We start from the raw sequence: 72,089 nt of genomic DNA on the forward strand, positions 1-72,089 counted from the left end.
TTGTATAGTGTAAAAAACAACATTTGAGAGTGAGCTGACGCTGGTGCTAGAGGGGGTATTCAGTTGGAGGTTGAATGTTTAAAGGGGTACGGGGCTATGAAAAGTTTGGGAACCACTGCCTTAGATGACCAATACACCTGTTGTAGGACTCTCTGCCATACTGAGGGGCAAAGTAGAACCAGGGCCTTTCTTACGAGCTCTGCTATAAAATAACAGTAGTTTGTGGGTCAGAATGAATATAATAATACTATGAATATGCTCAAATATAAGTGAGTCAGATCATGAAGACCTGCAGCCCTGATAGATTTATTTAGATAATGACTCACCTGGAAAAGTGTACCCATCACTGTGTGGAGAGAGAGTTTGGTTCTGAGCTCACTCCGTCAGTTTCTGAACTGTGAAGAAGAACACACATCTATACATATTATTCTGTATATTATATTGTATAAGTTCCAATTTCACAAAATCTACAATCTAGATGTTCATTCAAATTATGGATCTATAGTTTCTATAACAATTACAAGACGCAAAAGTGACACATTAAACTTGTTTCTCTAACTACAAGGCAACATAAAAATAACATGACAAATAAGATTCATTAATATTGTTGTGATGCTATTAATTACTAGATTGGCTGATTCTACTCATGTGGTATACAGCGAGGGGGAGCTGTTACACACTGGTCTGGACAGGAGTCTGTTGTTAGAGCAGAATTCGCACAGAAGTTGGCTTGAGCTTTGATTGATTATATCAAATCAAATCAAATCAAATCCAATTTTATTTGTCACATACACATATTTGTCACATACACATCCAGTTTCTGGAGACCTCTCCTTGTTTGGATTTGCAAATCCAACGGGGCAGTGCTCGGGTCTGTGTATGACTGTCCATGTGGGTGTTTGAGTGACAAAAACGCATCGTCCCGACAACATCAAAATAGCCTTTCACGAGTCTGAAGTCAGGACTTTGAATTAGGTGTCAGCCAGACAACCAACTCTTATTTACAATCACGGCTGGTGGTGATACAGCCTGGAATCGAACCACGGTCTGTAGGGACATGAGAGCAGGGAACACGGTGGGAAAGGGGCGTGTACAAATGGAACAATTGTGCATTTTTCACTGAAATATGGAGGTGGCTCTTAAAAGAGCCTTTGGGGGATTTTGGAGATCAGGTAATCGTTTATGCGCTCTCTCCGCGAATACGATGGGCCAGCTGGATGTCCTTGGGCATGATGGTCACCCTCTTGGCGTGGATGGCGCACAGGTTGGTGTCCTCGTACAGGCCGACCAGGTAAGCCTCGCTTGCCTCCTTGCAGGGCCATCACTGCAGAACTCTGGAAGCACAGGTCGGTCTTAAAGTCCTGGGCAATTTCTCGCACCAGGCGCTGGAAAGGCAGTTTGCGGATCAGCAGCTCAGTGGACTTCTGGTAACGACGGATCTCTCTAAGAGCCATGGTGCCGGGCCTGTAACGGTGAGGCTTCTTCACGCCACCGGTGGCTGGGGCGCTCTTGCGTGCAGCCTTGGTGGCGAGCTGCTTCCTGGTGCATTGCCACCGGTGGATTTGCGAGCGGTTTGCTTGGTTCTGGCCATGGCGCTAGCTAGCTTCCTTCTTCTACAGTATAGCCTATGTGAAGTTTATAAAGCTGGCAGCTGATTGGTCACCATCTCCGCACCGCCCTGATTGGCCCGTTGCGGAGACAGACAGACAGACAGTCAGCCCTAAGCCCGCCCCCACCCGACCGCAGGCATGCAGGCAGGCAGCAGAGTGACAAGGGCTAGGCTATCTGTTTCCCTCCGACTTTTGTTATTTTTTGCTCTTAAAAGAGCCTTTTGTGGTAACAACATGTGTCGAGTAGAAAGAACACTTTTTGTAATAGGTTTACTTCTTCTTGGGGGCTGCCTTCTTGGCCTTGGCTGCCTTGGGCTTTGCGGCTTTGGGCTTCGCTGCCTTGGTAGCCTTCTTGGGGTCTTGGCCGCTTTCTTGGCCGCTGCGGCGGGCTTCTTCACCTTCTTTGGGCTCTTGGCGGCCTTTTTGGGTGTAGCGGGCTTCTTGGCCTTCTTGGGGGACTTCTTTGCGGCCACGGCCTTCTTGGCTTCTTGGGCTTCTTGGCGGCGGCGGGCTTCTTGGCGGCCACCTTCTTAGCTTTTGGGGCTGCGGCTTTCTTTGGCGGGCTTCTTTGCCCCCGAAGGCCTTCTTGTTGAGCTTGAAGGAGCCGCAGGCACCGGTGCCCTTGGTCTGGACCAGGGTGCCCTTGGTGACGAGGCTCTTGACGGCGATCTTGACACGGGAGTTGTTCTTCTCCACGTCGTAGCCGCCTGCCACCAGAGACTTCTTGAGCGCGGCCAGGGACACGCCGCTCCTCTCCTTGGAGGCGGACACCGCCTTGACGATGAGCTCGCCTACGCTGGGTCCCGCTTTCTTGGGCTTGGCTGCTGCCTTCTTCTTGGGTGCCTTGGCCGGCGCGGCGGAGGCGGGTGCTGGTGCGACTTCTGCCATGTCTGTCGTTCGGTCCGGTAAACACACACACTTACAACACTACGGTAGTCTGTGAGGAGGAGTACTTTGCTGTAGACGCTGCTCTGAGCTAATGAAGCTCCACACGGTGCAGGGGGCTGGCCTTAAACGCGACATGAGAACCATGTAGACTCAAGCCACCCAGCTCGGCTTCTCCGGGCTGGCCAAATGCTCTTTCACGTGTGTTTTCTGGTCGCCAATATCGGGACAAAAGTCACCGACGGAGCCGTGTTTTTGGCCCAAAAGCGAACGGCCCAGCGAGCAGACTTGTGTCCGTTCAGAATAAAGTCATGTGGGCTGCAGAAGCCACGTGCATTTTGCTGCGACTCGCTCAAAACCTCACCGTTCGACTGTCGGGTGGAGCCGTGCACACTGCTTTTCCTGTGCTATTTGTCTCCTAAATGGCCTAAAAGTGCATCCGATTGCGAGCACCATTGATTGTGGAGTGAGCCGAGATGTCTGGCAAGGGAGTCAAATGGTTTGGCGTCCCCTGATGTGCTCCTTGGTGTTTTAAAGGAGAGCTCTCTTGGGGACCTTAAAACACATGCACTTGTGAGGCCTGGCTGAGACTAGTTTCACTTAGTATTCGTCATGCGTCCAGGAGGCACAGGAAATAATACATTGTCCAACGACATGCTTACTTGCACTGTGTGTGAGTGTGTGATGTTTTATTAGACCTTTAGTTGGATTTGGAGCCTGCTCTTTGTGCACAATGTGTGTTTTTTCTTCTGCTAGATAGTCTCTCTCTCTGTGCGTCTCTTTCAAAAGCGTGTCATCCAGGTGAGGTGAGGGCCAAAGTAGTTGAGCTCACCTTGTCTCTGAACAGGCAGAAATAGGCTTGTGCCCTTCTCGCAGTCCTTCCTCACTTGACTCCGCAGCGTGACTCGTGCCGGTCTTTGTGTCTGTGGGTCTTGGTGTCTGGCTGTGCGGCCGGCGCTATGGAGGCTGACGCCCCATGTGCTTGTTCGCCCTGATATAGGCCTAGAGAGAGCGATTTGGAGGCTCTTCTCCTCCTCCTCCTCCTCCTCCCTCTTGTACAGGTGGAACGGCTAGTTTCAATCGGTGACGTCACTTGCCCTTCACGACTTTGTACACGTAAATGGCGTAGCTCTCCTTCCTAGACTTTCGACGCTTCTTGCCGCCTTTCCCTGCGGTCTTGGTGACGGCCTACTTGGAGCCCTTCTTGGGCGCGGACTTTGCTGGCTCGGGCATGATGCTGATATCTCGTTGCTTCTCACAAACGAATGAGGGGGCGGAGAGCCCGTTCCCTTTTATGAAGACAAAGCTAAGCTAATTCTCCGGCCGTGGACACACCCCTGCTTTCTCATAGGCGCCCCTGCCATTTGCCCAGTGGAGCTGAGCGCGCATAAGAGCCTTCCACTCAGAGGCTTGCTTCCCTAACAAAGACCTGTCCCCCTTATTCCATAGCATATGCTCTGTCACTGCTGGGGAATGGTGTGTTTCAAAAAAAGATCCATGCAATGGCCAGACATAAAGCCCCCCTTTTTGGACTTGGTGGGGATATCCCAGCCGTGGTGCCTTTATTTCGGCTGTCTCGTAATACGACTGTACGCAAAACCTGCACTGAACATAGCCTCCTGTCATGAACACTTCTTCCCCGTCCACTCAGAGTGGCTCATGGTTTAATACGACTGTACGCAAAGCCTGCACTGAACATAGCCTCCTGTCATGAACAATCCCTCCCCATCCACTCAGAGTGGCTCATGGTTTCCTAAGACAATGGATTTGGCCCTTTTGAAGCGGATGTGGGTGGCTCTTAAAAGAGCCTTTGGGTTCAAGTCGGAATGTTGACGTTCCGAGAAGAGTGCGTTTAACCGCAGAAACCGTAGACCACGTCCATGGCCGTAACGGTCTTCCTCTTGGCGTGCTCGGTGTAGGTGACGGCGTCACGGATCACGTTCTCAAGGAACACCTTCAGGACACCGCGGGTCTCCTCGTGGATCAGCCCGGAGATACGCTTCACGCCGCCACGGCGAGCCAGATGGCGAATGGCGGGCTTGGTGATTCCCTGGATGTTATCGCGGAGAACCTTACGGTGACGCTTGGCGCCTCCTTTTCTGAGTCCCTTGCCGCCTTTACCTCTTCCAGACATCGTGTGTTTGCTAGCTGAGTTCAAGTGAATTAATGACGTCATTTTTTCAGCTTGGTGCTCTTATTATCTGCGTTTGGTGGACCTGATTGAAGCCAGTGGCACAGAAAGCGCACGCTTTTGCCTGGCCTCTGCTGCAAAGGGCCTAAGGGCGTTCGTTCTAGGGAACTATGGAGGAAGAAGAAATTAAAGCTACTTACATGCGCGGGAAACACACTCAAATACTGAGCTATGTTGAACACAAGGCCCAACTGTGACAACTGGGGGATCCACTACTAATCTGTGTCCCACTCTTCACATTGATTGGTGTTGTTCTTGTTGTTGTTGTTGTTGCACCTGATTCAACTCTTTCAATCAGCTGTGCCTCTCCAGGGCTACAACAAAAATGCCTACTCTACCACTGCCTGGAGTTGGGAAACACTGAACTCGTAGGATTAAACCCACTGCAGTTACCAGTCACACCTAATAGAGATAGGCGTAAAAAACTCAAATAGTGTCACAAGTACAAAGGAGAAACGAAGTGGAACATACGGGAAACAAATACACAAGGAATGCCACAAATCCTAAGGTGTCCGATATGTCAGCTCAGCAGTCATGTAGCTCTTGAAGGCCATGTAATAACATCATTCTTCGTTTTCTTCCCTAGACAGGATCCAGGTGGCCATGGGAAGGGTGGTGATACCTCTGCAAGCTGAAACGCTGTAAAACATTCCTCAGACACCCACCCAACACACACACAATAAAGGGATTGTTTTCCTATGCGTACAGAGGTGATAGGGATGTGCAAATATTGTATGGTACTTTTTTCAAAAACCAATAACATAGCCTTATATTATGGAAATAGTGGTATGAGGTGGATCCTTTATAGGCCAGATAGCCTCAGATGTTGCATCGAATGATCTCAACAGGTCACTTCAAAGGGGACAAATGAGGCCCAAGGGCACATACTGGCGATTGATCAATCGGTGCAGTTGATTCACATCTCAGATGTGACTAGGTTTCATCTTATAACTTATTTTTGCCATAATTGTCTCTTACCTGTACTTAGTGGCTGCCGGCCCTCGGTTTAGTACATCGAGCAACAGAGGTTGCCTTTTAGGAGAACGACTGACAAGCATTCAACTAGCTGGGATGCAGCTAGTGTCATCAAAGCACAAAGCATAGCAAGTTAGAAGAAATAGGTTAAGGTTACGAAAAGGCTTAGGCTTACCCCAAATGTCACATCCGTTCGTAGCTCTAACTCCGTGTAGGCACAACAAGTCATCACACAGAGAGCACACTTGAAACACAACTGCACTGCCTGGAAGGCCGCAACGGACTGAATTGGAATCCCTCAAACAGCACGCTAACTACATTCCGCTTTATGATGTCACAGTCAGCCCCTCGGAACACTGGTCCTCAACAATCTCAAACACCTTGGATACCCAAGCCAAACATTCTCTAACCAGTCACATTCACAAATCAACCAGGGAGAAGAAGGCTGCCAGGAATTGAATGCTGAAAAGCTAACCTCCTTCACAGAGCAACATCATAGGACTGGGAGTTTGTGTTCAACAGCAGGTTAGACTCTGTCACTTGTTCCCTTCAACTGCTTGCGTTCCTACTATCAGGAATTTGAATAGACACTGTTTCGATTTCTCACTTCCTGTTTGGATTTCTTCTCAGGTTTTTGTCTGCATATGAGTTATACTCACAGACATCATTCAAACAGTTTTAGAAACTTCAGAGTATTTTATATCCAAAACTAATAATAATATGCATATATTAGCATCTGGGACAGAGTAGGAGGCAGTTTACTCTAGGCACCTTTTTATCGAATTGGAAAATTAACTGGAGACTTATATCTCCCTCACTAACGTTAACTTCTTTGGTCCCAAAGAAGTTAACGTTAGTGAGGGAGATATAAGTCTCCAGTTAATTTTGCAATTCGTTCCAGTCATTGGCAGCAGAGAACTGGAAGGAAAGGCGGCCAAAGCAGGTGTTCGCTTTGGGAATGACTAGTGAATTATACCTGCTGGAGCGCATGCTACGGGTGGGTGTTGCTATGGTGACCAGTGAGCTGAGATAAGGTGGAGCTTTACCTAGCAAGGACTTATAGATTACCTGGAGCCAGTGGGTTTGGCGACGAATATGTAGTGAGGACCAGCCAAAAAGTCAAGCAACAATAAGGATTAGCCACAAAAGTGAACTTTGCGGTTAGCCTTCAAAATAAAAGGATGGCATAATTCTACTATTTGTATTCATTTGCATCACTGTCAATGACCTACTTTTATTTTGAAGGCAAATCCCACTATTTTGCCTATTCCTTATTGTTAACTGGTGCTCGACCGTCGGCGAAAGCCAACATCACCCTCGACAAAAAACAGTTGATTGTCAAGGGCAATGAATTCCATTATCTTCGCTTCAATGGATTTCGCCTTTGAGTTGTCTCGCTGAAATTGTTACTCTTTCAAATGACTGCTTGACTTGTTGACTACTCGATTCACACAGCAGACATTGTCGGCTAGTTTAAGAATTCTGTGTTGCACGTATAGCACTTTAGTGTTACATTTTACGTGGCGTCATTACATCATGTACCTACATTACAGTGCCTTGCGAAAGTATTCGGCCCCCTTGAACTTTGCGACCTTTTGCCACATTTCAGGCTTCAAACATAAAGATATAAAACTGTATTTTTTTGTGAAGAATCAACAACAAGTGGGACACAATCATGAAGTGGAACGACATTTATTGGATATTTCAAACTTTTTTAACAAATCAAAAACTGAAAAATTGGGCGTGCAAAATTATTTCAGTGCAGCAAACTCTCTCCACAAGTTCAGTGAGGATCTCTGAATGATCCAATGTTGACCTAAATGACTAATGATGATAAATACAATCCACCTGTGTGTAATCAAGTCTCCGTATAAATGCACCTGCACTGTGATAGTCTCAGAGGTCCATTAAAAGCGCAGAGAGCATCATGAAGAACAAGGAACACACCAGGCAGGGCCGAGATACTGTTGTGAAGAAGTTTAAAGCCGGATTTGGATACAAAAAGATTTCCCAAGCTTTAAACATCCCAAGGAGCACTGTGCAAGCGATAATATTGAAATGGAAGGAGTATCAGACCACTGCAAATCTACCAAGACCTGGCCGTCCCTCTAAACTTTCAGCTCATACAAGGAGAAGACTGATCAGAGATGCAGCCAAGACGCCCATGATCACTCTGGATGAACTGCAGAGATCTACAGCTGAGGTGGGAGACTCTGTCCATAGGACAACAATCAGTCGTATATTGCACAAATCTGGCCTTTATGGAAGAGTGGCAAGTAGAAAGCCACGGCCAAAATCCAGCTAGCTCCATCTTCTCTCACTGCCGGTCACTGGGCATATTTTATTTGGTCGTGAGAGAACGCTAACCGGATGCTTCATATTTATACATCCGGTAAAATCTCTGTCTCGTTGTTCTATTTGTGCTGCGCAAGAGGAGGGTTTTAATGCCGCGTTCACAACAACTGGGAACTCAGAACTCTGATCTAGGAAATATCCAACTCCCTATTCAGTGCGTTCACGACAACTCGGGGAAAAAACATATATCCTTGGAATTCCGAGTTGGGTGACCATTCAAAGTCGGAACCTCGGACATCTTTCCAGAGCTTCGACTTTCCGAATTGAAGATTTACCGAGGTAATGATATGGCCTCGTTTTCCGAGTTCCCAGTTGTCGTGAAAGCACCATAAAGAGTTTGCCAGGAGATTACGTCAGAAAAGCAATTCCATTAACTGACTTTCCATGAGTGGCGCACATACTACATACAGTATGTTATTTTTGTTTTATTTTTGTCATTATGGAGAAAATGCGTGAGGGGAAGACTGTAAACCATGCATTTCAATTCCACTTTTCAGACCTGAAACCGTTTTCAATTGAGTGTCGAATGAAATCGACTTCTCAAATTAATAATAATAATAATTTTATTCCCGCTAACTGCCTATTGTCAAACCAAATTAATCGGATTTTTAAAGTGTCCCCACTCAAGATGAATTATTGCAAGCACATTAATGATATCCTAGCTATATGATTCTAAATTTTAACCATTCAAGAATGTGTAAATCGAATAAGCAAAGATTTTCTAGTTAATAATATGTTGAGTCTTGGTGGAGGGGGGGGTCTGAACGAGTTTATAGTGAATTATGACGACGGGAGAGGACCTTGCGTAGGTTTTAGTGGTTGGTTACAGAGGGGGTGGAGTGTAACGTGCGATAAAGGTAGATTGATCGGACAAGTTGCTTGTATTTGGTCAGTGACTGGAGTGAAATAAGTAGCTAGCAATACAAGTTCAGCACTATCAAGGCGATACAGTTGGCAACGTGGACTTTGTGGAAATAGGACCTTCAAAAGAACTCACTACTGTATGCCAGTTAACAATACACTTTGTTGAAGAAACGGTCAATAGAAACATGCACAAAGTGTGCCTCGTTTTGTTTTTATTTGCTTCCGTCTACTCTGAGTCGGTAAGTAATATTCACTGGTTAATAATGTAACTTTTACCGTAGACTAACTGCTTGCGCAATACTCACTAACTGTGAGGGGGGGGGGCAGTTAGCGTTACTACTTATGTTGGTTTAAGCCAGGACGTTGCTGTGATTGCTAATCTGTTAACTAGCTAGCCTACTGTTAGCCACTGGAACATTTAGTTAGCTGGCAGCACTTCATCTTGGCCAGTGTTTAAGACATGGCTAATGTAATGGCTATTGCGGTACACATTTACTAAACCTGAATGTTTACAAAGTACTTTTTGTTTAACGTTAACAAACTACACATTTAGCAGTGTTTGTTTAGCTAGCCAGTTAGCTACCTATTGTATTTGTCAACACGACCTTAGCTTGGCCAGTGGAGTCACATTTTAAAAATGCAAAATACTTTTCTAAAATTAGCTTAGGCATACAGTTTGAGGCCCATGGCCTCCCATCCGATAAGAGAAAGCAATGGCGTTTTAATTGTGGTAACTAGCAATAACTTGTTCTAGCTAGATTCAATTGTTTGGGAGGTGGAGTGTTTTTCATGCAAGTAACTAATCAAGCACTTGGGGTTCAGAAGGCTAACTATGAAATTAGATTTTTGAAATAGTTAGCCTAAATACCAGTTAAAATATTCTATCTCGGGACACTGACATTTAACTGCTCTCGTTAAACATGGCACAACATTTTCTGTTTAGCCTAGTTCTCAATTCAGTGTGCCTAATGCAGTTTCGTGCAGTTGGTTTGGAAATGGATATAAATCAAACCTGCCCATGCCAGGATTTAGGTATACCTCAATGTGCTATTTTATGTAATCTGTTGACAAAACACCTGAATGGCATGACTGCATACTGTTATGCCATCTTATTTGGAAATAATTGCCATGTGCAGATGTCCATGCAGTGGGAAGTGGGCTAAAATGGAATGGTAATAGGCTATCTAAATGCCACCCAGAGAGAGACCCGCTTGGCAATGTGCTAATGTAGTGCTCTGCACCCTGAGGATAGGTGCTCATTGCAGATGGTCCCCAGATCCTTGTCTTCTGAATACAGAGATTGCTACTGACCTTGGTCTGGTATGACTTACTCTCCACCTCATTGTCCATACCTAACTACTGTTCAAAAGTTTGGCTTCAATTAGAAATTTCTTTGTTTGAAAGAACTTTTTTTTTTTTAGCTTTAAAATAACAAATTGATCAGGAAGTGTAGACATTTAATGTTGTAAATTACTATTGTACCTAGAAACAGCTTTTTTTGTATAGATATTTTTTAAATGGAATATCTACATAAGCGTACAAGCCCATTATCAGCAACCATCACTCCTGTGTAGGGTTGCACATTTTGGGGAATATTCAGAAGTGGGAATTAATGGGAATATATGCAAATTAATACTTTATATGTAGATGTTTTTTGCATTTATATTTATCATAGGTGGGACAAACATACATTTTACTTTATCAAAAGTAGACATAATTGCAAATTATGAAATCCTTCCAATAGAAATAAAAACATTTAGTTATGATTTGAACTTTGAGTTGACTCTTCACATGGGATGATTTCACTGAACAAAAGGGAATATTCAATGATCCATCGCATCTCCCAAAAAACGTTTTCAACATACATCTGTAAAATGATAGAGGAAGACAACCAAAACTTTAACTTTCTAGACCCGGGCTTCCATGTCTTCTCCCTGGAGCTCCTCAATGTCCACCTCTTGAACATCAGACTGAAGCCTCATCTTCACTGTCACTTTCCAACTTTGTTGAGGATGGCTCGCTGTCAGTGTAATGGATGTGAAACGGCTAGCTTAGTTAGCGGTGCGCGCTAAATAGCATTTCAATCGGTGACGTCACTTGCTCTGAGACCTTGAAGTAGTAGTTCCCCTTGCTCTGCAAGGGCCGTGGCTTTTGTGGAGCGATGGGTAACGATGCTTCATGCGTGTCAGTTGTTGATGTGTGCAGAGGGTCCCTGGTAAGCACCCGGGGACGGTCTAAAGTTCTGTTACATCAGGCTCAAAAAGCTTCATATTTGCCCAGGTGGCAACCAATTTTTCAACCCTTGTATTGGTCAGCCTGTTGTGTTCTTTGGTTTGTGTTCCCAAACAAGGACCAGTTGAGACTGCTGATGTTGGTGGGATTTGGAGGATGATGGAGGCAACCGGGGGAAAGAGCCTCCGATTCAAAGTCCCTTCCACCAGGTGGCTGATGAGATGTTGGCACAACTGCCATGCTCTTGTCATGTCCAGCCCACACATTATCTCAGCCAATTGTGGGAAGGTTGCCGTCTTCTGTGGCTTAACCAACAAGGCTCGTAATTGAACAATTTGTTATATTAACAGATGGCATACAAGTTGAGGCACATGAAGCGCAGATGTTCCCCAAGTCATTTCTGCCCAAAAAAAACAGTTGAAATGGCTTTCCTGTGAAGTCGTGACTTGTGACATATGCGTAGTTTCCTGAAATGTGTCACACATGCAGATTTCTCAATTTTGTTCACATTGCTTCCATCCCTGATGGAGTCAACAGAAGTCATAAATAACATTATGAATCTTCACTTTACTTTGCTGTTCTTCGTCGGAATGCACTCCCAGGACTCCTACTTCCACAAGAAATGTTCATTTTGTTCGATTACGTCAATATTTATGTCCAAATACCTTTTTTGTTTGCGTGTTCAGTTCACTATTCCAAAGGCACAATGCGCAAGCGCAAAATCCAGATTAAAGTCAAGAGTTCCATTACAGTTTGTAGAAACATGTCAAACAATGATTATAAAAAGACCCTAAGGATTGTAAACAATGATTATAGAAAGACCCTAAGGATTGTAAACAATGATTATAGAAAGACCCTAAGGATTGTAAACAATCTTCAATAATATTTAAACCGGACTATAGCGTATTCATTAGAGGAAAAATAAGGAATGGCGCGCCCGCGTGACCGCACAGTAAACAACTGATTGGCCTCCGCCTAGTCCACTTGTTGAAACAGCTCTTATTCGACACCCTTCCACAATAGATGCCTCAAACAACTTTCTAAGGACCATTGACATCTGCTGGAAGCCTTGAAGTGCAATCTGGCCCCATAGACACAGCATATTGGATAGCCAATCACTTAAATTAAACTATAAACCTCAGATTTCCCACTTCCTGGTTGGATTTGTCTCAGGTTTTGTCTGCCATATCAGTTCTGTTATACACTGACATTATTTGAACAGTTTTAGAAACTTTTGTGTTTTCTATACAATACTACCAATTATATGCATATCCTAGCTTCTGGGCCTGAGTAACAGGCAGTTTACTTTGGGTACCTCATTCATCCAAACTTCTGAATACTGCCCCCTAGCCCGACGGAGTTAACTCTACCTACATGTACCTTAACTAACCGGTGCCCCGGCACATTGACTCTGTATCTGTACCGCCTGTATATAGCCTCACTATTGTTATTTTACTGCTTCTCATTAATTAACTATTTTTCGTAACTGCATTGTTGGTTAAGGGCTCCTAAGTAAGTGTTTCACTAAGGCCTGTATTTGGTGTTCATTTCATACAATTTGTTTTGGGTACAGGTGGAGCCATGAAGATCTCTACATGAGTCTCATGCTAGGGTGGGGTATACAAAATCTGAACTTTGATCTCCTTTTCAATGTTTTGTCATTCAGGTCCCTAAATCACTTTCTCACCAGTTCCACCATGGGCAAACATATGTATGAATGGTTTAGTTCAAATCATCGGGTGCAGCCAAAGTGATTGAAATCAAACTGAATGACCCTATGCTGGTCTATGGTACCTAGATTAAGTCAATACTAGATTCAGGGATTGTTTTAAATTGAATGGATTAACCTCAGTAAGTGTGGTCAATATTTAACTTCTTGGTGACGAGCGCAGTATTTTCACGTCCGGATGTAATGCATGCCCAAATTCAACTGCCTGCTACTCATCCCCAGAGATAAGATATGCCTATTATTAGTAGATTTTGATAGAAAACACTGAAGTTTCAAACTGTTTGAGTATAACAGAACTTATTTAGCAGGCGAAACCCTGAGGACAATCCATTAAGATTTTTGTTTTGGGGTCACTCTCTTTTCAATGGGATTTCATTGGGAATCCAGATTTCTAAGGGACCTTCTTGCAGTTCCTACCGCTTCCACTGGATGTCAACAGTCTTTAGAAATTGGTCGAAGTTTTTCATTTTTTGTAATGAAGTATCCCTGTTCAGAACGAGTCACTTGTATTGAACACAGATCATCCCTCTCCAATTGTATTGATTATTTACGTTAAATACCTAAAGTTGTATTACCAAAGTAGTTTGAAATGTTTTTGCAAAGTTTTACAGGTAACGTTTGAGATTTTGTAGTCACAAGTTGGAACCGGTGTTTTTCTGGATCAAACGCGCCAAATAAATGGAAATTTTGGGATATATATCAACGGAGCTAATCGAACAAAAGGACCATTTGTGATGTTCATGGGACATATTGGAGTGCCAACAAAAGAAGCTCGTCAAAGGTAAGGCATTGATTATATTTTTATTTCTGCATTTTGTGTCGCGCCTGCAGGGTTGAAATATGCTACTCTCTCTTATGTTGTGCAATCATCAGATAATGGCATCTTTTGCTTTTGCCGAAAAGCCTTTTTGAAATCTGACCTGTTGGCTGGATTCACAAGTGTAGCTTTAATTTGCTATCTTGCATGTGATTTAATGAAAGTTAGATTTTTATAGTAATTTATTTGAATTTGGAGCTCTGCATTTTCCCTGGCTATTGGCCAGGTGGGACGCTAGCGTATCCCAGAGAGGTTAAGCCTTAACCCCACAATGTAAGATAAATATTGTACCATGCAACAGTGGTTCAGTAGCCATTACATTAGAAGGGATATCTCACGTTGGGTTGTAAAATTACTTATCTTTAGACTGGAGATTAATAGGTTACTTCCTTTTGGCCTAATCAATGTCTCTGGAGAAGTGCGCTCAGAACAGACATAACATGCTCCATAGGAGGGTCTTGCGCACAATCTGTCAAGGAATTGTAATGCCTTGAATCATCCATTCATTCCATCAACATTGGTCACTTCCCCCAAATGTGACCATTCAGCCCCTTACGATACACTGCATTTACCAAGGAAGTGAGCTAAATCTTCAGCAATGCTAAGAGCAGCACACTATTTATATTAGTTTTAAGCCTGGCTTTCACTGCACTGACACTACTCCCATTTTTTTATGCTTGTTTCAGCCCCCCACACACACACACACATATAGATGTGTTGTTTCTGTCTGGATCTATAACCGTTGTAGAGTACGGTTCACACAGTTGGTTTGGAAAAGGTGCATGTGACAGAGCACAAGGTGTGTGTGTATAATGAAAGGCAGGGGTCCCTCGGCAGAGATTCTCGTGAGGTCAGCCAGCCGCAATACGCATCTGAAATCAGTTTTGGTTCAAGTGGCAGCAGCAGGGGGACAAGGGAGGTTAAGATGTAATTTGTGGTGACCCAAAAGGACACCACATTGTTTTTTTTCCTCCCCTCTTTGAGGACATCAGAATTGTAAGGGTCCCTGAATATGGCATTGTCTTCTTGATGAGGACAGTGAAATTGCTGGACACATGCCGCAATCTAGGTTAATATGCTGCTTGGTTAAGGATTAGGCTACTGCATTGAACACTGTGCAGCTAACATTCCTAATATGCCCTTCTGAGTAATTGGCTTATGATTTTAAATGAGTCCATCAAATGGCTGAGAAGATGGGAGATTCAAATACTTCCCAATTTGTAAAATGTTCTAGAAAAGTAGCCCCACACACACATTATAGACTTGTTTCAATGGAACAGATGCTCTGCATTTTGTTAGCAGATGGAGGGATTTTGTTCCCCTGGCCAGTCAGACCTTGGTAAAGCCATGCTTAGCGGCCATGTTAATGTATATGCTCTTCAGGCACCCAGCAGCATTGTTGGGTTCGAAAGACTGAGTACTGCCTTTGGTCTAGTGAAGAGGGGGAGGCATGTTGGGGCTTCAGTAACTCTTTGCTAGTAGGAAATATAAAATGGAGGCAGTTTACTTCAGATGAGAGTAGGGTTGCACATTTTGGGGAATATTGAGGTGGAAAATTTCAGTGGGAATTAATATTAATACCATTTTAAATGTAGATATTTTTTGCATTGATATATCCCACAACCACATCATATAGGACAAACAACGTTTTACTTTATCATAAGTAGACATAATTGCAAATGATTCAATCCTTCCAACCTTGTTGAGGATGGCTCATTGTCAGGCTCAAAAAGTTTGGAGGATGATGGATGCAATTGGGGGAAAGAGCCTCAGATTCAAAGTCCCTTCCACCAGGTGGCTGATGAGATGTTGGCACAACTGCCATATTGCATCTCCATCCCAAAGCCCTTGCTTGGAAGTGTATTTCGCCAGACTGCCAAGAACCTTGCCCTCATCCAGGCCAAGGTGGCGAGACACGGGAGTGATGACACCATAGGCTTTGTTGATCTCTGCACCAGACAGAATGCTCTTGCCAGCATACTTGGGTTCCAACATGTATGCTGTGGCGTGTATGGCCTTCAAGCATACGCTGCAAGTTTAAGCTTAAGATTAAGCAACTCCTTTTGTAAGATATAAATGTTTTTTTTAATTAAATGTATGGAAACAGGTGAAGTAATGACATTTGCCTTGTCACCCAAAACCCTGACAAACTTTTACAGATGCACTATCGATAGCATCCTGGCTCACAGCCTGGTATGGCAACTGCACCATCCACAACCGCAGGGCTCTCCTGAGGGTGGCACTAACTAGTGAAGAATATGAACAAATGTGCACACGTGGCTACATGCTGTAAACACAGTCCAGTTCAAAGTGAATGGCACAGATTTGCATATAGGTCTAGTGAGTCTTTGCTTGGTTATGGCGCACCGGTTTGTCTAGAGTACGTGCCTGTCAATGCAGTAGAATCCTACTCCAACGCGCTCTGGCTACAATAAAGTCTATAGTTCTGCTTACTAAAAAGTCTTGCATAGTTTTTGTTTCAGGATGTTGTATTGAAAGTGGCTAATTGTGTTGCTTCGATCACAATTCCAACAGTAAAATTAAAGTTTATAGTTTTAACTAATGGGTAAATCTCTAGAAAGTTGACGTTCAATCTCGTGCTTCTCTGTGCGTGCTAATAATTATTTTGCACGGTAGTCCTGGGGGGAGGTGTGTGCCCATGTGCAGCTTGGAGGCAACGTTGGATGTGGTATTTTTTTAGAGCCAAGCTAAAATATGCAGTTGTCACAACACATTGCCACAGATGTCCCACATTTTAAGGGAGTTAGCAATTGGCATGCTGACTGCAGGAATGTCCACAAGGTTGCTAGAGAACTGAATGTTAATTTCTTTAACAGAAGTTACCTCCCAATGTCGTTTTAGAGTATTTGGCAGTGTGTCCAACTGGCCTCAACTGCAGACTGTGTAACCACTCCACCACAGGACCGCCACACCCAGCTTCTTTAACTGTGGGTTTATCAGAGATCAGTCACCCAGACAATTTCTGCAAATTGTTCTTCAACTGTACTGGGCAGATGGCAAACCACATGGCGTCATGTGGGCGACTGGTTTGCTGATGTCAATGTTGTGAACAGAGTTCCCATGGTGGGGTTCTGGAATGGACGGGCATACGCTACAGACAATGAACACAATTGTTTTTTTTATCGATGGCAATTTTAATGCACAAAGATTACCGTGACAAGATCCTGAGACCCATGTTTCAGCATAACAATGTCGCAAGGAAGCTGACAATGTCCCAGTTCTTCCATGGCCTGCATACTCGGACCTGTCACCCATTGAGCATTTTCGGGTTGCTCTAGATCGACATGTATAAGTGTTCCAGTTCCCGCCAATATCTTGCAACGTCCCACTTCCATTTTGAAGAAGTGGGGCAACATTTCACAGGCTACTAGATGTAGGCTTAGACTTTATGTAGTTCTCCACTGTTGAAAAGTGGTTTTGGGGGGAGAGCCATATGCCAGCTAGGATTTGTTTCTACTTGCTGATCTTGGATTAACATCCTGCCTCTTAAGTGCTGTGTTTGTGCCAGCAGGTATGGGAGACTGAGACATGGATGCCCATGAAGACGACCCAAGCTATTTCTCATGACGAGCTCATCTCGTCTGGAGACTCTGCCAACGGCTCAGACTTTGGCTTCCCCGATGAGGAGCACGACACAATTGACAACGACAAGACTGACGACAATGAGGATTATGACGACTTCTCTGGCTCTGGCGACGGAGGTTGGATTTAGCAAAAAATGACTTTGCTTTTGCTAGCTGATAGAATATAATTGTGTGTTCTTTTCTCTACAGTACCAACTATTACAATCAAAAATGACAATACCATGAAATCAAAGGTACAGTTTCTCATAATTGACTATCATGTTCCAAATGGGAGCCCACAAATTGCTAATGTTTTCTTTCCTCTTTTTAGGTTATTGACTTATAGTCCTAATTCTCACTGCTTTTTGTCCATAGCCTTCTATGAACAACAAGATTCCAGACCTGAGCCTCAAACCTACAGTGAACGAGATTCAATTGGTCCAGAAGAACAATGAAGTGTCAGTATGGGTTTCCCCCAAGCCTGAGGAGCACCCATCGAACGTACTGATGGCCCAGGCAGGGGAGGAGAGCATCTTCAACAAGACTGAGGTCCTAGCAGGTGAGGCAATGGCACTTTTTATTTTATTTGTGCTAGTTCATTTGTTGAATCTGAGTTTATTTAACTTTTAAAAAAGGTATGGAAGTTAAATTTCGCTTCCTCAGAAATGTGGCTTGATTTGCAGCTTGTCAAATTAAAGTAATGCAAGAACGTTAATTGTAATTCCACTGCGTTTTGTTTCAGCTCTTATTGCTGGTGGCGCAGTGGGGCTGTTCTTTGCTGTCCTCCTTATCCTCCTGCTTGTCTACCACATGAAGAAGAAGGATGAAGGCAGCTACGACCTGGGAAAGAAGCCCATCTACAAGAAGGCTCCCACCACAGAGGTCTACGCATAAAGCCCACCTTCGCCAGGGCTGCTTGCCTCTTGAAAGCAAACCTCTTGTCTGTACAGCCGGGAAGTCCCAGAGGGAGAAACCATCACAAGCTAAAAACTGCTTCTCTTCTACCATGAGTTCTACAATGGTTCATTTAAATAAATACAAAATCGGAAAGAACATTTTATTAACTGTCCGTTAATAGGAAGAGGACCATTTCAGCTGCCAAACAATGCAGTGCAAGATATTTTGATGATTTTTCTTGCCCATGTAAAAACGAAAGTGTACATTCTGCAGTGACACTGCAGCAAAATCTTGACATTTCCCTCCCACCTTCTCTTTAATGACACTAAACAAGGTGAATGAGAACTTCACACTCAGTGAGGTGACATGGTACAAATATTGGTACAGCTATTTATTTTCCTCCCTCTCTAACCTTGGTACCCATTCCTGTGTTAATACTGCTATTACAGAAGTCTGTCACTATTGCATTTTATATTTGCAGTGCATTTGTAAAGTATTCATACTGCATTTTCCACATTTTGTTATACCGCCTTATTCTAAAATGTATTGAATTGGGGGGGGTTGTTTCTCCTCAATCTACTACACCTAATACCCACCCCATAATGACAAACCAAAAATAATACTGAAATATCACATTTGTATAAGTAATCAGCACCTTTACTCAGTACTTTGTTAAAGTACCTTTTGGCCGCGACTACAGCCTTGAATCTTCTTGGGTATGACGCTGCAAGCTTGGTGAACTTGTATTTGGAGTTTCTCACATTCTTCTCTGCAGATCCTCTCGAGCTCTCAGATTGGCTGCACAGCTATTTTCAGGTCTCCAGAGATGTTCGATTGGGTTCAAGTCCGGGCTCTGGCTAGGCCAGTCAAGGACATTCAGAGGTCCCGAAGCCACTCCTACGTTACCTTGGTGAACCTCCCAGTCTGAGAACCTGTTCCAGAGCGCTCAGGACTTCAAGGATCTTTCCCTTGATCCTGACTTGTCTCCCAGTCCCTTCAGCTGAACATCCCCACAGCATGATCAAATCAAAGTTTATTTGTCACGTGCGCTGAATACAACAGGTGTAGTAGACCTTAGAGTGAAATGCTTACTTACAGGCCAACAGTGCAAAAAAAGGTATTAGGGTGAACAATAGGTATGTAAAGAAATAAAAACAACAGGAAAAATAACCGTAGCTAAGTTGGGCTGATTGAGGTAGTATGTAGATATGGTTAAAGTGACTATGCATATGATGAACAGAGTAGCAGTAACGTAAAACAGTGGCTGGTGGGTGGCGGGACACACCGCCGATAGCCCGGTTAGCCAGTGTGGGGACACTGGTTGGTCGGGCCAATTGAGGTAGTATGTACATGAATGTATAGTTAAAGTGACTATGCATATATGATAAACAGAGTAGCAGCAGCGTAGAAGGGACACGCACACACATGATGTAAATAGTCCGGGTAGCCATTTGGTTACCTGTTCAGGAGTCTTATGGCTTGGGGGTAAAAACTGTTCAAGCCTTTTTCTCCTAGACTTGGCACTCTGGTATCACTTGCCATGCGGTAGTAGAGAGAACAGTCTGACTGAGGACCCATGCCAAATCTTTTTAGTTTCCTGAGGTGAAATGGGCTTTGTCTTGCCCTCTTCAGGACCGTCTTGGTGTGTTTGGACCATTCTAGTTTGTTGTTGATGTGGACACCAAGGAACTTGAAGCTCTCAACCTGCTCCACTATAGCCTCATCGATGATGCTGCCACCACCATGCTTGTCCTTCTGGAAGATTCTCCTATCTCCACAGAGGAGCTCTGTCAGTGACCATCAGGTTCTTGGTCACCACCCTGACCAAGGCCCTTCTCCCCCGATTGTTCAGTTTGGCCGGGCCGGCAGTTATAGGAAGAGTCTTGATGGTTCCAAACTTCTTCCATTTAAAAATGGTGTTCTTGGGGACCTTCAATGCTGCAGATTTTTTTTTTTGGTACCGTTCCCCAGTTCTGTGTAAACACAATCCTATCTCGGAGCTCTGCGGACAATTCCTTCAACCTCATTGCTTGGTTTTTGCTCTGATGTGCACTGTGTGGGGTGTGTTTTCAAATCCTGTCCAGGCAATTGAATTTACCACAAGTGGACTCTAATCAAGTTGTAGGAACATTTTAAGGAGGATCAATGGAAACAGGATGCACCTGAGCTCAATTTTGAGTCTCCTAGCAAAGAATCTGAATAATCAAGGTTTTTATATTTTTAGATGGGGGGTATTTTACCCAATTGAGAATAGCCTGTAGAGGGAAAGGCGTCTGAATACTTTTCGTGTTTGTGTGGTATCATGATTGGTTATGTTTTGATTCAAATGTATTTTGTCAAGAACAGATTGTCTGAAGTGAATCCCACATTGATGAAAATAACTTGGTACCTGCTACCATGTCACAAGCAGTGGCCAAACTTGATCCTCCAAGGTGTTTTATGATTTAATTTGGACGGTGCACAAATCGGCATGATGTTATTCCTCTAGGACAACTCGCTGTGTGAATACACCCGCATTCCACCCACTCAATTATATCATACATGCATGACTGGTGATCTCATTTTTTTATGTCAGTCCTTATCTCAGTGATGACCATGCTTGTAAACTAAGCTATTTGAACAGGTTATGGTTTATCGCCGTTGACAGAAAACAACAAGACTCGTCACTGCACATGGACGCTTCCAGGGATCTGTAATATAGCCATTTGAATAAATGTTAAACTTGGTACTTAGCCATTTCTTGTCAAATGTTTATTTACCAAATATTTTAAAATGCCAAATAAAAAAATAATCTTCCCAATACTTTCAGGTTAACATTACTGTAAATGTTTGGAATAATTGGTTTCTTCATGCCTAAGAAGCCTATAGTGGGAAAGATGTTTTTTTTTAATTACCAATGCTAGTACTAACTATGTTTTTTTGTAGATTACTTGTTTTAAAAAATGTTAATGTCAAATATTTTGTCTTTCAGGTTGGCATTTCCCCTTTCTAAGTTGTTGTATGTGTTAACATTTTTATGTTCACTTGAAGCAGGTTTTTTTATTTTGTAAGGGTTTGATTTCTTGTAAACAATTTTAAGCCGTTTATGTTTTGTAGAAGGATTGCTATGTAATTGTTCAGGGGAACTGACATTGAGCCATGTCATTTGCATGGGGGAAGAAATATGCTGCTTTGTCACAATGAGATGTGATGCTCAATTGAGTGTAGAAGTCAATAAATCATTGATTTCTGCACGCAAGTTCTGATTATATTTGGAAATAAAGCTATTTTTATGCACATGAATGGTTGGCTCAGTCTCTGTATTCAAGAGGTTTTCAATTCTCGATGCTGCACAAAGATTTGAGTTTTCCTGTATACATTACTCTTGTTGTTGCTAGGGCAGTTCACCTGTTTCATTAACCCAACAATTTAATATGAGCTATAACACCAGAGCTTATGGTGTACACAAGGTGTATGTACGTCATTTAGCAGATTCTCTTATCCAGAGCGACATACCCACAACACCGGTGTTGCAAGCACCCTATTGGAACGACTGAGCACCCTGGGATGGCCTGTACCCTGACATAAGACATCCCCAACATGATTATTCCCTGTACTTGTCCTAATGTTTGAGTACAGGACTGGTGTACTGTAGAACACGAGCTGTTTTGAGTCCACTCTTGATGAGATCAGTCTCGCCCCCAAATTGGCACATGCTCTTTCCATCAGCATAGTCTGTAAAGAGACCTCACCATCCTGATACATCAGGGATGGGCAACTGTGAAGGTGGGGAGGGGCTGCAGTTGCTCACGGGTCTCCGGGTAGTGAGGTCTCTTTACAGACTATGCTGCTCGAAAGAGCATGTGCCAATTTGGGTGCGAGACTGATCTCATCAAGAGTGGACTCAATGCATAGTACATAGTGAACCATTTCAATAACCAAAAACACTATGTCCTCTTGACTCGCCTCTTGACAGCAGAAAATTATTTTGTTTATGTAATTCTACACATTTTGCAATACGATGGAGAGAAATGTTTGTAGTGTTTGATATCGGAGTGAGACTGATTAACAAGATCAATGGGGAGGAGGCCTCACAGATAATATTTCGACCATGATTACTACGTTTAGATGGCTGGCCGCTAGACTCATTTGCAATCTACGAACATGTAACTGACATAAGAGAAACTGCTGATGCACAACCAAATGTTGAAATTGCACCTTGTGTGTTCTATTATTCTAACAGTCAGTTGAGACCCGACTGAGTTTGGGGGAATTGATACGAGGGCCAGTTGCCCATCCCTGTGATACGACTTGATATTTTTTTTGTCACACTCTTTGAGTGTAGGACAGTTGTTGTGAACCTGATGTACTTCCACCACAGGACAGTAGCTGTTTTATGGTCTATAGATAGACCTAACCTCTGAAACAGCACATGTTCTTACCTTGCTGCTGGGATGGTTTTGTATGACACTCCCAGCACAGCTGACTGTGAGTAGCTGTGTTGTTGACACCCAGACAGAATGGGGAAGCATGCTGATACCTGTTTCTGATGCTGTGCTGCGGGGGAAAGCGCTGGTTGAAGATGTTTCATGTAATCACCCTTTCAAATAGTAAGACCATTTAATGAAAATCCTTATTGTGGGATGTTTTGGCAAATAATTCAGGATCGTTCATCTAAAAAATGATCATGCTGCGTTGCTTGGATCGTGTCCCTCTAATTTGGTCATTGCCTCATTCAACCTGTCTGGGTTTCTCGTTTCAGATTTGTTTTGAGAGTTTTGGAACGCATTGCATTCGACTTGGATATTTTTGGGCGGGAAATTTCCAAACGCAATACTGCCAGGCACACTTTGACCAAATCAATCAGGTCTACTCACTGAACCATTATATTAGAATATAATTGTATAAGAGTGTTTCAACATCTTTCCCAAAGTGTTGAACTTGAAACATTGAGGTAGACAGGCTTTGTCTTGACTCAAGTACAGCTTCGTTCTTATTACGTTTCACAAGCTGTTCTTGATTTTTCTCACCCAGGCCAGAATTTATTCTGTAAGCTGGTGCTGTCTGATATATGAACAGGAAGTCCGGGATAAAAGATGAGAGCTCCCCCCCCAGAGTCAAAGGGCAAATGAAGATGGATTCCAGGAAATTACACTGAAGTTGGAGCTCTTTGTGGGGATTGCATTCTCAAATGAAGTTCAACGGATTCGTAATCTAGGGTCGCCACAGTCGCTCATTGAACTAAACACGATTAGTTTCAATGTAGTCACTCACTGACTGCATTAACTATCTATAGTGAGCTCATGCCATGGGGTATCACAGCATACATTTGGAGTTGTGGTTTGCCTCCAGTTCCCATATGCTGCCAGAGCTATTTTGGATTTAGGGTGGTTTAGTTTCCATGGCAACAACCAACTGTAGTGGGACGAAGGGGATGATACACCAATAGTCCTTTTTTATTTACTAGAGCTCCAAAAAACATTGGGCAGCAGGTAAGCAGTGCATCAGCTGGTCTAATGGCAATTAAACAAATGGGATCCACATGGCTAAAATGTGTGAGCTATATAGCTATCCTTTCCTCCCAGTGTTGGGGGCAGGTTGCCTGGGTACTGACTGCAGTTCTCCCACAGTCATTGGCAGCCTTTTGTCTCTATTCAAAAACCAAATTCCACACAACCTCTGACACAGTCAGAGACATTCCTTTCCCGCACAACAATGAGGGCTTTTGTGTGCACACTGCCCTGTGTTTTAATTTCATTTGTACTATTTTGGAACTTGTTGCATGGAAAATGTAATCATCTTTCTGGTGGTTTTGCTCCATTTGAACATGCTCAATCCCAGCTGTACTAGTGTCTTCCCCTAGAAGTCAAGGACAAAATAACCAAATGCTTTGATGCACCTGACTATCTTTTGTTGAAAGTCTTAACGTAATTGTTTTTATGTGTGTTTTTTTTGTTGGTGAAAATATGAAGAAACTCCGTTATATTACCAAGAGGGTATACAGAAGCCCAATGAAGCCATGTTTCCTCTACTATTTGGACTCTTAAAGGGGTAATGTGCAGTTACTATATCCCATTTTTAGATGTATTAATTAATGATATGCACACATTGATTATTGAATAATATAACTCATGAGCTTTGTTCAACTGTCGTACCCCATCAGACCCCCAAATATAAGCTTGTTTTACGCCAATGTTTGTAAACATTGCAAATGTAAACAAACACTGTATAGCCTCAAAACATGGTAAAAACTATATTTTTGATATCATGGATGGTCAGTCCTTGCATCTATAGCATAGGTCTTGGCCCATCACAGCTTTTTACCAAAACAGAGGCAGGGTGTCACTTTGTTATTGTTTCAACTGGCCCTTTTATATGTTATTATTCTTTATTTATTCAGGGGGGAAATCCATTGAGACCAGGGTCTCATTCCTAAGTGTGCCCTGATCACAGCACCACAACAACCAATACAATGTAAATCAAAACCGCAATCAATACAAAACACAGCATTTAAGAAAAACACTTATTTTCCTAAACTGCCCAAGCGGCACCCAAACATCCAATTGTTCTGCAAATGGTTTCAGCAGTGAGGAGCAGTAAAACTAAAAGTGATTTTCCTTCATTTGGTTAGGGTAAGGGCTAACCCTAACTGGCAGGAAAGTTGACTGTACAATCTGATTCCTGCTGTTCAGGGAAGGCCAATATATAACGTTTTTCAAATGTTAAATCCTTGTCAATCCAAAATCCCAGACAGATATTTATAGGCAGGAACCCGATTGATGGGAGAGCCAAAATGCGAGCAAAGGCAGCCAGAAATACATCTTAGAAAGGAATATGAAGGAACCCTGCTTCTACATAATTTTTTACAATGAGAGTACAAAGTAAAGAATATGAAAATGGTTACCTGTTTGCATTTTTTGAAACCTCCCAATTAACCCATTAAAAAACACATGTAGAACCTTACCCCCAGTAACCACTTACAAAATGAGACCTAAACGTTTTTGAATTTCTGAATTTGTTAACTGTTTCACGAAGTTAAAATACATCAAAGAAATAGTGCAACATTTTGGCAACTAAGCCCTTTTTTGGCAACTAAGCCCAGAACCAGATGAACTCATGGATGCCCTTTGTATGTCCCAATGTGCACGTCTAAGCCATTGATAAATTACTGGAAGTCTCCAGGAACATCTAGCTTACTCCTCTCAAAGGCAGGGAAAAGACCTTCTTACTCCTCTCAAAAGCTGGGTGGATAGCACTTTGTACTTTTTTTTTTACAAGTATACACTGAGTATACAAAACATTAGGAACACCTGTTCTTTACATGACATATACTAAAGAGATGAATCCAGGTGAGAGTGATGTCACTTGTTAAATCCACTGTAATCAGTGAGGATGAGACAGGTTAAAGAAGGATTTTTAAGCCTTGAGTCAATTGAGACATGGATTGTGTATGTGTGCTATTCAGAGGGTGAATGGGAAAGACAAAATATTTAAGTCCCTTTGAACAGGATATGGGAGCAGGTGCCAGGCGCACTGATTTTAGTGTGTCAAGACAGAAAAAAGTCTCCACACACTTCCAGTCAGATGCAAATTAATTTTAATATAGCTGCGCTTTCGGTCAGTCGACCTTCAACAGGGCATATCTCCACAACCAACAGTGGGACAGATAAGGCCATATTGCAAGGCAGAGATAATAATTGCAGAGACCTGTGATAATCTGAATGGCCATTAGGTGTCATATCAGATAGAAATACAGGATGGAACAGAACATGTTATTACATTTACATTTAAGTCATTTAGCAGACGCTCTTATCCAGAGCGACTTAGATGTATTTCTACGCATATGTCTGTACGCATATGTAGATATTCCATTAAAAATCTGTCGTTTCTAGCAACAATAGTAATTTCCAACATTAACAATGTCGACACTGTATTTATGATCAATTCGATTTTATTTTAATGGACAAGAAAATGTGCTTTTCTTTCAAAAACAAGGACATTTCTAAGTGACCCCAACCTTTTGAACAGTAGTGTATATATACATAAAATATCTTTCCAAACCTTTCCATAAGTCCACACAAGTTTCTTCAACTGTCTTCTAACTGTGGTCAGAGCGATGTCGATGTGCTGTTATTGCCAGCAGATTACAGATGGCCTTTGCTGAGCGCTCATCATCTTCATCTATTAGTGAGTCGATCACTTAAATAGTCTTGCTGGAATCGGAATACCATGTAAAAATGTAAAGCATACAGTAAATACCAGCAGTCGATTATATTTAAACATTATTTTTAGACAAAATGTGCTTGTGACAGTTTTCATGCAAAAGTAGTCATTTATAAAATGAGAATTGACATGAGAATGTACATCTGCTGCTAGTTTAAATATTGTATTGCATTTGCAAGCTGACAAGTAAATAGGCCTATTGTGTGCAAAAGCTTATTAATAAAAAACTAAAAACAGGAAAACACATTAAGAATGCAGCCATTTGCCGGAGAGTGAAAATCTGTGTTTTATTTTTAGAATCTAAAATAATGAAACATATTTTTCTTGCATAACCATTGCAGAATAAATTCCTTACCTTTTCTGGCCTTGATGGGTCCCTATTCACAAAGGAGTCATAGCCTACAAAAAATTATCATGTGCATCTCTCATTTAATTTGACCAAGTAGCCGAGTAAATGGAGTCTATATGTATTTCAAGTTTTGCAATATCATATACTGACACATTTAACAGGTGAACAGTTGATATTTTACATTGAAGTAGTCCTATGTATGCTACTAAGTATTGTAATTGCCTTTTTTGTAGCCTGTGTTACACACCTCGGACTGGAACATGGTCAGCAGATAATACGCCTGAATTAACAGGGTTAAATGATGAGACAGAGAAATATTAGTAGTGTAGGCCCCAAGATGTATTAAAATGTTGTTTTCTTTTGTTAATCTTTTAATCTTGTTTAATTTTTAATTTTGTTAATTAATAAAATTTGTTTAATTTTGTTAATCTTTTGTTAATCTTTTTAATCATGTTACAGACCTATATCCATCCTGCCCTGCCTATCTAAGGTTTTCGAAAGCCAAGTCAACAAACAGATCACTGACCATCTCGAATCCCAACGTACCTTCTCCTCTGTGCAATCTGGTTTCCGAGACGATCACGGGTGCACCTCAGCCACGCTAAAGGTACTAAACGATATCATAACCGCCATTGATAAAAGACAGTACTGTGCAGCCTTCATCGACCTGGCCAAGGCTTTGGACTCTGTCAATCTCCATATTCTTATTGGCAGACTCAGTAGCTTCGGTTTGTCTAATGACTGCCTTGCCTGGTTCTCCACCTACTTTGCAGACAGAGTTCAGTGTGTCAAATCGGAGGGCATGTTGTCCGGTCCTCTTGCAGTCTCTATGGGGGTGCCACAGGGTTCAATTCTCGGGCCGACTCTTTTCTCTGTGTATATCACTGATGTTGCTCTTGCTGCGGTTGATTCCCTGATCCACCTCTACGCAGACGACACATTCTGTATACTTCTGGCCCTTTCTTGGACACTGTGCTATCTAACCTCCAAACGAGCTTCAATGCCATACAACACTCCTTCCGTGGCCTCCAACTGCTTTTAAACGCTAGTAAAACCAAATGCATGCTTTTCAACCGTTCACTGCCTGCACCCTCACGCCCGTCTAGCATCACCACCCTGGATGGTTCCGACCTAGAATATGTGGACATCTATAAGTACCTAGGTGTCTGGCTAGACTGTAAACTCTCCTTCCAGACTCATATCAAACATCTCCAATCCAAAATCAAATCTAGAATCGGCTTTCTATTTCGCAACAAAGCCTCCTTCACTCACGCCGCCAAACTTACCCTAGTAAATCTGACTATCCTACCGATCCTCGACTTCGGCGATGTCATCTACAAAATGGCTTCCAATACTCTACTCAGCAAACTGGATGCAGTTTATCACAGTGCCATCCGCTTTGTTACTAAAGCACATTATACCACCCACCACTGCGACCTATATGCTCTCGTTGGCTGGCCCTCGCTACATATTCGTCGCCAGACCCACTGTGGCTCCAGGTCATCTACAAGTCCATGCTAGGTAAAGCTTCGCCTCACCTCAGTTCACTGGTCACGATGGCAACACCCACCCGTAGCACGCGCTCCAGCAGGTGTATCTCACCGATCTTCCCTAAAGCCAACACCTCATTTTGGCCACCTTTCCTTCCAGTTCTCTGCTGCCTGGAACGAATTGCAAAAATTGTTGAGGTTGGAGACTTTTATCTCCCTCACCAACTTTAAACATCTGCTATCTGAGCAGCTAACTGATCGCTGCAGCTGTACATAGTGCATCGGTAAATAGCCCACCCAATTTTACCTACCTCATCCCCATACTGTTTTTATTTATTTACTTTTCTGCTCTTTTGCAGAACATCTGATCATTTATCACTCCAGCGTTAATCTGCTAAATTGTAATTATTCGCTTACCTCCTCATGCCTTTTGCACACAATGTATATATACATTTTTTTTTAAATGTTTTTTTTTTCTACTGTGTTATTGACTTGTTTATTGTTTACTCCATGTGTAACTCTGTGTTGCTGTCTGTTCACACTGCTATGCTTTATCTTGGCCAGGTCGCAGTTGTAAATGAAACTTGTTCTCAACTAGCCTACCTGGTTAAATAAAGGTGAAATAATATAAAACATTTTAAAAAACACAGCTGAATCAAATGATCAACTCATCAAGCTTCAACTGGTATCTATGCATTCATTTGTGATGCTATCCATGATATGACCCTGCTGTTGTCATGTGCATCTATCTATCCAATGTTATACGATATATGATTCTTTTAGTAATCCACAATGACCTGGTGATGATAAAAATGTAATGATGACATTATTTTCCATATTCCTACAGATACCTTGAAATTCTTTCAAAACGATTGCCTACAGTTACAACACAGAGTTGCACATGGAATAACACTGCATGGTTGGGTGCATTATTGCGAGTGTGACCAGGGACACTCGAGTTGAAAGTCCGTGTTGCCCAGCAACAGCCCCAAAACATCACTGCTCTAGAGGAGATCTGCATGGAGCCTTCGCCAGGCCAAAATACCAGCAACAGTGTGTAAAAACCTTGTGAAGACTTGCCAACAAAGGGTATATAACAAAGTATTGAGATAAACTTTTGTTATTGACCAAATACTTATTTTCCACCACAATTTGCAAATAAATTCATAAAAAATCCTACAATGTGATTTTTTTGTTGTTGTTGTGATTTAGTGATTTTTTTCTCTCATTTTGTCTGTCATAGATGAAGTGTATCTATGATGAAAATTACAGGCCTCTCTCATCTTTTTAAGTGGGAGAACTTGCACAATTGGTGGCTGACTAAATACTTTTTTTGCCCCACTGTACCTGGGTGTCTGGTTAGACTGTAAACTCTCCTTCGACTCACATTAAGCATCTCCAAACCAAAATTAAATCTAGAATCGGCTTCCTATATCGCAAAGCACTCATGCTGCCAAGTATAACCTCGTAAAACTGACCATCTACCGATCCTCGACTTCGGTGATGTCATCTATTAAATAGCCTCCAACACTCTACTCAACAAACTAGATGCAGTCTATCACAGTGCCATCCATTTTGTCACCAAAGCCCCATACACTACCCACCATTGTGACCTGTATGCTCTCGTTGGTTGGCCCTCGCTTCATACTCGCCGCCAAACCCACTGGCTACAGGTTGTCTACAAGTCTCTGCTAGGTAAAGCCCCGCCTTATCTCAGCTCACTGATCAGCATAGCAGCACCCACTCGTAGCCCGCGCTCCAGCAGGTATTTCTCACTGGTCACCCCCAAAGCCACTTCCTCCTTTGGTCGTCTTTCCTTCCAGTTCTCTGCTGCCCATGACTGGAACGAATTGCAAAAATCTCTGAAGCTGGAGACTCACATCTCCCTCACTAGCTTTAAGCACCAGCTGTCAGAGCAGCTTACAGATCACTGCACCTGCACATAGCCCATCTGTAAACAGCTATCTACCTACCTCATCCCCATACGGGCATTTATTTATTTATTTTGCTCCTTTGCACCCCATTATATCTACCTGCACGTTCATCTTCTGCCGATCTACCATTACAGTGTTTAATTGCTATATTGTAATTACTTCGCAACCATGGCCTATTTATTTCCTTATCTTACCTCATTTGCACTCACTGTGTATAGACTTTTTGTTTTATTTTGTTCTACTGCATTATTGACTGTATGTTTTGTTATTCCATGTGCAACTCTTGTGTTGTTGTATGTGTCGAATTGCTACGCTTTATCTTGGCCAGGTCGCAGTTGCAAATGAGAACTTGTTCTCAACTAGCCAACCTGATTAAATAAAGGTGAAATAAAAATAAATAAAAAATGCTTGATAATGTATGTGATATCAACAGAGAGGTATATTTTCTGGGTGATTTAAATATTGACTGGCTTTCATCAAGCTGCAAAAAAAATGTTTTAAACTGTAAACAGTGCCTGCAACCTTGGATCAGGCTGTCAGTCAACCTACTAGGATAGTTACAAACAACACAGGAATGAAATCATCAACATGTATTAATCACATTTTTACCAAGGCTGCAAATATTTGCTTTAAAGCAGTATCCAAATCCATAGGATGTAGTGATCACAATATAATAGCCATATCTAGGGAAACCAAAGTTCCAAAGGCTGGGCCTAATACAGTGTAGAAGAGGTCACACAAGAAGTTTTAGTAGTGATTCATATGTTGATGATGTAAGAATATTTTCTGGTCTGTGGTGTGTAATAAGGAGCAACCAGACGCTGCACTTGACGCATTTATGAAACTACTTATTCAAGTTACTAAAAAGCACGTACCCATTAAGAAAATACTGTAAAAACTGGTAAATCTCCTTGGATGGATGAGGAATTGAAAAATTGTATGGTTGAGAGGGATGAGGCAAAAGGTATGGCAATTAAGTCTGGCAGCCAAACTGATTGGCAAGCATACTGCAAATTAAGAAATCGTGTGATTAAACTAAATAAAAATAAACTACACTATGAAACAAAGATAACTTATATAAAAAGCTTTAGGGCACCTTAACCTTTTATAACTAGGGGGCAGTATTTTCATTTTTGGATAAAAAATGTTCCCGTTTTAAACGGGATATTTTGTCACAAGATGCATATAATTGACAGCTTTGGATAGAAAACAGTCTGACGTTTCCAAAACTGCAAAGATATTGTCTGTGAGTGCAACAGAACTGATGTTACAGGCGAAACCCAGATAAAAATCCAATCAGGAAGTGCCGCATTTTTTAAAACCGCCTCATGCCAATGACTACTTATATGGCTGTGAATGAGCTACGAATGAGCTTACGTTTTCTATGTATTCCCCAAGGTGTCTACAGCATTGTGACGTATTTTCACGCATTTATGTTGAAGAATAGCCGTAAGGGATCACATATTGCAATTATACAATTTATAAGGCACGTATTTTGTATTTCTTACACATGGATAATGAACTTTCAAAAAAGCTTTTCACATTCTCTACTGGTTGAAATTAAGTATCTAATGTGATGAAATACTACACCTATTATGTGTCCTCAGATCAGTGCATATCTGAACCGTACCTTTATTTGCCAAGGCAGAGTACATGATCAGTGAATATATTCAATGTACAGGCTACACTGTGGGGATCTCATGCTTGGTAATAACTCCATGCATACGACTTGCATTCTTGGCATAATAAAGTTATATCATATTCTACTAAAGCCATAGGTTCCATTGGTGCCATTCAGACTGTTATTAAGTTGAAACAACCGACTATGATAGCTGAGGTTCATAGCTAGGTTCTGAACTAATATTTATACCAAACATGTTTATACCATACACAGATCAGCTACATACACTACATGGCCAAAAGTACAGTTGAAGTCAGAAGTTTACATATACCTGACATTTAATCCTAGTAAAAATTCCCTGTCTTAGGTCAGTTAGGATCACCACTTTACTTTAAAAATGTGAAATGTCAGAACAATAGTAGAGAGAATGATTTATTTAATATTTTATTTCTTTCATTACATTCCCAGTGGGTCAGAAGTTTACATACACTCAATTAGTATTTGGTAGCATTGCCTTTAAATTGTTGAACTTGGGTCAAACGTTTCTGGGAGCCTTCCACAAACTTCCCACAATAAGTTGGGTGAATTTTGGCCCATTCCTCCTGACAGAGCTGGTGTAACTGAGTCAGGTTTGTAAAGGCCTCCTTGCTTTCACATACTTTTTCAGATCTGCCCACACATTTTCTATGGGATTAAGCTCAGGGCTTTGTGATGGCCACTCCACCTTGACTTTGTTGTCCTTAAGCCATTTTGCCACAACTTTGGAAGTATGCTTGGGGTCATTGTCCATTTGGAAGACCCATTTTGCAACCAAGCTTTAACTTCAAGACTGATGTCTTGAGATGTTGCGTCAATATAGCCACATCATTTTCCATCCTCATGATGCCATCTATTTTGTGAAGTGCACCAGTCACTCCTGCAGCAAAGCACCCCCAAAACATGATGCTGCCACCCCTGTGCTTCACGGTTGGGATAGTGTTCTTCGGCTTGCAAGCCTCCCCCTTTTTCCTCCAAGCATAACGATGGTCAGTATGGCCAAACAGTTCTATTTTTGTTTCATCAGACCAGAGGACATTTCTCCAAAAAGTACGATCTTTGTCCCCATGTGCAAACTTGCTTTTTATGGCGGTTTTGTAGCAGTGGCTTCTTCCTTGCTCAACGGCCTTTCAGGTTATGTCGATATGGAACTCGTTTTACTGTGGATATAGATAATTTTGTGCCTGTTTCCTCCAGCATCTTCACAAGGTCCTTTGCTGTTGTTGATTGATTTGCACTTTTTGCACCAAAGTACATTCATCTCTAGGAGACAGAACGCGTCTCCTTCCTGAGCAGTATGATGGCTGCTTGGTCCCATGGTGTTTATACTTATGTACTATTGTTTGTACAGATGAACGTGGTACCTTCAGGCGTTTCTAAGTTGCTCCCAAGGATGGACCAGACTTGTGGAGGTCTACAATTTTTTTTCTGAAGTCTTGGCTGATTTCTTTTGATTTTCCCATGTCAAGCAAGGCACTGAGTTTGAAGGTAGGCCTTGAAATACATCCACAGGTACATCTCTAATTGACTCAAATTATGTCAATTAGTCCATCAGAAGCTTCTAAAGCCATGACATAATTTTCTGGAATTTTCCAAGCTGTTTAAAGGCACAGTCAACTTAGTGTATGTGAACTTCTGACCCACTGGAATTGTGATACAGTGAAATAAGTGAAATAATCTGTCTGTAAATAATTGTTGGAAATATTACTTGTGTCATGCACAAAGCAGATCTCCTAACCAACTTGCCAAAACTATGTTTGTTAAAAATAAATGTATGGAGTAGTTGAAAAACAAGGTTTTAATGACTTCAAATGTATGTGAACACCCTTTCGAATTAGTGGATTTGGCTATTTCAGCCACACCCGTTACTGACAGGTGTATAAAAATAGAGCACACAGTCATGCAATCTCCAAAGACAAACATTGGCAGTAGAATAGCCTTACTGAAGAGCTGTGACTTTTAACATGGCACTGTCATAGGATGACACCTTTCCAACAAGTCAGTTCGTCAAATTTCTGCAGAGCTGTCCCGGTCAACTGTAAGTGTTGTTATTGTGACATGGAAAACATCTAGGAGCAACAAAGGCTCAGCCACAAGCTCACAGAATGGGATCGCCGAGGGCTGAAGTGCGAAGAGCATCTGTCCTAGTTGCGAGACTCACTATTGAGTTCCAAACTGCCTCTGGAAGCAAAGTCAGCAGAAGAACTGTTCGTCGGGAGGTTGATGAAATGGGTTTCCATGGCCGAGCAGCCACACAAAAGCTTAAGATCACCATGCGCATCATGGTGTAAAAGCTCGCCGCCATTGGACTCCGGAGCAGTGGAAATGTGTTCTCTGGAGTAATGAATCACACTTCAACACCATCTGGCAGTCCAACGGACAAATCTGGGTTTGGCGGATGCCAGAACTCTACCTGCCCGAATGCATAGTGCCAACTGTAGGGTTTGGTGGAGAATAAATAATGGTCTGGGGCTGCTTTTCATGTTTCGGGCTAGGCCCCTTAGTTCCAGTTAAGGGAAATCTTAACAGTAATGACATTCCAGACGATTCTGTGCTTCCAACTTTGTGGCAACAGCTTGGGTAGGCCCTTTCCTGTTTAGTGTAGTTTGGAGGGAAATAAACCATTTGATCAATTTTACAAAAAGGCATTAGTGGAAAAGGTCAAGGGGTCTGAATACTTTCAGAATGCACGGTAAAACAAATAATCTATTAATAAACTAAAAGTTTGCCTGCCGTGGCATGAAGCCAATAGTTCCAAATTATACAGCAAATAAAAAGGGGTTGTCGTCACCATAAAAAGGTGAATGGAGGGCTTATTTCAGGCAGACTTTCACAACCGTGCAGTTTTATGAAAGGTCTGATAACAGGAAACATGCCATGCGCCAAGTAAATAAATCTCAATAATTTTGTACATGCGTAGACTTCAGAAATGGAACAAGCAGACATTTAGAAATTGAATGGTTATAATTGAGTCACCATGACATTTTTGACCAAAACCTGGTTGCCTCTGCAAGGAGGCAAGTGGATATTCCAGCATGAACAAATATTACTCAGTTTAATATTCTTAAATATTTGTGTGTATACCAAATGGGAGGAGAATAGAAGTGTGCTACGGACAGTATTGAGCAAGTAAAGAAACTGGATGACTTTAAAATACATTTTAATCAAGGTCTTTACAAAATCAAATCTTGATTAGAAAACAGATACTGAAAAACCAAATGTCTCTAATTGAGCACAACTGAAATCAGTCATTACGTTTTCAGAGCTCATGGAGCTTAAAACATTGAATAATATTCTGATGTATAATTGAAACTGCAATGTTCGAATTGTATTTTTTCTCCAAAAATAATCAATATCCTCTTTTCTTGTGTCTGGGTGTCTTAAGTTGTACACTTCAGGGAAAACATGCCCATCAAAGCGATCAAACACAAGACAATGTATGAACAAGAATACATTTTACAAAAGATAAAATGGTAAATTGTCCAGATCCACCAATAAACTCTTCAGGGACTATAATCCCTTTATTAGACTGGCTGAAACTCCACCAACACTGTTGGATGTGGCTACGCAAATAAAGCTTTGATTCTTTTCGCCACCAACGTAAGGAAAGTCTCAACAAAAAATAAATGTACTGAAAAAAATAAAATCTTACTTCATCTACTAACAAAAGAAAAACATACTGCCATAACTTGCAGGAATGAAAAACAGACCATCGACAATAAAATGTCAAACTTTTAAAAAGAGAAAATGATCAATTATACAGTGTCCAACAAATCAGTTTGTGTCTCGCTGTGAGATCATCGGCGAGCAGGAGGGATCAGGAGCTGGGTAGCCGTCACAGAATCAGGAAAAAGGTTGTGATATGTCGGGAGAGGGACGTATGCCGCTGTGATCATTTTACCTGTGCAGAAAGTTACAGTTCAGACAAAACATCTTCATAAACAATGACTGCATCACTGACAATTTACAGTCACCAGCCAGTTCATTAAGTACACCACGTCGGTCCCGAAAACGGATCGCTCCTACAGTGAGTCACATTGCCGTGGCAATCAGACAAGCATCCAGTTACTTTTGTTTGAAAGTTAGAAATGGATAAAACGAGGGCCTAAGAGACTGAGCGTGGTATCGTCGGTGCCGGGCGTACCGGACCCAGTATCTCAGAAACGACCAGCCTCCTGGGATTTTCACACACGACAAGACATTGTTGACGGCAGTCCTGTGGGTGAAAACAGCTCAATGAGAGGACGAAGGAGAATGGCAAGAACCGTGTGAACAGGCGGGCCACAATTGGACAAATAACAGCGCAGTACAAAGGTGGTGTGCAGAAAGGCATCTCGATACACACAACTCGATCCTTGCTTGGGCTATTGCAGCAGAAGACCACACCGGGTTCCCCTCCTATCAGCTAAAATGCACATGTTCACAAAAACTGGACAATTGAGCGGGAAAACATTGCCTGGAATATGACAACAAGTTCAGTTTACTTCAGTGGCCTGCACAGTTCCCAGACCTCAACCCAATAAGAGCCTCTTTGGAATGAGACTGTTTTCAGCATGAATGTACCACCATCCAATCTGCAGAAACTGATGCCATCGCGTCAGCATAGACAAACATCCATGTGGAAGGTTTCCGACACCTTGTACAATGTCCCCCAAAATTCTGGCTGTCCTGGAGACAAAGGGGGATGCGACACAATACTAGATGGGTGTACCTAAAAAATAAAAAAAAACTGTCCGGTGAGTGTATAACGAGTACCAGTCAGTCAGTTATCTTACCTGCAAAATATCGACCATGTAATGCGTTTACTGCAGCCATGGCAGCAGGAATGGTTGGACACTTCACATACACGTTGCCCTAAAAATAAAAACAATAACTTTAATTTCTATTTAAGACTGCAACCATTTTGAAACCATTCAACTACACTTAAGTCTTACTTCAGTGGAATTCTTATCGACGTATATGTGCACAACTCCTCCATGTTTGTTGCATTCCTCAATGACATCATGCTGAATGTCAACATCCCAGCCTGGGTCATCTTCACTGTAAAACCAGATGGGAATTCATCACCCACAAGGGACTAGTGATTGGGACCAGTAATTTGGGAACAAATATCATCTTAAGGTCAAAGAAATGTATGGTTTGTGTACTTTCAGCAGCTGGCCCCACTTGGGTTACAAAGATGCTGCATTGAACAACTAGATTAATAGTTCAATACTTACGACTGAGGGTTGAACATGTTAGACAGCTGGAAACAGTGTGTAGCAAGTGGCTGGGATGGCAAGTTCATAGCTGTATTCATGTTCATATTCAGGTTCATGTTCATAGCAGGATTCATGGCAGCTAAAAAAAAAAAAGTCAAAGTCACTAAACTAACTGAACTTTATTCGCGTTTAATGTGCGTGTCAAGCCAGCAAAGTTCTGAAGCGATTCTCACAGACCAGCTCCTCGCATCATATCAACCAGTCATAGCGTCTCACTGGCAAAATCAACAGATTCAATCAATGCCGGATAAAACATGCCCTTTCCAAATAGCTCAGAGAAAAAGACTGAGATGGGCTTGTACAATTGATCGCCCTTTTATTACCTGATACAGCAGCCATGGCACCAATAGCAATGGCCCCACTCATCTGTAGGGCTTGCTGTGCAGCTGGAGGAATTTGCAGTCCCGTGCCTGAAAGATATTGGGCTCAACATTTGTACTTGTTCACACTTTATAAATCGGTTCTGAAGTGAAACTCAGTATAGAATGAGACATGATAAGTATTATTTAAAGATTCTGTGAATACAGGCCCTGGGCTCTCAGGCTTTACCTTCAGCCAGTCTGGCCATGAGCTGCAGGCGCCCGGTGGTGCCTAGGTCAATGCCCGTCCTCTCCAGCTCGTCGCTGTCCAGGAATGAACTGGCAGTGGAGGCATCTGTGCGCTCCGTGACATGGCCCACCTTCATGGGCCGGCCAGCCAGCTCAAACCCGTTCAACTGCTCCAGGGCCTTCTTGGCACACTCTGCATCTGAGAACTAGAGGACACAAATGCCATTTAAATTACTTACATAAACACCAATCAGGGTTTATACAGACTTTTTTTTTTAGGGGAGGATCGGCTTAATATTGCAGAAAGATTGTTGCTTCCATCAATGTAATTGTTAATCCCCCCATATATTTTGGGGGGGGTAAATAAATAATTATATATACAGTGGGGCAAAAAGGTATTTAGTCAGCCACCAATTATGCAAGTTCTCCCACTTAAAAAGATGAGGCCTGTAATTTATCATAGGTACACTTCAACTATGACAGACAAAATGAGAAGAAAAAAGATCCAGAAAATCACATTGTAGGATTTTCAATGAATTTATTTGCAAATTATGGTGGAAAATAAATATTTGGTCAAAAACAAAAGTGTCTCAATACTTTGTTATATACCCTTTGTTGGCAATGACAGAGGTCAAACGTTTTCTGTAAGTCTTCACAAGGTTTTCGCACACTGATGCTGGTATTTTGGCCCATTCCTCCATGCAGATCTCCTCTAGAGCAGTGATGTTTTGGGGCTGTTGCTGGGCAACACGGACTTTCAACTCCCTCCAAAGATTTTCTATGGGGTTGAGATCTGGAGACTGGCTAGGCCACTCCAGGACCTTGAATTGCTTCTTCCGAAGCCACTCCTTCGTTGCCCGGGCGGTGTGTTTGGGATCATTGTCATGCTGAAAGACCCAGCCACGTTTCATATTCAATGCCCTTGCTGATGGATGGACGTTTTCACTCAAAAGCTCACGATACATGGCCCCATTCATTCTTTCCTTTACACGGATCAGTCGTCCTGGTCCCTTTGCAGAAAAACAGCCCCAAAGCATGATGTTTCCACCCCCATGGTGTTCTTTGGATGCAACTCAGCATTCTTTGTCCTCCAAACACAATGAGTTGAGTTACCAAAAAGTTATATTTTGGTTTCATCTGACCATATGACATTCGAGGAAAACTCGCCTCCCCGCGGACCTGGCATCCTTTCACTCCCTCCTCTCTACATTTTCCTCCTCTGTCTCTGCTGCTAAAGCCACTTTCTACCACTCTAAATTCCAAGCATCTGCCTCTAATCCTAGGAAGCTCTTTGCCACCTTCTCCTCCCTCCTGAATCCCCCCCCCTCCCTCTCTGCAGATGACTTCGTCAACCATTTTGAAAAGAAGGTCGACGACATCCGATCCTCGTTTGCTAAGTCAAACGACACCGCTGGTTCTGCTCACACTGCCCTACCCTGTGCTCTGACCTCTTTCTCCACTCTCTCTCCAGATGAAATCTCGCGTCTTGTGACGGCCGGCCGCCCAACAACCTGCCCGCTTGACCCTATCCCCTCCACTCTTCTCCAGACCATTTCCGGAGACCTTCTCCCTTACCTCACCTCGCTCATCAACTCATCCCTGACCGCTGGCTACGTCCCTTCCGTCTTCAAGAGAGCGAGAGTTGCACCCCTTCTGAAAAAACCTACACTCGATCCCTCCGATGTCATCAACTACAGACCAGTATCCCTTCTTTCTTTTCTCTCCAAAACTCTTGAACGTGCCGTCCTTGGCCAGCTCTCCCGCTATCTCTCAGAATGACCTTCTTGATCCAAATCAGTCAGGTTTCAAGACTAGTCATTCAACTGAGACTGCTCTTCTCTGTATCACGGAGGCGCTCCGCACTGCTAAAGCTAACCCTCTCTCCTCTGCTCTCATCCTTCTAGACCCATCGGCTGCCTTCGATACTGTGAACCATCAGATCCTCCTCTCCACCCTCTCCGAGTAGAGCATCTCCGGCGCGGCCCACGCTTGGATTGCGTCCTACCTGACAGGTCGCTCCTACCAGGTGGCGTGGCGAGAATCTGTCTCCTCACCACACGCTCTCACCACTGGTGTCCCCCAGGGCTCTGTTCTAGGCCCTCTCCTATTCTCGCTATACACCAAGTCACTTGGCTCTGTCATAACCTCACATGGTCTCTCCTCTCCACCCTCTCCGAGTTGGGCATCTCCGGCGCGGCCCACGCTTGGATTGCGTCCTACCTGACAGGTCGCTTCTACCAGGTGGCGTGGCGAGAATCTGTCTCCTCACCACGCGCTCTCACCACTGGTGTCCCCCAGGGCTCTGTTCTAGGCCCTCTCCTATTCTCGCTATACACCAAGTCACTTGGCTCTGTCAAAACCTCACATGGTCTCTCCTATCATTGCTATGCAGACGACACACAATTAATCTTCTCCTTTCCCCTTTCTGATGACCAGGTGGCGAATCGCATCTCTGCATGTCTGGCAGACATATCAGTGTGGATGACGGATCACCACCTCAAGCTGAACCTCGGCAAGACGGAGGTGCTCTTCCTCCCGGGGAATGACTGCCCGTTCCATGATCTCGCCATCACGGTTGACAACTCCATTGTGTCCTCCTCCCAGAGCGCTAAGAACCTTGGCGTGATCCTGGACAACACCCTGTCGTTCTCAACTAACATCAAGGCGGTGGCCCGTTCCTGTAGGTTCATGCTCTACAACATCCGCAGAGTACGACCCTGCCTCACACAGGAAGCGGCGCAGGTCCTAATCCAGGCACTTGTCATCTCCCGTCTGGATTACTGCAACTCGCTGTTGGCTGGGCTCCCTGCCTGTGCCATTAAACCCCTACAACTCATCCAGAACGCCGCAGCCCGTCTGGTGTTCAACCTTCCCAAGTTCTCTCACGTCACCCCGCTCCTCCGCTCTCTCCACTGGCTTCCAGTTGAAGCTCGCATCCGCTACAAGACCATGGTGCTTGCCTACGGAGCTGTGAGGGGAACGGCACCTCAGTACCTCCAGGCTCTGATCAGGCCCTACACCCAAACAAGGGCACTGCGTTCATCCACCTCTGGCCTGCTCGCCTCCCTACCACTGAGGAAGTACAGTTCCCACTCAGCCCAGTCAAAACTGTTCGCTGCTCTGGCCCCCCAATGGTGGAACAAACTCCCTCACGACGCCAGGACAGCGGAGTCAATCACCACCTTCCGGAGACACCTGAAACCCCACCTCTTTAAGGAATACCTAGGAAAGGATAAAGTAATCCTTCTCACCCCCCTTAAAATATTTAGATGCACTATTGTAGAGTGGCTGTTCCACTGGATGTCATAAGGTGAATGCACCAATTTGTAAGTCGCTCTGGATAAGAGCTGTATATAAACTGTAACTCAGTAAAATCTTTGAAATTCTTGCGTTTACGTTTTTGTTCAGTACAATATAACCCCACTATGGAAAGGGTAGACTCATGAACACGATGGCGTTCTCCGTTTTGCTTCTGATTTGTCTGAAGGTAACCCATACAAACAAATGGAAGTATGGGAGGTAGTTTATGACAAAATACAAATGTGTCCAAAAAAAAACATTTTTTTTTAGTATTCTTATACATCCTAGACTTCAAAACCTGATTCCTTTGATTTATATTTTGACTGTATTTTTTTGCCAAGTATTGCATTTATCATGGATCCTGCCAAAGCAGCAGCTACACTTCCTGGGGTCCAGCAAAATTAAGGCAGTTTATACCATTTTAAAACATTACATTAGCACAGATTACACAGCACACGGTCTGTCCTCAGGACCCTACTCAACCACTACAGTACTAAATCCATGTGTGTGTGTGTGTGTGTGTGTGTGTCGCTTCACAGTCCCCACTGTTCCATAAGGTGTTTTTTTATTTTAAAAAAAATCGAATTTCACTGCTTGCGTCAGTTACTTGATGTGGAATAGAGTTCCATGTAGTCATGGCTCTATATAGTACTGTGTGCCTCCCATAGCCTGTTCAGGACTTGGAGACTGAAGAGACCTCGTGGCATGTCTTGTGGGGTACGCATGGGTGTCCGTGCTGCCCTGTTCTGAGCAAATTGCAATTTTCTTAAGTCATTTTATGTGGCACCAGACCACACGACTGAACAGTAGTCAAGGTGCAACAAAAACAGGGCCTGTAGGACCTGCCTTGTTGATAGTGTTAAGGCAGGGTATCGCTTTATTAGATAGACTTCTCCCCATCTTAGCTACTACTGCATCAATATGTTTCGACCATGACAGTTTACAATCTAGTGTTACTCCAAGCAGTTTAGTCATCTCAACTTGCTCAATGTCAACATGATTTATTAAGAGACTTGGTTAAGGTTTAGGGAGTGTTTTGTTCCAAATACGAAGCTTGAAGTTTGAAATATTTAGGGCTAACTTATTCCTTGCAGACAGAGGTTGTTCTGAAACTAACTGCAGCTCTTTGTTGAGTGTTGCACTCATTTCATTCTGTATAGTAGTTGACGTGTATAGTGTTAAGTCATCCGCATACATAGAAACTCTGGCTTTACTCAAAGACAGTGGCATGTCATTTGTAAAAATTGAAAAAAGGGCCTAAACATCTACACTGGGGAATTCCGGACTTTAATTGGATTATATTTGAGAGGCTTGTAACTCTTTATCCACATTATAGCAGGGGGTGTAAAGCCATAACATATGTTTTTCAAGCAGCAGACTATGCTCAATAATGTCAAAAGCTGCACTGAAGTATAACAAAACCACTCCAAAAATAATTTTATCAATTTCTCTCAGCCAATCAATTACATAAATGTAAGTGCTGTGCTTGTTGAGTGTCCTTCCCTATATAAGCATGCTGCAATTCTGTTGTCAATTTGTTTACTATAAAAAAGCATTGTATCTGTTCAAACCATTTTTTCCAGAAGTTTACTAAGGGTTGGTAACAGGCTGATTGGTTGGCTATCTGAGCCAGTAAAGGGGGCTTTACTATTCTTGGGTAGAGAAATGACTTTAGCTTCCCTCTAAGCCTGAGAGCACACAATCTAGTAGGCTTAGATTGAAGATGTGGCAAATAGGAGTTGCAATATCGTCTGCTGTTATCCTCAGTAATTTTCCATCCTGATTGTCAGACCCCGGTGGCTTGTGAATGTATGAATGTCATTCAATGTGTTTCTATGGGCTATAGTAAAGGCTAAATCAAACAGCTAAATGATCCATGGTATGACCATGTTAAAACTCTTTAGCTTAATTGATTGGCCAAGTTTTAGGTACTAGTTGTAAAAAATATTTAGTTGGTAGAACTTTGGTTCATACCACATTATGCTTTGTACAGATCGGTCATTCGGTACCAGAGAAGTAGCGTTGTGTTTTTCACAAAAAACGAGATGGCAGGAAATCCATTATGGCGGACCTTATGGGTCAGAGGCAAATGTTTATTTTTAAGGACAAAGACCACATTTCATGACTAGGTCAAATGGGTTGAGGGGCGTGACCTTTCAAAGTTTGCATGTGAAATAGATTGTTATAACGCCATCATGTGGCCTAATGGCATGGCACAAGATGGTGTGGAACTTGGCCCACCATCATGCCAGGTTTGACCCTCTTAGGCCTCATGACACATGAATTATAATTTCACCCAAATTGCCAGAAGAAAAATTCAATTAAAAATAAATAAAATAAATAATAATAACTGCAAGTAGCAATACCAGGGTTCAGGATGTGGGCCCACAGTGCCACCATCAGGACAAATTTGACACGTCACCTTCTGTACCCCTTATCTCACTTGCCAAATATCACAACTAAAACACATCATGCAATATTCCTATTTTGGACTATTTTATGTTGACGACTTTAAACGTCTTCAACCACAACCGCTAGGCACCGAATTTGGTATATAGCTTATATAATATAGCTTATATGGATGCAAATCTTCAAATGCAATATTTTCCACAACTATATGGCTGCAATAAGCCAATGAGCATGCATGAACGGTTATGTCCAACAGCACCCCCATGCGGCAAACAACCATACTTTACAGGTTAGCTGGACACCGCCCCGAGCATGTGCTAAATTTCATCAGTCAAACAGAGCAAGAGAAACTTGTGCACGTTATAGCGCCACCGTGTGGCCGATGTGTATTGGTGTATACTGTTATTTATTTTGCTCCTTTGCACCCCAGTATCTCTACTTGCACATTATCACTCCAAGTGTGTAATTATTTCACCACACTATCCTTAATACTGCATACCGCCTTTATCCTACCTCATTTGCACACACTGTATATAGACCTTTTTGCCTGCCATGTGGAACTCTGTCGCTTTATCTTGGCCAGGTTGCAGTTGTAATTGAGAACTTGTTCTCAACTAGCCTACTTGGTTAAATAAAAGGTGAAATAAAAGTCTGCCGATAAGAATGTGGTGATTGACAGTCGAAAGCCTTGGCCAGGTCAATGAATACAGCTGCACAGTAATGTCTCTTATCGATGGCGGTTATGATATCGTTTAGGACCTTAAGCGGGGCTGAGGTGCACCCACGACCAGCTCGAAAACCAGATTGCATAGCAGAGAAGGTACGGTGGGATTCGAAATGGTCGGTGATCTGTTTGTAAACTGAGGCTTTCGAAGAACGTAGAAAGGCAGGGTCTGTAGCAATTTGGGTCTAGAGTGTCTCCCCCTTTGAAGAGGGGGATGACCGCAGCAACTTTCCAATCTTTGGGGATCTCAGACCATAGGAAAGAGAGGTTGAACAGGCAGAATTTGGCAGTTAATTTTAGAAAGAGAGGGTCCAGATTTTGCAGCTCTTTCAGATCATCAGCGATCTGGATTTGGGTGAAAGAGAAGTGGGGGAGTCCTGGGCAAGTTGCTGAAGGGGCGCAGGGCTGTTGACCGGGGTAGTCAGGTGGAAAGCATGGCCAGCCGTAGAAAAATGCTTATTGAAATTCTCAATGATCATGGATTTATCGGTGGTGACAGTGTTTCCTAGCAGTGGGCAGCTAGGAGGTGGTGCACTTATTCTCCATGGACTTTACCTTAGTGAAATTTGTTGTATTCAGCACGTGACAAACAATTTTATTTGATTTAAATTAAGATTTTACCATCTTTTATATTTGCTTATTAGAGCTGTTCTTGCCATAATATGGACTTGGTCTTTTACCAAATAGGGAAATCTTCTGTATAACACCCCTACCATGTCATAACAACAGATTGGCTCAAAAACATTAAAGAAATTCCACAGCTGTTAATCTAAATACATTCTAGGTGACTACCTCATGAAAATGTTTAAGAGAATGCCAAGTGTGCAAAGCTGTCAACAAGGCAAAGGGTGGCTACCTTGAAGAACTGAAAATATATATCTTGATTTGTTTAACACTTCTTTGGTTGCTACATGATTCATGTGTTATGTAATTGTTTTGATGTCTTCACTATTATTCTACTATGTAGAAAACAGTTAAAATAAAGAAAAAAAACCTTGATTGAGGAGGTGTTCAAACTTTTGACTGGTACCGTGTGTGTGTAATAAATAAATAAATGAATAATACACACACCCCACCTGAGACCTGGGTTCTATCAGTTCTAGCCTAGTTAGTCAAAGCTGCCTGAAAAAAAAGAGGGGTCACATGTTGATAAATTATTTCTTCACATTATATGCGCAGCAATGCACACGGCATTAGGCTACATGCGGTTGTTTGTTCCATAATGCAATTAGCAGGGAAACACCACTGTGAAAGGTTTCACGTGACAGACCAATATAAGCAACAACTAGCATGGGTTGCTAATATGAATAGGATTGTGCCTTTGGCTACTGGACAACAAAATAAAATTGATTTGAAAACCAATAGAACAGGAGATAGACTTAATGGTATATGGAAATCTTTAAAAAAATAATTGCCTAGACGTTTGGTTGGATTTTGGCTAGGCTACTTTGAAGCAAGATACTACATACGAGTCGTGTCTTAAAACATTCAGGTTTCAAACAATTAAATATATGTTGAAAATGCATACTGCCTCCAGCTCATTTAAAAGTAATGTGACATGCTGAAGCCTGCTTAGCTGCCTAATCACTTGACTAGTGAAAGAGAAGCGCACTTCAATTGCCAGCCGAGAAAAAAAATTGAGCTTTTTTTTTTTACACTCGATTGCCTTCAGAATTGTTGCCCAATGATTGGGCTTATTAAAGCACGTTTCACTCCACCAGCAACAAACAACAGTTTGAACTCTATCAGCAGCTCTCACGCTACATCACTGACATTTCATATCAATGAATATGCAAAAATACATTACTTCGCAATAGGATTTTCTCTTTTTTGGGGACAATAGTCAACTTGATTAATCTGCTTTACATATATTGTATCGTCCAAAAACCGGATATTACCGACTAACGGAAACCCCGGTGTGCATGTAAACGAGGGGATTTAAGTTCATAGAGGAAAAGATTAGATTGACTGGTTTTAGTGTGATTACTTACAGTGATGAAGCCATATCCTTTAGATCTTCCAGTCTCACTGTCCATCATGAGCTGAATACTCTCAATCTGGTGGAAAGAAATGGATAACAGATTAAAATCTGCATAGCACTGATATACTGTAGCCCTACAATCTGTGTCCACTTTTCATAGGCTTAGGCTTTTGGTTGCATTCAAGACAAGGTTGTTTTTATTGACCTCTGTTTTTTGGCAGACGAGTGGCCTGTCATTTTGATATTAAAAAGATGCTGCTAATGTCTCCAGTCATATGAAATGACATGAAATGGTTTTATAAAGGGCCATATTTTTTCACGCCTAGTTAAATAAAATTTAAAAAATGCATACCCTAATAAACGCTTATGCTCAGCTCTAGGCCTGCTCATCTGCTCTCTGTTCAGAACTGTTATTTTTGCAAACAGTGAGTGAGTTATATTAACTTACAACAATGACTTGGCCTACTGTTAACAAATCTACACACCGGTCAACCTTAAAGTATTTTTATCAGTACCACTCACTTTAGCCCTGGACCCCATGACGGCACACATGCGATACCCACACTGCTCAAATCATAGGAAAATGCATTTTTTTTGCCTATTGATGTCATGTTGGCCAGTAGGAATGGTCGGTTATAGACTTATGGGTCCTTGGCTGCTCTTCAGTAGCTAACTAGAAATATGTTTAAAACTTCTTTGGGATAGGGGGCAGTATTTTCACATCCGGATGAAAAGCGTGTACAAAGTAACCTACCTGCTTCTCAGGCCCAGAAGCTAAGACTATGCATATTATTAGTTCAATGGGTTCTCATGGGGAAACTATATTTCTTAGGCACTTGTTTGCAGTTCCTACCGCTTCCACTGGATGTTACCAGTCTTTGGAATTTGGTTGAGGTTATTCCTTTGTGCAATGAAAAAGTACGGCCATCCTGGAAAAGGGTAACGCTGTTGAGAGTTGGCATGACTTGAAAAGTAGCGTTAGTTTCCTCTCGTCCTCTATTGAAAACAGATAGACCAGTCTTCAATTTGATCAATTATTAACGTTAAATTACCTAAAGTTGTATTACAAAAGTATTTTGAAATGTTTTGGCAAAGTTTACAGGTAACTTGAGATATTTTGTAGTGATTTTGCACAAATCAGAAGCTGCTTTTTTCTGGATCAAACGCGCCAAATAAAATGGACATTTTGGATATATATGGACAGAATTAATCGAACAAAAGGACCATTTGTGATGTTTATGGGTCATATTGGAGTGCCAACAAAAGAAGCTCGTCAAAGGTTAGGCATGTTTTATATTTTATTTCTGCGTTTTGTGTAGCGCCTGCAGGGTTGAAATATTATTTATCTTTGTTTACTGCTGTGCCATCATCAGATAGCTTGTTATGCTTTCGCCGAAAAGCAATTTTGAAATCTGACATGTTGGCTGGATTCACAACGAGTGTAGCTTTAATTTGCTATCTTGCATGTGTGATTGAAAGTTAGAATTTTATATTATATTATTTGAATCTGGCGCTCTACATCTTCCCTGGCAATTGACCAAGTGGGACATTTGCATCCCCCTATCCCAGAGAGGTTAACAAGTGTAAGCTTTAATTTGGTGTATGGCATGTGTGATTTCATCAAAGTTAAATTTTTATAGTAATTTATTTGAATTTGGCGCTCTGCATTGTCACTGGATGTTGGCCAGGTGGGACGTGACCATCCCACCTATCCCAGAGAAGTTAAATGTACAATCAGGGATCTCCCTAGGATTTTCTGACAAGATGGTGCTGATGTTGGCCTAAGGTTAGGTTAGAGGGGAGGTCAGGAAAGGGTCCGTGAACTTTCCCCTCAGGTTTAACATGTAACTTTTTTTTTTAAACCCTTAACTGCCATTTCCTGAATCCGTCTGAAATTATATCAAACGAATGAAAACAGTAGTGTTTGATCAAAAATTAAATTGAGGTGGTCTCAATGACACTTCGCATTTTATAAGTTATATTTACGGTTAATCATTCCAATTAACAGGTGTTTTTATGTGGAAAGTCAAGCAAAATTGTGCATTGGCTTCTCAACTATGTTTGGGGAGAAAATACTGAATAATTCAATTACCAGATGCAATGTAGTAGTCCAGCCTCTACAGGATCGGTGTCCCCGCGGGACAGTTTAGCTAACGTGCACTAATGTGATTAGCATGAGGTTGTAAGGAACAAGAACATTTGCCAGGACATAAGACATCTGATTTCAGCAGAAAGATTAACAATAATTTTTAGCTAACTGTACTGTCCAATTTACAGTAGGCATTAGTGAAAAAATACCATGCTATTGTTTGAGGAGAGTGCACAGCTATGAACATGAAAATGTATTAATAAACCAATTAGGAACATTTGGGCAGACATGATACAACATTAAGAACAGAACACAATGGTTCATTGGATCAGTCTAAGAATTTGCATACATTGCTGCCATCTACTGGCAAAATCTAAATCACGCCTAAACTGGAATACATTGCAATCTTTGTCTTGCATTTCAAAGATGAAAGAAAATAAATTACGCATTTTTTTTCTTTGTATTATCTTTAACTAGATCTAACGTGTTATATCCTCCTACATTAGTTTCACATTTCCACAAACTTCAAATTGTTTCCTTTCAAATGGTATCAAGAATATGCATATCCTTGCTTCAGGTCCTGAGCTACAGGCAGTTAGATTTGGGTGTTATTTTAGGCAAAAATAAACTATTTAAAAAAGGGTCCGATCCTTAAAACCTCTTGAGAATAGGGGAGATGCTAGCGTCTCAACTGGCCAATTGCCAGGGAAAATGCAGAGCGCCAGATTCAAATAAAATGCTATAAAATTCAAACTTTCATTAAATCACACATGTAAGATACTCAATTAAAGCTACACTCGTTGTGAATCCAGCCAACATGTAAGATGATAAAAATGCTTTTCGGCGAAAGCATATGAAGCTATTATCTGATAGCCTGCAGCCATCCTCACCAGCAGTAAACATAGGAGCTAGCGTAGCAGGCGCTACACAAAACGCTGAAAATATAAAATATGCATTACCTTTGACGAGCTTCTTTTGTTGGCACTCCAATATGTCCCATAAACATCACAATTGGTCCTTTTGTACGATTAACTTCTTGGATATAGGGGGCGCTCTTTTAATTTATGGATAAAAAAAACGTTCCCGTTTTAAACAAGATATTTTGTCACGAAAAAATACTCGACTATGCATATAATTGACAGCTTTGGAAAGAAAACGCTGACGTTTCCAAAACTGCAAAGATATTGTCTGAGTGCCACAGAACTAATGCTACAGGCAAAACCAAGATGAAATTGCATACAGGAAGTGCCCCAGATTTTGAATGCACTGTGTTCCAATGTCTCCTTATATGGCTGTGTATGGGTCACGAATGAGCTTAGACTTTCTGTCGTTTCCCCAAGGTGTCGACAGCATTGTGACGTATTTGTAGGCAAATCATTGGAAGATTGACCTTAAGAGACTACATCTACCAGGTGGCCGCTTGGTGTCCTCCGTTGCAATTATTGCGTAATCTCCAGCTGCGTGTATTTTGTGTTTGCTTCCACGTTTGCTTCCAGCTGCCACGAATGATTTATCATCGCATAGATATGTGAAAAACACCTTCAGGATTGATTCTAAACGACATTTGCCATGTTTCTGCCGATATTATGGAGTTAATTTGGTAAAATGTTTGGCGTTGTAGACTGCATTTTCAGATTTTATTTCTTAGCCAAACGTGATGAACGGAGCGATTTCTCCTACACAAGTAATCTTTTTGGAAAAACTGAACATTTGCTATCTAACTGAGAGTCTCCTCATTGAAAACATCCGAAGTTCTTCAAAGGTAAATGATTTTATTTGAATGCTTTTCTTGTTTTTGTGAAAATGTTGCCTGCTGAATGCTAGGCTTAATGCTATGTTAGGCTATACAGGAAGTGCTTGTGTAGCTTTGGTTGAAAAGCATATTTTGAAAATCTGAGCTGACAGTGTTGTTAACAAAAGGCTAAGCTTGAGTGAATATGTTTTTCATTTCATTTGCGATTTTCATGAATTGCGTTGCGTTATGGTAATGAGCTTGAGGCTATAATTACGCCCCCGGATACAGGATTGCTCGACGCTAGAGGTTCATTCCATCCATATACACTGCTCAAAAAAATAAAGGGAACACTAAAAGAACATCCTAGATCTGAATGAATGAAATATTCTTATTAAATACTTTTTGTTTACATAGTTGAATGTGCTGACAACAAAATCAAAAAGTATCAATGGAAATCAAATTTATCAACCCATGGAGGTCTGGAGTCACACTCAAAATTAAAGTGGAAAACCACACTATAGGCTGATCCAACTTTGATGTAATGTCCTTAAAACAAGTCAAAATGAGGCTCAGTAGTGTGTGTGTGGCCTCCACGCGCCTGTATGACCTCCCTACAACACCTGGGAATGGTCCTGATGAGGTGGCGGATGGTCTCCTGAGGGATCTCCTCCCAGACCTGGACTAAAGCATCCGCCAACTCCCGGACAGTCTGTGGTGCAACGAGACATGATGTCCCAGATGTGCTCAATTGGATTCAGGTCTGGTGAAGGGGCGGGCCAGTCCATAGCATCAATGCCTTCCTCTTGCAGGAACTGCTGACACACTCCAGCCACATGAGGTCTAGCATGGTCTTGCATTAGGAGGAACCCAGGGCCAACCGCACCAGCATATGGTCTAACAAGGGGTCTGAGGATCTCATCTCGGTACCTAATGGCAGTCAGGCTACCTCTGGCGAGCACATGGAGGGCTGTGCGGCCCCCCAAAGAAATGCCACCCAACACCATGACTGAACCACCGCCAAACCGGTCATGCTGGAGGATGTTGCAGGCAGCAGAACGTTCTCCACGGCGTCTCCAGACTCTGTCACATGTGCTGAGTGTGAACCAGCTTCATCTGTGAAGAGCACAGGGCGCCAGTGGCGAATTTGCCAATCTTGGTGTTCTCTGGCAAATGCCAAACGTCCTGCACGGTGTTGGGCTGTAAAAGCACAACCCCCACCTGTGGACGTCGGGCCCTCGGAGTGTTTCTGACCATTTGAGTAGACACATGCACATTTGTGGCCTGCTGGAGGTCATTTTGCAGGGCTCTGGCAGTGCTCCTCCTTGCACAAAGACGGAGGTAGCGGTCCTGCTGCTGGGTTGTTGCCCTCCTACGGCCTCCTCCACATCTCCTGATGTACTGGCCTGTCTCCTGGTAGCGCCTCCATGCTCTGGACACTACGCTGACAGACACAAACTTTCTTGCCACAGCTCGCATTGATATACCATCCTGGACGAGCTGATTAACTTGGAGTTACATTGTGTTGTTTAAGTGCTCCCTTTTTTTTTTGAGCAGTGTATATCGAAAATGCCCATTTATAAAGCGAGTTTGATCCATAAAAAAACAGCTTAGAAACACAACGTCACTACAAGATATTTCAAAAGTTGCCTAATAAACTTTGTCAAAATATTCCAAACTACTTTTGTAATACAACGTTAGGTATTTTTAAACGTTAATAATCGATCAAATTGTAGACAGGGCAATCTGTATTCAATTCATGAACGAAAAGATAAAGCTCTGCTCTTCACGTCTTGTGCAACTCAAAAGTGTCCTGTTCCGAGTTGGCCTACTTCCCGATAAGAAAGGAATAACCTCAAGCATATTTCAAACACTGGCGACATCGTGTGGAAGCGGCAGGAACTGAAAGTAGGTTCCTATTAAATTTCCAATGGCAAAGACAATATAGGGAAGAGAGATGGGGGAAAAAAAGAAAAAAAATCTGAACAGTTAGTCCTCGGGGTTTTGCCTGCTACATAAGTTGTGTTATACTCACAGACATGATTCAAACAGTTTTAGAAACGTAAGTGTTTTCTATCCAAATCTATGAATAATATGCATATCTTATATTCTTGGCATGAGTAGCAGGAAGTTGAAATTGGGCACGCTATTTATCCAAAAGTGAACATTCTGCCCCTAGCCTTAAGAGGTTTTAACTTACCGTAGGCTATTTGGAATCCATGGATGGAAACAGATGTGGCCGCGGGAGCTGTTCCGCTAATAGCGTCCTTCAAAGTTATTTTAGGCCTACTAATCTTTGTCTGTTACCGAATCAGTTCTTGAGCTCTCCTCTTGATTTAGCTGTATGTCAACAGTAGGCTTGAAATTATATGATAAGTCAGAACACCAATGACAACAAAACATGAATGGTAGCCTAGTAATCAGACCCAACTTGGATTATTAGGTGGCTCTCTGAAACAAGCTCATATAGGCTTAGTTCAGTTTCATATTCCAAATTGTAAGTAACAAGAAAATTTGCCAGGACATAGACATATCTGATTATACCTCAATACAGCACATTTCCTTGCTCTTCAATGCGCTTGCACCTACTACAGGCGGCAATCAAAGCATGTGCGGGCAAGAAAGTGTTCTCGCTTAGTAGACTAAACGCTGTCGCTAACTACCTTGTCCGTAACGACGCCTTAGTAGCTAAGGCGCTAACTACAAAAGTGGTTGTGTGCTTGACTAACACTTAAACAGTTTGTTCTACATTTTTCGTCACAGTGTTATCAACGGACAAAGTGGAGAGCTGCCATCCAAGCTTGAGCGAGGAAAGTAATACTATGACTACAGTTCGACGCAGAGCGCTACTGATTGGCTCAGCACCATCTTCAGACGGTTGAGTCAAAAACCACAATGTGCCAACTGAAAGCACATTTGTGCGTATTTTAGGGTATTTTTTTATATCAGCGTGCCTTGACCTGAAACTGCATGCATGGTACGCAAAATGCATGCAGGTTGGCATGTTTGAATCTACTCATTACACTATGATTTTAACCTTATGTTAGTCTGCAAATGTGATAGACGCATTGGAATGATTTATTATAAAAGGTGATTTATTAGTGTGTGGAGAACCAGCTTCCCCAAACTTGAAACAAATGTGCCACCTATGGGTACATTGTACAACAGCTCTCACCCTTCCAAAAGGCTCAAAAATTCCTCTCAGCATCTCCTCTGTGATGTTAAAGTGTAAGGATCCGACGTAGAGCCTCATCGGGCCAGCGTTGCCCTTCTGCAGGTTGTTGGCCATGGCAGCAGCCCTGTTTTTTTCAGCCTAGAAAGAACACACACAAAGTGACCGTAGGGAAATGGTGCAAATCGCCTTAGGCTGTTAAAATAAAGGCTGTCGAATTATTTAAATAATTTTATTTAAGATTATTTATTATTTATTATTATTTAAGATTTCTATAGTTAACTATGGATAATTTACATTTTTCCATTTTGACCCTAGTAAAAAATGTTGCAATTTAAAACATTCCATTGGGTTGTATAACCTATTCTAAGACATCTAAGCCAGGTCTGATATAAAAGTAAAATATCAGTTAGATCTAGCCTAGGCTACTTCGTATCCATGTTCAAGATAAACTAACCACAAGCTGCTAATGCATTAGAATTGGGATCATTTCAAAATATTTTGACCTGAGAACTACAACAAAAACTAACTAAATGGAATAGAATTAGATTCTGTTTTGATTAAAATCATTGTCGGAAATTAGTGTTGAATCTAGAGGCATTCAGCCAAGGCATTCTAAACATTCTCATTTGGATCGCTAGCGAATGTTAGCATAACTGACTACCGGTAGCTACTTCGGTGCAAATCAAGTTTCTGCTGTTATCTAAAGAAATGCCAGGGAAAGTGTTTATGGTTGAACTTTCTGTTTTTATTTCCTTCCTTCCTGTTAGAAAATACATTTTACCGAGACAAATATGATTATTCATGTTCTGAAACGTTCGAGGGGCCTTTCTCAAACATTAACATTATATCCAAAAAGTAATTTAGCATAACACGAGCTAAATTAAATGTAGAAGGCGGTGAAAATAAAAGGCTTGTGTCCATTGACATTTCAGAGGTACGCTTGTTATTGTGAGAAATCTTCGAGGAAAAACCAGCATTTCTAATTAGTATCTAAGTGTATACTAAAATATGAAAACACTACATCATGTCTCAAAATTGATATCACCTCTATATTAGGGATGTGAGCACTTAAACAAAATTGGGATCCTGACGATAAGAAAAATCCCAAATGGAAAAATTATATTTGGTGGGTTTCCCCCACAAAATTAAAATCAGTGCAGCTGGTTTGTCTGCTCTTTCTCATCGCTAATGATACCAGTGTGTGTTCAGTCGGTTGCGTGTAGAATATCCCAGCCTATTCATTAAAGATAGGCCCTGCTTTGCTGAAGTTGCAAGACAAGAAATGGCTAAATACAGCATTCCATTGCAAGATAGAGATTTTGATTTCTAATAGGATGAGTGAAGTGTTCTCACTCCGGCAGTCTGGTGGCCGACCTGCCTATACTGTGCCCCTCTCTCCGTCCCTCGCTAGCTCGCTATGAAAGATGCAAGTGTTTGTTCTCGTAAGTATGGCAACTAAATCAGTCTCCTTCTTTCCAAAAATACGGAATCTTAGGAGTCGATTCAGGGTCAGCCCCCCAATTGGGCAGGGGTGGCATTTTTAGCTAAAATGACTGACCAACACCACATAAAAAACTAAATTCTGCCCCAAAATAATGATAATTTATCTCACCCAGTGGCATATGTGCCTGTGGAAATCAGCACTCTTACAAAATTACAAGAAGAAATCTAGGGCCTCCCGAGAGGCACTGTGGTCTAAGACTCTGCTGCGAAGTGCTAGTGATGCCACTAGAGATCCTGGTTCGAGTACAGGCTCTGTCGCAGCCTGTGGGGAGACCCATGGGGCGGCGCACAATTGGCCCAGGGTCGACTGGGTTAGGGGAGGGTTTTACCCAGCAGGGATGTCCTGTGCCGGGCCGGGCGCAATGCACGCTGACACAGTCGCCAGTTGTAGTGTTTCCTCCGACACATTGGTGCGGCTGGCTTCCGGGTTAAGCGGGCATTGTGTCAAATCAGGCTTGGCTGGGTTGTTTCTCAGAGGACGCACAGCTCTTGACCTTTGCCTTGTGGATAATTGGGGAGATGGGGGTAAAAAAAATGTTTAAAAAATAAAAAGAAATCTGTAGGCCAGTTGTTAAACAAGTATTTTTTCATTTTTATAAATGACATACTGCAATTCACATAGTTGCAAACACTTAAATTCTTTCAAATTTACCTGATGCTGTTCCATTTCTTCTCTTAACATGTATGGACCCAGAACTTAATTGACCACCTGTTCTGTTTATTTTTAGAGACATTTTTCCATGTGAAAAAAAAGTGCTCAATCACAAAATGTGTTTGATTTTATATTTAACCATCCATTTTGAGATATTTGGGCTTTTTTAAAACTTAATTTATGTTTTAATAAAATACATAATTTGAAGAACAAACTAACAATTCATATCTGGCAGTAAAATGCTTTAAGGTTTAAGGTTAAAAAAAGGTCATGTTCTTAATTAAATTGTCCTGATCATATATATAGGCAATATCCACCCAAAATAGAATTTATGAATTCAGTGTGTTCTACCATTTAAATTGTAAACAGCACAACAATTTCTCTCAATCTGGAAGGTAAACTCAAAGTATTCAATTTCACGGTGTATTTCGGATGGAATCGATGCATTTGAATGTACCAGATTGCCAAACAATCTTAGCCCATAGGACACTGGCTGGCTACTCCACGTGCTTGTGGAAAACACTGCAAACTTCATTCTTGCACAGAATCCAGCCTTGAAGACGTGATTATTTTTTAAAACATTTTTAATCTGATTTTTACCACATTTTGTCTCTGGCCTCCATTAATTCAGTAACCCTAATTCTGACCATCCTACCTACAAGGGTAAGAACTCCAATAACTTTTGAACGGATTATGATAGAGACATACTGTTGGTTTTCTCTATTATGATAGAGACATACTGTTGGTTTTCTTAAAGGAGTATCTACACAATTAACATTATTTTACCCATTGGTCAAAAGATACGTTTTTGAATGGACACCCTACCACAAGAAAGACTGACAGCTCTACTGCAGCTGCCGAGAGCATGTTGCGCTCAAAAGGGGGTGATCGGGAAAAAAAAAATGAAAAAAAATTGCCGCAATTAAATAAACATTTTAAGGCATGAACTTCAAAAGTTAACTACATTTCATGAATTCAGTTTGACAGCTCTAGTTAAAAATAAATAGAAAATGTAAAATGCATGTGAGATGATTACTGACCATTACCTGCGAGGCCTGAACAATGATTGGCACCCCCAGAAGTCGCTGACCAGACAATCCTATAGCCAGCGGCACAGAGTTGGCCTCCACAAACTCAATGTAAGCTATTCCCTTCGACCTCCTCGAATTTCTGTCAGAGATCATGCGCACATCTCTCACCTTGAAAATGAACAAAAATAATCGGTTTTCAAATGGATGGTTTAGGCATAAGAGGAAAAGACATTGCTAAATCCCATCGGTCTTGGTGGCTGTGATATGTCAAAAATAAGAATTTGCACCAGGTGCAGCACCCATCTTCTCAAAATAAAGTGAAATATTGCACGCGCCACACCTGGCCACACCAAACTTTTTTCAGCAGGAATGACAATGAGATAAGCAGAGATACTCACTTTTCCCACTGCAGAGAAGAACTCTTCCAGGTCTCGTGGACGGATTCTGGCTGCCAGCTGCATGCAAAACACAGTGCGAGCATCCCTTTCCTCTGGAGTCAGGTTGTCAATTGGCTGCCTGTAGAAACAAAGCATTGAATTACTCTTATGAGGTAAACCCTTATTTAGTCTTTCACAGTGGCCTCAATCTTTGAGAAAAGCACTTGTATTTTACTATATTTTGCCATCAAAATGGTAATCTCGGCAATCCAGAACAAAAATCACGTGCCAGCTACTCTGCAAGTTTCCGGCAAGTCCACTATGGGTCAAATGTCCCCTCCCCTTTTGAATCGCAGTCTGGCGACATGTGTTAAGATACCATATGTTACATAACGCTGTCCGCAAAGTATATTCAAAATGGTAAGCCTACTTTGTCGAGCAAGGGTACACAAGCTTTAAAACTGGAATGTCAACCTGATTGAGCTACGATGCGTCTTTTCTAAAGTAGGTAGGTAAGAGTGGTAGGGCCACAGATCACACACTAGCATGATACACATCCTACACCTAGGGGGAAATGGCTGCCGAGGACAGAAAAAGAAGCTCTGTGGGATGCACAGGCAAGGGAGATTAACAAGCAAATCAGCTGAACAAGTGATCTCCCGACCCACGGGGCTTTTGATATTGTGTCTTTTGTTTGACACCCTTTTGGAGTTTGATTGTTATTTGTTTGTTACCAACTGAACATAAATGACGCGCTTGGGCTGGCTGACCACGGAGTCACAGAGCTGTCCCCCTGGAATGCAAACCTGCTGTCCGCAGGCACACACCCCCAACACTGTCATACTTTCATGTTAATGCACACTGTCACGTTACAGAGGAAATAGGCAAGAGTAAGTCCCCTAGACAAAGCGAGTATAGTGCAACAGTAAGGTTGTTTAAACACTTACCTCACAGGACTCTTCTCTTTCTTGAAAGGGCTTCGGCTTCTGGAACGCCTTCGGCTGAAAGAAAGGGCTCCATTAGAATCTATATGAGTTAATTCATTGCAGGGTCACACAGCACAAAACTACCCACACAAACAGCAGAAAATAGTGTAATAGAAACCTTAGCTTGATGACAGGTGGAGGGCCAATCTTCCCTCTGGAACCACCGTTAAATTTCGGCCCAGAGCTGCGATTGAAAACAAGGTTTATCTCAGTACCTAAGGCCACTACTACTGATCTCATAAGGGGGATAAGGCACTCCAGGAATTAAATTGTGCCAGTCAAGACACTGCAGGCAGGAGTGGGAGGGTTGTTATTTGTTTATTTGGATTCCCATTAGCTTTTGCAGAAACTACTCTTCCCGGGGTCCAAAATAAACAGTAGTTTTGGGGCCCATGTGATGGCACTTGCCTTTCTAAACACTTAGCCTAATCAATCTCTTCACTTGAACAAAACCCTTTAACCTGAAAGCCTAAACGTTCCTCATCTTTTCTCAACTACTGATAAAAAGCAATGCCTTAATTGTCCATTTGAACTGGAGTTTAATGCGAAAGAGACGCTCACATTTTCCTATACAGACTGGAGTGATGCAGACTCAAGGGAGATGCTGACACCAGATGAGGCATACATACAAGGTAGTCTTGTGGTCCCTGTAGCGGCCGCTGCGCTCCCTGCTCCGAGTGCGGCTCCGGCGCCTCTCCTTGCTGCGGCTCCGCTTTCGCTCGCGGCTGCGGCTCCTCTTGTGGTCATGGCTCTTCTTGCGATCACGGCTCTTGCTTCTCTTCCGGTCTTTGCTTCGGCTCCTGCTCTTCTTTTTCCTGCAGAAAGAGAATTACTCAACGTAAGGCAGTTAAGGAGACCAATAAACAATAATAAATACATAGAATAAATAAAAAAATACATTTGGGTGAGTTTGCATGCATGTTTCACTTACTTCTTGCTGCGCTCCTCATGGCCATTGGGACTACTAGGCTTGATCTCATCCTAAGCAGGGCCAACAGAAGAACAGCATAAGGACGAAGAGGCAACATTTCAAGTTGTCAGGATCAAGATGTGTGGGAACAAGAAAAATACAAAAGTTAACATAGGGACAGATCTACAGTTAAGTTATTTTAATGAGTGTCTACCAGCCCCCAATCATAAATGTTGATTACTCATTTTGCATAAAAATCAATGAGTACTATGAGTACTAATACATAACCTACATCTCAGGTGCATTTGTCTTCAGCAGCCCCATCAGGATCAATACCAAGGCTATTCTTTCCCTAACATGCTGACCACACCGCTCAGGTTGCATGCACGAGCATGGCAAAATAAATGTACGTTATTCAATCATTGTGGCCAGGTGCTAAAATAGAAACATGTTCTATTTGTGATGCTCAACACGCTGCAAGTCCAGCTTCTCCCATCTCCTCATTGGTTTTTAAGAGCATATACCCACGTCCCAAGTCCTCATTGGTGTTTAGGAGCATATACCCACATGGGTGATTGAAAGATGAACTAACGTCCACACGCCAGCCGGTTGTAATAATGCACCGTAAAGCTGGTTGCAAACACCATATTAAGCCAAAAGATAAAATAAAAAGCCAGAGGAAGGAGAACGAGGAACGAGAAAGGAATTTGGTTTACCATTTTATCTGTGGATTAATTGTCTGTGTAGAGGACCTTGTGCATTTCAGGTAAAACATCCCAATGTTTATATCCCAGGACAAATTAGCTAGCAACAGCAAGCTAGCTAAATTGCCATAGATGTTCAATGCTTTTTGACCTGTTCCCAAATGAATTATAATTGGTTCAGTTTGTTTTGATATTTCAACCTGCGTGTCCTGGTCGTGTCTGGTGTGGAGGTACAAAATCACATGCGTGTGTCCGGTTTGGTCAGCGTGTAAGACCATTGTGCACATGCTAGCAGCGAGACAGATCGATTTCCAGTGTGGGGGGGTGCCATTCTAGTGATCTCCACCCAGTTTAATTTCGTGGACTGTAAGAGCTCGCCCTGAAGCAAACAGGGATTCACACTGCTTAGCAATATTGACTACCAAGGAAAGTCATGATTAAATTATAAGATGAGGTACACAAAATTCCTTAGTTGGTGCTGTAGCCAGCAGCATAGAAGAGTTCCATATTTCCTACAGTTTGTACTTAGTTCTATCAAATTTAGCCTTTACATAAAACAGTGACAAATATAATGGACTTATGAGGAAATAAACATTTGTGAATGAGCATGCAAAAATAATTACATTCTGGTCAACCATGGAGAAAACCTGTTTAACACAAAATAGCGTTATGTAAAATAACTTGGTGAAAGCAGCATAATAACAAAATCCACACATTCTCTCTCACTAGAATGAGAGTGAACAGACCTGCTTCCTCTACTTAACCACACACCTCAGTTACTGAAGGTAAAGGACATACAATCATGTATTTCAATAATGTGTCAGCTTACCAAACCTTCATCATTACAGAGGCAGACAAAGTCAACCATGTGGAACAACCACAACATGTATACAAATAATTGAATACCGTCTCCCATGGTATGTCTTTTAAATTAAAGGAACTGTCTTCTCAACCAGGCCCGGTCAGCATTTGTGTTTTTCCTAATCAACCGGACTAACGTTCTGCAATCTGTCACAAAGCAGCGTAATGGCCATATGTGAGGTGAAACAGTCAGAAGAGTTGAAGTAACATTACAATTGTCTGTAATTTAGGCTAAAATCGGGAATCTATTCTGAACACCTCACATACCGCCCTGGATTCTACTTTGTGACAAACTCCTCAGACATGTGACAAGAATGGTTTGACAGCTGTCAAATTCTTGGGTTACCACCCACATGAGCACAAGATTCACCCAACTGAAAGGCATAGCAATGGGTTTCGCATAGCCCATGCACAAAGTGTTAGCCCAGTTGATAAAATATAGGAGAATGCCAATTGGGCCTGATCAAGAACCCAGTTCCTAAATTAAATGTTATTTTGCATCCACTGCATTCGCCTTGTAGACTGGCCATTCGATGACCACAATTATGTTACCAAGGGGACCACAGTACAGCAATACATTGGGCAATTACTACCTTCATTTTTTGACAGATCACACTGGAATTCATGGAAGTAGAGGTGAGATATCGTTAGGCAAGTCTACAAAAAGAGATAGATGGGCGTTTATTCATAGTCTCAAAAGGAACTGCAGCATCACATCAGAAACACAGAATAAGCTACTAGAAATATAGGGTCTGGGGCAAAGTGGTGACATAGGCCACCACAGTAGTTACAATAAGGTGCATTAAAATCACAAACGTATTGCCTGGGCTTGTCTGACATTTGACACTGACAAAAATATTTTATTCCAGCGTTCATCGTGGGGTCATTTGGAAAACGCCCCTGGAGTTAAAATGAATGGTTTTGTTGCGATATGGACACAGTATTTACAATACAGTGCATTACAAACCACAAACAATACCTTAGGCCAAAACCCACCTTTCTATACGGAGCCTCAAGCATTGCTTCTATATCAAAGTCATCAGCCATGATGATGGCGCACTAAAGGGGAAGATAAGACACAATGTGAACACATCATTAACGTTAGCTACAACACGTCATACGAGAACCGTGTATATCCACCCCGTTGATGCAAGAGTTTTTTTGAATGAATTGTACCACAACCTGCTAACTAGCCAACACATGCTTGTTAACGGAATGTTAGCTAGTTAACAGGTAAGCTTCAGTTCCCCCCGCTAAATATGAGCGGTCTGTGTGTCTACCGTACCGGCTTGTCCATATGAGATGATTGGTTAGGTAACATGTTCACTTGACCACGATAGCTAGCACATAGATGAACTCCGGAGGTAGCGAGCCACAACTAACGCTAGCTATCGAACGTTACCTAGCTAGCTATGGCCACACACGCAGTAGCAAGCTAGCTAAGCAACTATAATGTTATGCAAGAAAACTAGCTGGCTAGCAATTACTATACAACGTATTAAGAAAGACAATGTTCAGGTATTAAATGTACCTGAAAAATGTGTTGTTTCTTCTCAAACAAAAGACGGACTCCTGAGGGTGTCTTGTTGCCACAAACTAGCTAACAGGATAGCTAACGTTAGCTAGTAGGCCTCTAGTTGTTTTCCTTCCGCGTTGCTAATAGCAAACAAACAATAGCTACATGTAACTTCAAATGTGGGTTTTGATACCCCAAAGCAGTAGAAACTGTGTAAACAGATAATTTAAATAACCTTGATGTCCTGAGAAAAATGTACGCGAGTTCGAAAATACTGTTGCTACGTCTTGTTCCCCGCGCTCATCTAATGGCGCATGCTGTAAAGAATCCGTGGTCGCGTTCCAGGCTCACTATATTCAAAGATTGTCTATTCTAATGAAAAGATATTCGAGTGACCACTTTAACAATGGAAATACATGTCCTCATAGATGGAAGTCAGGCGGGAGGAGGCGAGGTCAGGTGGCACCATTCTAGCCAATGAGAGGGCAGATACGTGTGTGAACAATAGGCCATACACAAGCAGTGTTTCACGTAGGTGTACCTGGCGGGACTTTTTGATAAACGTGTAAATCTCTCTAGGTAGGACAAGGTGATCAACATATCAACTGTATTTACTCCCGAAAAATGAAACGCTAGTTAGCTGCTAATGTGGCTATCATAAAGAGTTACAAATGCTATGATCTGGACGAGACTGCCGAACCGAGGCAAAGGTAAGATTTTTAATTTTTTAAATTTTATTTCACCTTTATTTAACCAGGTAGGCTAGTTGAGAACAAGTTCTCATTTGCAACTGCGACCTGGCCAAGATAAAGCATAGCAGTGTGAACAGACAACAACACAGAGTTACACATGGAGTAAACAATTAACAAGTCAATAACACAGTAGAAAAAAAAGAGAGTATATACATTGTGTGCAAAAGGCATGAGCAGGTAGGCGAATAATCACAATTTTGCAGATTAACACTGGAGTGATAAATGATCAGATGGTCATGTACAGGTAGAGATATTGGTGTGCAAAAGAGCAGAAAAGTAAATACATTTAAACAGTATGGGGAAGAGGTAGGTTTTTACCTACCTCTTCCCCATACTGTTTATATTTATTTTGGGTGGGCTATTTACCGATAGACTATGTACAGCTGCAGGGATCGGTTAGCTGCTCAGATAGCAGATGTTTGAAGTTGGTGAGGGAGATAAAAGTCTTCAACTTCAGCGATTTTTGCAATTCGTTCCAGTCACAGGCAGCAGAGAACTGGAACGAAAGGCGGCCAAATGAGGTGTTGACTTTAGGGATGATCAGTGAGATACACCTGCTGGAGCGCATGCTACAGGTGGGTGTTGCCATCGTGACCAGTGAACTGAGATAAGGCTTTACCTAGCATGGACTTGTAGATGACCTGGAGCCAGTGGGTCTGGCGTCGAATATGTAGCGAGGGCCAGCCAACTAGAGCATACAGGTCGCAGTGGTGGGTGGTATAAGGTGCTTTAGTAACAAAACGGATGGCACTGTGATAAACTGCATCCAGTTTGCTGAGTAGAGTATTGGAAGCCAATTTGTAGATGACATCGCCGAAGTCGAGGATCGGTAGGATAGTCAGTTTTACTAGGGTAAGTTTGGCGGCGTGAGTGAAGGAGGCTTTGTTGCGGAATAGAAAGCCGACTTTAGATTTGATTTTAGATTGGAGATGTTTGATATGAGTCTGGAAGGAGAGTTTACAGTCTAGCCAGACACCTAGGTACTTATAGATGTCCACATATTCTAGGTCGGAACCATCCAGGGTGGTGATGCTAGTCGGGCGTGCGGGTGCAGGCAGCGAACGGTTGAAAAGCATGCATTTGGTTTTACTAGCGTTTAAGAGCAGTTGGAGGCCACGGAAGGAGTGCTGTATGGCATTGAAGCTCATTTGGAGGTTAGATAGCACAGTGTCCAAGGACGGGCCGGAAGTATACAGAATGGTGTCGTCTGCGTAGAGGTGGATCAGGGATTCGCCTGCAGCAAGAGCAATATCATTGATATATACAGAGAAAAGAGTCGGCCCGAGAATTGAACCCTGTGGCACCCCCATAGAGACTGCCAGAGGACCGGACAGCATGCCCTCCGATTTGACACACTGAAGTCTGTCTGCAAAGTAGTTGGTGAACCAGGCCAAGGCAGTCATCAGAAAAACCGAGGCTACTGAGTCTGCCGATAAGAATATGGTGATTGACAGAGTCGAAAGCCTTGGCAAGGTCGATGAAGACGGCTGCACAGTACTGTCTTTTATCGATGGCGGTTATGATATCGTTTAGTACCTTGAGCGTGGCTGAGGTGCACCCGTGACCGGCTCGGAAACCAGATTGCACAGCGGAGAAGGTACGGTGGGATTCGAGATGGTCAGTGACCTGTTTGTTGACTTGGCTTTCGAAGACCTTAGATAGGCAGGGCAGGATGGATATAGGTCTGTAACAGTTTGGGTCCAGGGTGTCTCTCCCTTTGAAGAGGGGGATGACTGCGGCAGCTTTCCAATCACTGGATATATTATCTAATATTTGCTAAATATAGTCATCAATAAATTAGCGTAAATATGTATTTAAATGGACAATTATGTACACTAGTGCAAGTTTTAAATTGACATAATGCCTGTTAGTAAAGGACGTGCAGGAGCTTGCAAGGATTTGTAGTTTTGCATAATGTCGACGTTGATGTTATGGGTATTATGACACCTCCAATGTGGAGCGCTATATGGGAGACTCCTGGGAATAACAGCTGCTGTAAACTTTCTGCCCAGTAGACAGTACTGTTGTAAACTTTGTATTATTTAGAACGGTGAGAATATGGTTTTATTAAATAGAGCGTTTATGGTCAATTTGGTCACTGTCTTTAAAGGTGGTGCTGATAAATGTGTTGGTCAGATTCATTTTCCTTCTAATTTTTTAGAGCTGGAATCTTTATGTAAAGTTCTCAGTATTCCAGGGAAATAATCTTCAGGCTATATCCAAAAGATTAAGGAATACATGGTGGTTTGTAATCTGTTTCAATGGGCATTTGAAATGTAATAGCTATTCTAGTCCAGCTACGTTTTTGAGTTACATACATAAACTTTAAATAGTCTGTCAATAGCTTATGGCCCATACCAGACCATATTTGCCAGGATCGGGCCTGGTTAGTACTTTGATGAGAGGCCAGCTGGGAATACCAGGTGCTGTAAACCTTTTTGCCCAGTAGTTACTGTTGTAAACACTCTTGTATTTATAACATTAATAATATAAAGGCCATTTTAAAATGGAATGGCTATTATAGTCTCCCAACTATTTTGGTGTACACAAACTTGAAATAGTCTATCCAACTCTCTTTTCATACCTTACCAGGCTGAATACCCCAGAAGCTTTTGCCTGGTATTTTTTTATACCTTTATTTAACTAGGAAAGTCAGTTAAGAACAAATTCTTACTTACAATGACAGCCTACTGGGGAACAGTGCTCTTTTATTTATAACAGTAATAATATAAAGTCCATTTTCAAATTTAGTGGCTATTCTAGTTTTTAACTTTAAATCGTCTATCCAACTCTTGTTCTGTAGCTTACATGGTTGTAACAATGTCAAACTGTTATGCACATGTGCTGTATAAACCTTAAGCTGGTACATTTCCATTATATGTTTGTTTCATGTAAAAAGAAGCTAGTATTTTTCCTGTCTTGTCTGTGTCACTTGGTCACGCGGCCAAAGACAAATAGCCTCTGAGAGTGACCACAGTTTTTGAATCCATCCTGTTCTTTTTGTATCTTTCAAGCGCACAGCTGTGTGGAGATATGAAGAGAACAGAGGCTAACTTGAGCAGCAATGACAATTTTATCAACAAAAAGGAGTAACAAAACTGGCAATATCACTTGTTTACGCTAAGTTCCCATCATGATCTCACACACCTGCTAAACTGCAACGTAGACAAAGGTTATAAAAGCTGAGACCCAACTCTTGTTCGTTGGGCTCTTAACACTGCACCTTTTGAGTGATTCATTAACCGCTCCAGAATTGCAATTCTTATAATAAATGCTTGTTGTTTGAAGAATCTACACTCTCTCTTCATTTCTGGTTAGAATTCACAACCCATACCAGCCGGAATACGCCTGATATCGTCTGATCTCTGAAGCTAAGCAGGCTCGGGCCTGGTTACTACTTGGATTGGAGACCACCTGGGAACACCAGGTGCTGTAAGCTTCTTGCCCAGTACTGTTATGAATGCGCTTTTATTTATAACAGTAATAATATAAAGGCCATTTTAAAATGGAATGGTTATTCTAGTCTTTCGACTATTTCGGTGTACATTAACTCTAAATAGTCTATCCAAATCTCATTCTATATCTTACCAGCCTGAATACGCCTGATGTAATCTGATCTCTGAAGCTGAGCAGGCTTGCATATGGTTAGTACTTGGATGAGAGACCGCCTGGGAATTTCCAGTGATGTGAGGCGACCGGGAGACCCATGAGGTGGTGCACAATTGACCCAGCGTTTTCTGGGTTAGGGGAGGGTCTGGCCAGCCAGGATGTCCTTGTCCCATTGCGTTTTTGTGACTCCTATGGCACGTCGGGCGCATGGTTGCCGGTTAAACAGTGTTTCCTCAAACACATTGGTGGGGCTGGCTTCCGGGTTAAGGGAGCAGTATCTCAAGAAGCAGTGTGGCTTGGCAGGATTGTGGTTCAGAGGACGCATGGCTCTCGACCTTCCCAATCGGGAGTTGCTGCGATGGGACAAGACTGTAACTACCAATCGTCTGATCTCGGAAGCTAAACAGGCTTGCGTCTGGTTAGTATTTGGATGAGAGACCTCCTTGGAATAACAAGTGCTGTAAGCTTTTACCCAGTAGAGTGTACTGTTTTAAAAGCTATTTTATTTATAACATTAATAATATAAAGGCCATTTTGAAATGACTACAATTAGTCTTTCAACTATTTCGGTGTACATTAACTTTAAATACTCACTTTATGGCCATACCAGCCTGAATACTCCCCTTTTTGGAGAAAAAGAATGAAGAGCACGCAATTTTTCACATGAGCCAAAAGACTGGAGGGATACTTTGAAAGAATACGAATACTTCTTCATTTTTCAAAAAATAAGCATGAAACAATTCTAAAGACTGTTGCCATCTAGTGGAATCCATAGGAACTGCAATCGGGGTCCTAATTATTATTATTATTATTATTTTTTATTTTTTTTACCTTTATTTAACCAGGCAAGTCAGTTAAGAACACATTCTTATTTTCAATGACGGCCTGGGAACAGTGGGTTAACTGCCTGTTCAGGGGCAGAACGACAGATTTGTACATTGTCAGCTCGGGGGTTTGAACTCGCAACCTTCCGGTTACTAGTCCAACGCTCTAACCACTAGGCTCTAACCTCATAGAAAAGCATTGAAAAGTCCAATGACCTCAAAAAATGTAATTGCTGGATGGATTGTCCTCAGGGTTTTGCCTGCAAAATCAGTTCTGTTATACTCACAGACATTATTTTAACAGTTTTTGAAACTTTTTAGAGTGTTTTCTATCCAATACTACCATGCATATCCTAACTACTGAGTAACAGGCAGTTTACTTTGGGAAACTCAGTCATCCAAACTTCCAAATACTGCCCCTAAGCCTTAAACTAAACTAGATGATAGGAACACTGTGGACAATTTCAGGCAGGATGCAACCATGAAATACAGTTATAAACTGTTTTCCATAAACAAGGTCTAAATCATGTTTGATGGAACCCTGTGGACAATTTTCAACAAGATGCAACCAGGAAATACAGTTATAAACTGTTTTCCAAAAACAAGGTCTAAATCATGTTTGATGCACTGTGTAAGTTCAATTTTTTGCAGTATTGCTTAAAATAGATGATAGGAACACTGTGGACAATGTTCAGCTATTTGCAAAAATGAAATAGTTATAAACAGTTTTCAATAAACAAGGTCTAAATCATGTTTGATGCACTCTGTCAGTAAATATTTTTTGCAGTACTGTTTAAACTAGATGATAGGAACACTTGTGGACAATTTTCAGCAAGTTGCAACCATGAAATACAATTGTACACAGTTTTCCATAAACAAGGTATAAATCATGTTTGATGCACTCTTGTAAGTATATCTTTTTTTGCAGTACTCTTTAAACTAGATGATAGGAACACCGTGGATAATTTTCAGCAAGTTGCAACCATGAAATACAGGTATAGACAGTTTTACATAAACAAGGTCTAAATCATGTTTGATGCACTCTGTAAGTAAAATGTTTTTCTGTACTGTCTAAACTAGATGATAGGAACACAGTGACCAATTTTCAGCAAGTTGCAGCTGTCATGACTGTCCTGACCAGGTCAGGTTACAGGAGACCACAACCCTACAGATGATCTCTCAACCCAAACAGAGGAGGAGAGATCTAGGGGTCTGAAGATGTGGGGGGTTTTATGACCCCTCACGCCCCTGGCGAATCTCAGGCCACGGACAAGTTCCTTTGTCCTGTTACTATGGAGAACCAGCCTCACAACATTAAACATCAAATAAAAGGACTTTGGAACAATGGTTTCCGTCAGCCACAATGGTGGTCATGACGATAGATGGAATCTGAAAATGTATGTCATTTTTGTTTTGTTATTAAAGGTTAATAGATGACGATATTACGAAAACATTGTATTGTGAAGAGTTTTCCTAGTATATGTTTGATGTTTATACATTTGTACGTTTTATGGAAAATATCCAAATCAAAGAGAATGTTTTGGGGAAGATTAAATGTTAATTAAGATAGTTGTCTAAAATTGGATTTGAATCCAATCTAGACCTTGCTGTCACGTTCTGACCTTAGCTCCTTTATTTTGTCTTTGTGTTAGTTTGGTCAGGGCGTGAGTTGGGGTGGGTATTCTATGTTCTCTTTTCTATGTTGTATTTCTGTGTTTGGCCTGGTATGGTTCTCAATCAGAGGCAGCTGTCGATCATTGTCTCTGATTGAGAATCATACTTAGGTAGCCTGTTTTCCCCATTTTAGTTGTGTGTGATTATTTTCTATTTAGTGTTTTTTGTCACCTTACAGGACTGTTTGTTTGTCATTTGTGTTGTTTTGTTCAGTGTTAAGTTGTTTTATTAAAATAATGGAGACTTACCACGCTGCGTATTGGTCCTTCTCTCTTTTTCCAGATGACAACCGTTACACTTGCCTCATTAACTTGGTACGCCCAGAGAATTGCCCTAAAGGCGGTTACGCCCACTTCTGACCCAAGGGTATAAAACCTGTGAGAATAGAATTTACAGGAGGACTACGTGACCCAAGCTGCAGCAAGGTCTAAAAAGTCAACGAACCCAGAACGCAACGCATATTTGAAGACAAAGAAATCCTTCTCTACCCAAGCTACGGATGAGTAGCTGTGTCTAAGCGGATGAATTAAAGTCGAACCACCTAGCCTCCATCTCCCATCGAATCGTGGTATCTAAATGGTTTCATTCCTATGCTGTGAGCTCTGAGCTACAGAAGCTGTATGTCCTCAGAATACCCCTTCCCTAGCAAAGGGTGAGGGAACAGACTCCTAATCCAAAAGGACACTGACATCGGGAGGACGGTCAGAGAGGTGCGCAGGAGCAGTGCGTCATCGAACAGCTGAAGGCCTAGGCAGAGAATCCTCGGAGATCATCCCTACGTAATTACAACATTATTTTCTGACCCATAAGAGCGGCAGATTGGGGCAAGGCAAGGGTTAGAATAGCATAGCTGACAAAGTCACCCAAATATATATTTCTCTTGTGTATTTTATTTTTTCTCTCTCTTTTGAAATCCCCATTTTGGGTAACGCGCCATAGAGTGTTGGCCCATTATACTAAGTTCTAATCAATAGCCTATAATGTGTTTTGTCTATGTGTATCTTTTATCATCATTTTAGCTTTTTAGTAAATAAATATTCAACTAAGATTGGTGTGGTACGAACTTATTGGTGAGACCCGGGTCCGTGCAGATTCACGGGCTATACGACGTTCAGAATGAGATTGGTAGAGGCAATTAGTTAATTAGCGGCTGTTGTAAAATCGATATTCTGATACTCTGAGTTAATTTGGGAAATAGAAACTCAATAAAAATTGATTCCGTTAATCACGCAATTAGAAACTTTAATCATTCGATGAACAACAGTCGTCACATTAACTAATACAACATCACGACACAACCACGAAATACAGTTATTAACAGTTTTCCATAAACAAGGTCTAAATCATGTTTGATGCAGTCTGTAAGTATTTTTTTTGCAGTACTCTAAACTAGATGATAGGAACGCTGTGGACAATTTTAAGCAAGTTGCGACCATGAAATACATTTAGACAGTTTTCCATAAACAAGATGGCGTAGTAGTCAGACGTCTTGTCGTGTCGTGCCCCTTGTATATATTCGTTTTTTTAACATATTTTTCTTCGCATATCTTTTAAAACATTTTTCTAAACCTCAACATCTAAATACTCTCCTGCAACCCGCCTCACCCAATGTAGCGTGGATCTGCTTTTTTTTCTAAAGTATTTATATTTACTTCGGAACCCCTCAACTGAAGCTAGCCAGCTAACTACCAGCTATCAGTCAGCAAACCTTTAGCTCGGAAAGCTCTCGCCAGTTCGAACAACGCGACTCTAACCAGAGCATAACGGACCTATTATTTTTATCCCCGGATTCCCACCGCAAACTGAACTTTTTCATCTGGAACTTCACAACTAGCTAACTAGCTAACCGCAACCCCGGATGACTACTCCTGGCTAGCATTTCCATCCGCTTAGCTTGAAGCTAGCCCGGCCAGAACTCCTGTGCTACCACCGAAGCATACTCCTGGGCTACAATATCCGGACCCACGACCGGTCTATCGATGTCACCGCATGAAGAGGCATAAACAGACTCAACCCCCATTGCGACGTCCCCCAAAGGCTAACTTTCTAGCCCTTGCTATCTGCTTGCTTGCTAATTCGGCCTGCTAACTGCTAGCTTGTTTAGCCCCGGCCTACTAACTGTTAGCTTGTTAGCACAGGCCTGCTAACTGTCTGAATCGCCGCGTCCCCAGCCAGCCCATCCACTCACTGGACCCATATATACTTTCAATCTCTTTTCGATTTTTAATTCGATCATACCTTCCGATAACCTGCCTCACCCAATGTGATACGGAATCGCTATTATTTTTCATTTTTAGAACACATTCAAGAACCTCCAGAAGCCAACCAGCTAACTAGCTACAAGCTATTTAGTAATTGTTAGACAATGCTAGCGGCTTTTACCTTCTGCACAGCCAGCCAGTTTTTTTAGCCTGGATAATACCCGCCAGTCTAGCTTCCCTGTCCCATCCACCGCTGCCCCCTGGACACTGTGATCACTTGGCTACATAGCTGATGCCTGCTGGACTGTCCATTAATCACGGTACTCCATTCTGTTTGTTTATGTTTTATCTGTCGGCCCTAGCCACACTCAGGCTCTGTGTGTAGTTAATCCGACCCTCTCTGCCTAGTCAACGCCATTTTACCTGCTGTTGTTGTGCTAGCTGATGTTGTCTCACCTACTGGTTTAGCTAGCTCTCCCAATCAACACCTGTGATTACTGTATGCCTCGCTGTATGTCGCTCTCAAATGTCAATATGCCTTGTATACTGTTGTTCAGGTTAGTTATCATTGTTTTAGTTTACAATGGAGCCCCTAGTTCCACTCTTCATACCCCTGATACCTCCTTTGTCCCACCTCCCACACATGCGGTGACCTCACCCATTACAACCAGCATGCCCAGAGAGACAACCTCTCTTATCATCACCCAGTGCCTGGGCTTACCTCCGCTGTACCCGCACCCCACCATACCCCTGTCTGCGCATTATGCCCTGAATATATTCTACCATGCCCAGAAATCTGCTCCTTTTATTCTTTGTCCCCAACGCTCTAGGCGACCAGTTTTGATAGCCTTTAGCCGCACTCTCATACTACTCCTCCTCTGTTCCGCGGATGATGTGGAGGTAAACCCAGGCCCTGCATGTCCCCAGGCACCCTCTTTTGTTGACTTCTGTGATCGAAAAAGCCTTGGTTTCATGCATGTCAACATCAGAAGCCTCCTCCCTAAGTTTGTTTTACTTACTGCTTTAGCACAATCTGCTAACCCTGATGTCCTTGCCGTGTCTGAATCCTGGCTCAGAAAGGCCACCAAAAATTCTGAGATTTCCATACCCAACTAAAATTTTCCGTCAAGATAGAACTGCCAAAGGGGGAGGAGTTGCAGTCTACTGCAGAGATAGCCTGCAAAGTAATGTCATACTTTCCAGGTCCATACCCAAACAGTTCGAACTACTAATTTTAAAAATTACACTCTCCAGAAATAAGTCTCTCACTGTTGCCGCCTGCTACCGACCCCCCTCAGCTCCCAGCTGTGCCCTGGACACAATTTGTGAATTGATTTCCCCCCATCTAGCTTCAGAGTTTGTTCTGTTAGGTGACCTAAACTGGGATATGCTTAACACCCCGGCAGTCCTACAATCTAAGCTAGATGCCCTCAATCTCACACAAATCATCAAGGAACCCACCAGGTACAACCCTAAATCTGTAAACAAGGGCACTCTCA

General features: G+C 42.1%; 2 protein-coding genes and 4 pseudogenes across 8 annotated transcripts; 2 read left to right on the plus strand and 4 right to left on the minus strand.

The window, feature by feature from the left end:
• Window positions 1-1,180: 1,180 nt before the first annotated feature.
• Window positions 1,181-1,597, minus strand: LOC118362211 (histone H3-like; annotated as a pseudogene).
• A 283-nt stretch (window positions 1,598-1,880) lies between these two features.
• LOC127906088 (histone H1-like) lies at window positions 1,881-2,572 on the minus strand (annotated as a pseudogene).
• Window positions 2,573-4,142: 1,570 nt separating this feature from the next.
• On the minus strand, window positions 4,143-4,629 carry LOC127931914 (histone H4-like; annotated as a pseudogene).
• Window positions 4,630-8,823: 4,194 nt separating this feature from the next.
• LOC118362789 (syndecan-4-like) lies at window positions 8,824-21,421 on the plus strand. 2 transcript variants are annotated; one of them, XM_035743404.2, is made up of 5 exons: window positions 8,824-9,119; window positions 17,191-17,380; window positions 17,453-17,496; window positions 17,618-17,801; window positions 17,985-21,421. In XM_035743404.2, exons 1-5 carry the CDS (start codon window positions 9,066-9,068, stop codon window positions 18,134-18,136), a joined length of 624 nt encoding a protein of 207 aa, XP_035599297.1. In that variant the 5' UTR covers window positions 8,824-9,065; the 3' UTR covers window positions 18,137-21,421. The 2 variants fall into 2 exon arrangements, with proteins under 2 accessions (XP_035599297.1, XP_035599298.1); XM_035743405.2 differs by lacking the exon at window positions 8,824-9,119 and adding an exon at window positions 10,386-13,622.
• Window positions 21,422-34,914: 13,493 nt separating this feature from the next.
• Window positions 34,915-61,913, minus strand: LOC118362787 (RNA-binding protein 39-like). Of its 6 annotated transcripts, none has more exons than XM_035743399.2 (17): window positions 61,766-61,911; window positions 61,546-61,670; window positions 61,011-61,073; window positions 58,471-58,520; window positions 58,169-58,354; window positions 57,658-57,723; window positions 57,501-57,554; window positions 56,575-56,692; window positions 56,186-56,344; window positions 52,991-53,128; window positions 46,005-46,070; window positions 37,582-37,786; window positions 37,356-37,442; window positions 36,991-37,111; window positions 36,706-36,811; window positions 36,547-36,625; window positions 34,915-35,672 (listed from the first exon to the last, which is right to left on the minus strand). In XM_035743399.2, the coding sequence occupies exons 3-17, from the start codon at window positions 61,059-61,061 to the stop codon at window positions 35,569-35,571; spliced, it is 1,590 nt and encodes a 529-aa protein (XP_035599292.1). In that variant the 5' UTR covers window positions 61,062-61,073; window positions 61,546-61,670; window positions 61,766-61,911; the 3' UTR covers window positions 34,915-35,568. The 6 variants fall into 6 exon arrangements, with proteins under 6 accessions (XP_035599292.1, XP_035599294.1, XP_035599293.1 ...); XM_035743401.2 differs by adding an exon at window positions 60,608-60,671 and having other exon boundaries at window positions 61,546-61,909; XM_035743400.2 differs by having other exon boundaries at window positions 56,192-56,344; window positions 61,546-61,912.
• A 3,688-nt stretch (window positions 61,914-65,601) lies between these two features.
• LOC118363046 (uncharacterized) lies at window positions 65,602-65,721 on the plus strand (annotated as a pseudogene).
• Window positions 65,722-72,089: the final 6,368 nt, after the last annotated feature.

The sequence above is a fragment of the Oncorhynchus keta genome, chromosome 10 (assembly GCF_023373465.1).
Source record: "Oncorhynchus keta strain PuntledgeMale-10-30-2019 chromosome 10, Oket_V2, whole genome shotgun sequence".
Classification (NCBI taxonomy): domain Eukaryota; kingdom Metazoa; phylum Chordata; class Actinopteri; order Salmoniformes; family Salmonidae; genus Oncorhynchus; species Oncorhynchus keta.

Bases quoted from the DNA above. Each gene is read 5' to 3' on its own strand.
- LOC118362787 (XM_035743399.2), bottom strand. From the start codon at position 61,061: ATGGCTGATGACTTTGATATAGAAGCAATGCTTGAGGCTCCGTATAGA. The intron at 37,787-46,004 runs GTAAGTAATCAC...TGTGTCCTCTAG, and splicing joins AAGGATATGGCTTCATCACT to TTCTCAGATGCAGAGTGTGC. The intron at 35,673-36,546 runs GTAAGATAACTG...CTTTCTGCACAG, and splicing joins ACATGGTCGATATTTTGCAG to GTAAAATGATCACAGCGGCA.
- LOC118362789 (XM_035743404.2), top strand. From the start codon at position 9,066: ATGCACAAAGTGTGCCTCGTTTTGTTTTTATTTGCTTCCGTCTACTCT. The intron at 17,381-17,452 runs GTTGGATTTAGC...TTTTCTCTACAG, and splicing joins CTCTGGCTCTGGCGACGGAG to TACCAACTATTACAATCAAA. The intron at 17,802-17,984 runs GTGAGGCAATGG...GTTTTGTTTCAG, and splicing joins CAAGACTGAGGTCCTAGCAG to CTCTTATTGCTGGTGGCGCA.